This window comes from Toxotes jaculatrix, chromosome 4 (genome assembly GCF_017976425.1).
Source record: "Toxotes jaculatrix isolate fToxJac2 chromosome 4, fToxJac2.pri, whole genome shotgun sequence".
NCBI classification, from domain to species: Eukaryota; Metazoa; Chordata; class Actinopteri; family Toxotidae; genus Toxotes; species Toxotes jaculatrix.
The window spans coordinates 20,963,226-21,027,520 of NC_054397.1; the positions used below are offsets into that span (position 1 = coordinate 20,963,226).

The 64,295-nt window shown below is 37.2% G+C and overlaps 5 protein-coding genes across 7 annotated transcripts; 3 read left to right on the forward strand and 2 right to left on the reverse strand.

The window, feature by feature from the left end:
• Nucleotides 1-699: 699 nt before the first annotated feature.
• Nucleotides 700-15,985, forward strand: hap1 (huntingtin associated protein 1). 2 transcript variants are annotated; one of them, XM_041036808.1, is made up of 15 exons: nt 700-927; nt 5,270-5,346; nt 5,596-5,712; nt 5,805-5,899; nt 6,741-6,849; nt 7,151-7,229; nt 7,317-7,447; nt 7,674-7,748; nt 8,127-8,338; nt 11,094-11,312; nt 11,493-11,830; nt 12,637-12,825; nt 13,098-13,200; nt 13,521-13,579; nt 14,183-14,311. In XM_041036808.1, the coding sequence occupies exons 1-14, from the start codon at nt 723-725 to the stop codon at nt 13,558-13,560; spliced, it is 1,989 nt and encodes a 662-aa protein (XP_040892742.1). In that variant the 5' UTR covers nt 700-722; the 3' UTR covers nt 13,561-13,579; nt 14,183-14,311. The 2 variants fall into 2 exon arrangements, with proteins under 2 accessions (XP_040892742.1, XP_040892741.1); XM_041036807.1 differs by lacking the exon at nt 13,521-13,579 and having other exon boundaries at nt 14,183-15,985.
• A 73-nt stretch (nt 15,986-16,058) lies between these two features.
• On the reverse strand, nt 16,059-18,167 carry LOC121181042 (gastrin/cholecystokinin-like peptide). 2 transcript variants are annotated; one of them, XM_041036809.1, is made up of 3 exons: nt 18,087-18,167; nt 16,398-16,667; nt 16,059-16,241 (listed from the first exon to the last, which is right to left on the reverse strand). In XM_041036809.1, the coding sequence occupies exons 2-3, from the start codon at nt 16,663-16,665 to the stop codon at nt 16,165-16,167; spliced, it is 345 nt and encodes a 114-aa protein (XP_040892743.1). In that variant the 5' UTR covers nt 16,666-16,667; nt 18,087-18,167; the 3' UTR covers nt 16,059-16,164. The 2 variants fall into 2 exon arrangements, with proteins under 2 accessions (XP_040892743.1, XP_040892744.1); XM_041036810.1 differs by lacking the exon at nt 18,087-18,167 and adding an exon at nt 16,754-16,808.
• Nucleotides 18,168-44,558: 26,391 nt separating this feature from the next.
• Nucleotides 44,559-48,786, forward strand: krt99 (keratin 99). The gene is made up of 9 exons (XM_041035323.1): nt 44,559-44,926; nt 46,038-46,166; nt 46,595-46,677; nt 46,896-47,052; nt 47,237-47,398; nt 47,522-47,647; nt 47,836-48,062; nt 48,154-48,191; nt 48,297-48,786. Exons 1-9 carry the CDS (start codon nt 44,633-44,635, stop codon nt 48,401-48,403), a joined length of 1,323 nt encoding a protein of 440 aa, XP_040891257.1. The 5' UTR covers nt 44,559-44,632; the 3' UTR covers nt 48,404-48,786.
• A 5,211-nt stretch (nt 48,787-53,997) lies between these two features.
• On the forward strand, nt 53,998-56,503 carry krt15 (keratin 15). Its single transcript, XM_041035324.1, has 7 exons — nt 53,998-54,548; nt 54,822-54,904; nt 55,039-55,195; nt 55,321-55,482; nt 55,609-55,734; nt 55,878-56,095; nt 56,261-56,503. Exons 1-7 carry the CDS (start codon nt 54,078-54,080, stop codon nt 56,361-56,363), a joined length of 1,320 nt encoding a protein of 439 aa, XP_040891258.1. The 5' UTR covers nt 53,998-54,077; the 3' UTR covers nt 56,364-56,503.
• A 1,853-nt stretch (nt 56,504-58,356) lies between these two features.
• On the reverse strand, nt 58,357-61,396 carry krt98 (keratin 98). Its single transcript, XM_041035325.1, has 8 exons — nt 60,990-61,396; nt 60,465-60,547; nt 60,144-60,300; nt 59,377-59,538; nt 59,161-59,286; nt 58,826-59,046; nt 58,622-58,632; nt 58,357-58,505 (listed from the first exon to the last, which is right to left on the reverse strand). Exons 1-8 carry the CDS (start codon nt 61,326-61,328, stop codon nt 58,408-58,410), a joined length of 1,197 nt encoding a protein of 398 aa, XP_040891259.1. The 5' UTR covers nt 61,329-61,396; the 3' UTR covers nt 58,357-58,407.
• Between the last annotated feature and the right edge of the window lie 2,899 nt (nt 61,397-64,295).

The following is a 64,295-nucleotide window of genomic DNA, read 5'->3' on the forward strand; positions in this document are numbered from 1 at the left end:
TAAACAGACTGATGTGCTCCTCTCAAGGATAAAAAAATGACAGTAGTATTTTTCTTGTGGTTTCCTCATAATGATCACCGTCAAAATACATAAAATCTCAGACTGTATTTATTCTGTTGCCTCCATCAGACCCCTGTAAAGTGGGTGTGGCTCAGTCTGCACCAGTATTACGCAGAACCCTCTCTCTATCTGTTGTTCTACGTATGTGTAGAACAAGAGCAGCCATTGGCACAGCCGGAACCTACCATCTCCCTCACTTCACAGGGGTGGGTGGTCTTTGTGCAGCATCCTTTTAATCTGCATCAGCTTTCCCATTCTGAATTATTTTTTCAATCATAACCATTTGATAATCGTCTTTTTGTTCTTGGACAAGGTCAGTGCGATCAGTATCAGCTGTTGTTGCTCGTGGTTTCGATTTTTCCTCCTCCTTCACCCCTCCTCCTTTTCCTCCCCTCTTTTCTTACCCGGTAGTCCAACGTGGCCAGGTGAACGGAGGCAGGCATGACGACAGATGGCCCTTACAGTCTGAGGGATTATATATTAACACCAAGCAGCTCAGATTCTCTTGCACACACAAACACAGGTGTATACACCCACTCATGTAGGCTAGTGGGTACTGTTTTCAAGTACACACAGGCCAGCAGGATGATGCCAGAGACACAGCTGGTGTGTCACAGCACAGCCAACAAATAGCAGAATCAGAAGAACGAGGGATTTAACCGATGGACGGAGACACGGAGGGCACTTTTTCTCCGGTCACCATGGAGGTGTGGAGCTCCTCGGCATCTGAGGAGGAAGAAGAAGCAGAGAAGAGCACTTCCAGTCTTGTGGATGAGCTGGTGGAAGAGGAGGAGAAATGCCACAACAGCAATAGCAATAACAATAATAACAACAACAACGACAGCCTTTGCAAGGAGGTAACACAAGGTGAGATAAGGTTGCGTGATGTTTCAGGGGATAAGAACAGGCAGGTGGCATACACCAGAGACTGATCAGAGATCTGCAGAGCCCATGATTAGAGATGAGAAATGATTAGAGTTCTGCAAAGCAAGAAGTATAATGTATCTTGGTTAATATGTTTATTCTGCTGTGCAAGTCAAATGTTGCTCTCTGGTGTGCACTGTCAAGGTCTGTGTTATCTAAGTGCTTTAATACTTAATAATGTGCTGCATGTCCTGCAGGGTGCAGTGATGTCACTGAAGGTACATCATGCAATCGGTGATTACCTGTCAACAGAAACACTATTTGCGGCTCCTGTCAGAATAATACTTGAGCGCAACATGAAAGTGTCCTGAGAGGTGTAAAGTTTTGTAAATATATTCATCTTGAATGTTTGTTTGTTGAATGTTAGTGTGGTGAAGGTCACTGAGTCTGTGTGTGCCTGTGACCACACGCTCTGCAGCAGCCTTGTGTACATATCAGCAGTGATTGGCAGCACTGTGAATCTGGTGGAGTTAAGAACCATAGATTTTGGGAATGGTATTTTAATCCCAGTTTCTATTTTATGGATTTCTTACTCCCTAGCATGCCTTACCTAGTCTATTAGAGTGTTATTTTTTTCTAAATTTGAGTGGCAACATTCCTTTTGTGAGAATGAAAAGTGGTCAAATGAGACCACTTTGTGGTCTGCGGTTCAGAAGGACAAAGACTGCAGAGACATTAACTTGCCCTAATTTCAATCCAGCATTGTCAGGGGTCTCTCAGGTGTCAAAAATATGATTTTTCTAAAAGATAATTTGAGGATATTGCTTGGCCTGTGGTGTGGATCAGTTTGTCTTGGCACAATTTATCCTTTTTGCAGTATTTTTTCAAATTGATGTGTGTGCTTATAATGAAGAAAATGGTTGTGCATTTAAGATTGTCAAGGTGTTTGTGAACACTGATCCTTTGTTTTAACAGAGTAGTTAATGTGAGCAGGGATTCTCCTCTATTCTTCCTCTGTGTGGGGCGTTCTTTGTCTAAACGGGGCATGTGGCTGGCACACGAACACTGCGACACGGGCACCTCTCTGCAAAGAGAGGACGTTCTGCAACAGGATATTAACTTCAGCTGATTTTAGCTTATATTATATATATATCCACCATATTGTGTGGATATGTTTATTTGAAATGTTATTTACAACTCCATATATTTCTTAAAGGTGAAATGTATTTTACCATTGTAAAATGTGTATACACCTAAGACTGTTCAGTCTTTAACTACTCTAAAAATACATTCAGACAGATTTACATTAAGAAGCTCTGTGAGCTTTTTATTTTTTTTTAGCTCCTGCCAATCTTGTCAAGTGTGCCCCTTTAGAACAATAGAGATCCATAATGGGATCAATTTGAATCCTATTCTTGGAGCTCATCCAGCTGAATCTGATCCCCACAACATAACAGACGTCATAAGTATGCCTAAGTCAGCAAAGTTCATCCATAGGACTAATGGTAACTTTGCTGTTCAGGGTTGCTGCCTGGATTTAGCTTAACCCAGACCCTAAAACCTCTAGCTGGCATAGTGGCATCTCTTTCCTTGATCTGCTCTGGGCCGTGGCAGTCAGGTCAAGAGGAAATAGATCAGGTATTTCGGCTGGGGAGACTTGGTGGATGTACAGTTTAGGTGCTTCCTGAAGGACACGTTCAGTGAACTGCAGTTCACGATAACTGAGAAACATCTAAGAAGAAACGATTAATTGATCAAGAATTACCAAAATATGCTCCTTGTAAATAACGTCCAACAGTGGTACTTTACTTTCATATTCCTGTGGCAGACTGACATGAGACACGATCCTGTGAAGATGTAACGTACAACAATTTGAATAACTTTGCAGTGGACTGGATATATTGTATGTGTTTGAGATTGTGGATCCGTGCTCAGTTACAGGACAGTGTCTGAAACCTCTCGACAGTCCCTCTGCTGACTTTGCTTTTAGCACAAGTGCTTCAATCCACATTAAGTACAATAGGATTAAAGAAAGTTGAACTGTTATCTGATTAGCCTTTGTTAATTTATATAATACAACAAAGGTATTTCACATCAATTACACAATTAACCATTTAGTTCTCAAGAAGACAAAAGTTATTTAGTGAATGTTAATAACCAGCTAGAAAGCTAGTTAGTTATCTTACAGCCAGATAGTCTTGTTGATTAGGTATTTCATGGTGGATGACGCAAGTATTTCTATTATACCTTTTTTATGTCTGTCTTTGGCAGTGTAACGAATAAAATTAGTTTAGTGTCAAAGTTTATTCCTGACCTTGGAAAGAAAATTATTTCACTTCAAGGTTCATTTAAAAGCCGTTGTCGGGCTTTCAATCATATCACATAAACTTTATCAGCAGATGACGTCTGTAGTAATCTGCTGTAGAGTAGTCATTGAATTACAGATGTTATATTTTTCATTTGTCTGAATTTCATATTTCTTGATGTGACTATCACATTCTTGGATCACAGAGATATTTTTTTTATTTTATGATGAGAACAGATTCAGTTAGAATGACAGATTAATCCTTTTATTGGGCATCCAGCTCTTACGTGGATTTGCCCTTCTGCAATGTCCTTGAAAGAAACATGAGATCCTGCCAGTGGATCTGTTATATAGCCAACAGTTCTACAGTTTAAAGAATAGTTTCCAGTATCATTTGGTCATCTTGGTGCCCCAGAGGAGCGACATTGACGCATGATGCCCATTACTGTTACTGCCTCCTGACACCTTTCTGGGAAAAACTTTTTGTGTTTTGTGTTTGTTGTTTTTTTTTTTTTTTTTTTTTTTTTAACATAGGTAAATATGCTTTCTTTCACTTTTTAAGCATTTTGTTTCTACATTTCTGTTTAATGTACTTAGTGAGGTTGAAAACATAACCTCTATTATACTGTAAATCACCTCAGAGAGCTATAGACCTTAATTGTGTTATATAATTCATGGGCAGCTATGGTTTACAGCGCAATACTTCAGGCCAAGGGTAGTTTCTTTCCATTAGGCTGATTAGACACTGATACAGCTAGCCAATCACTGTGTTTCCAGGCCAAATTCAAGTACCACAATCTAATTACTTTGCTGTATGGCAATTTCTTCTTGCCATATCTTCAGTCCAGCTAAGCGTTCCGCTGAAGTAAGATTTCACAACTGATTTTGGCTTTGAGGTGTCGAGTGTCATTCAGTGTTGCACACAAGTCCAGGCAAATGCACATCCTTAAACAGAGACGAATCGGATATTAAATCGGATATTAAAACATGGTTCTGTTCTGAAAGCATGTATCTATTATTGCTGGCAGTTACAATGGTTAGTGTTTATAAGGTGAGTCCTTGGTAAACAAACCAGTAACCTTTGCATTAGTGATAAACATTGGATAAATTAACAGTTAAAAATTACAAATGATTACTTTTACAGTACTTGGCTCATGCACAGTACACTAATGGCTTTAATTAAGAACCTGTGTACGTCAATGCCAGATCTGTCTTAACTGATTACATGATTAATAAATCATTCACTCCTCCTCACCCTTATTGACTTTGAAGCGGACACAAACAAACCATTCTGCAGGATGTAAACAAAGTTGCAGGTCAATAGCCAGTCGCTATGATCCCCTCCATGCTGTACATGTCCTGCTGGTGTGAGCACTTCAGTTTAGACCTGGCAGTCTTTCGCACTGAGCTATATTGGTATCCAGGAGAACGAGGTCTTTATTGGTGTCTTATCTGGGCTAAAAAGGATCAAGCTAAGAGGATCAGTATCTGGCTGACCACTTGGAGATGTTGTGGTCTTTTCCAGTTTTCAGCCGGCTGTTTACAGCAGGCTGTATTGTTGATGCCATTAGGTTAATATTAAATAATATTATATAATATTTATGTGACATGCGTTTTCATCAGTGGAGTATATCCAGACATTCAACAGAAAACCAAAAACTTTTAACAGAAGATGTTAACAGCACTGGACCAGTGATTTCATCAGCAAGTTAATTTCTGAAAGTGCAGTAACTGCTCGGAAACAGCCATATCACTTAACTTAATAATTGTATAAGTGGATATAAAACCCTGTTTTATATGACTTATCTTGGCTCTTTCATTTTATTTTATTTTTTTTAGTACTTCTGGCTTGTTCAGTAGCTGATTGAAAAATAGAAACAGAGAAGACATCAGTCAGTGTTAAAAAAGCTTTCCCACTGGCTAGTTATTATTGCTCATGACTCCTGTCTCATGATAACCAGTTAGCAAGGCTGTGTTGTTGCCGTCTACAGCTCTGATTCTTCCTCCATTCATTAAATCCCTCTCTCCCTCCTCCCACAGTGCTGTGCTCAGACAGAGTGGGCCAGGTCACCAAGACGTATCATGACATTAAGGCAGTCACCCACCTGCTGGAGGAGGTAAGGTAGAGACGCTCAGCAGATGAACAGGATTAAAGAGGATTAAACTTATCTGCCTTACTGACCATCATTGTTTGTTTCTCTGTGGGTGATCAGAGTTGGTCAAAAAACATCAACTGTGATTTCCTCACTAAAACTTTTATTGTGTTGAAAAAACATATATATACATATATAAATATTTTTTAAAAAGTATTATGTCATAAGACACTGCTTAGTGAAATAAATGCTGTATTTTGTATCTCCTTGCAGAAAGAGCGGGATCTGGAGTTAGCAGCACGGATCGGTCAGTCCCTCCTGAAGCAAAACCAGGAACTAACAGCACGCAATGAAATGCTGGATGAACAGCTTGAAATTGCAAAAGAGGAGGTATAAACAAACCTCATAATACATACTTCTACAGTCACTGATCTATGTTATGTTAGTCTGCTGAGCTCAAGTTATCTTCACCGACTTTCTAGATCGCTCAACTTCGTCACGAGCTCTCGATGCGAGACGACCTCCTTCAGTTCTACGCGAGCACTGAAGAGATTGAAAACTCGGAATCGCTGTCACCGTGAGTACAACACGCACGCAGAGGCTGAGGAATGACCACTGGGAATATTTAGTTCCATGATAGCATGTAGTATTTAGTTTTTAAGAAAGTAGATACTGTATCATTCAAATAAGTAAGATTTACTTTACTTCATACCACTAAAGACTTAAACTGACAATACTCATCTAATTTCACACACCGAGCAACATCTTACCTAAAACATAATACAGTAATTACTTTTAGATATGTCACATAGTTCAGGGTGATAGGGTAGAAGTTATGCAGTAGGTACTGTGTGTCTTCTCTATACTGCCCCTCAGTACACTCAGTGTATGTTTAAGTAAACATATGTCAGAACAGTCTGTGCTGATCCTCTCAAAGTTTCCGGCCAAGCTTTCTACTAAACTCCTTCCCATCAGCAGTTAATCATCACCACTGTTCTTTAGTGTTCTCTTTTCTTTTCACTTCAGCTGGCTGCTTGAGCTTTTTTAGGGGCATTAATTATCTCTGAAGTAAAAAAAATCTTGTTGTTTTCTTAAGTTCTCTAAAGTTGATGTTTGTCCATCACTTCTGCGTAAATGCAAACATGTTCTTAAAAGGATACAACAGATCTGTTAAAAAGATACAAGTCGGTCAGTAATCAGTCATTTTCTGATTTCAAAGCAAGAATTTATTGTGAAAGTTTCCAAATTTGTTTTTCACAACAAGTTCTTTACAGTCAAATTAACTGCCATGTGGCTTTACGTGCAAAAGAGTATAAAATCATTTGTATTAGTAAAAATTGGAGCTGAGTGTTCATGATTGTATACAGCTTAAGGTTATGCATGTTTCCTAAAGACAGACATTTTCTTTCTTTTTGCAGGATAAAAAGAAATGAATCATGCAGTTCTCTCAGCAACTTCGTCCACTATGACTTCCTGCAGCAGAAACTGAAGGGTTTAGAGGAGGAGAACCGCAAACTGAGATTAGAGGTATGCAACGATACAAAGTTCTCACACAAAATAAAGTGAAAGGAAAGCTGCTTGATTTTTTTGTTTTAATCGTAAACAAATAATTTCATTAATAAACAGTAACATTTATGTGCAAAAACTGCAGCATTCATTCTCATTTCACATTTAATAATGCAAACTAAACACATTTCTAAATATAAGATATATATATATATATAGAGAGAGATGAGAGATGTAATGATTCACAAAATGTATAGTTTAATATAATAGTGTCATGCTTATCCCAGTATTAAAGGTGACATTTTGACATCAACATTTGCAGGCTAATGAGCTCACATCAGAGACGACCAGCTACGAGGAGCAAGAACAAGAGCTGATGATGGTGTGTGTGGAAGAGCTCTGTAAGTGTCACAGTCTGGATTTAATAACTGAAAATAGCATAACTGTGACTCAGGTTCAGGTTCATGTATTTGACTTTTGTGTTTCAGCATCTGTCAATAAGCAGGTGGTCGACCTATCAGAGGAGCTAGCACGGAAAGCAGAGGACTCCGTCCGACAGCAGGAGGAGATCAGCTCACTGCTCGCTCAGATCGTGGACCTGCAAGCCCGCTGCAAAGGGGTGAGGGACACACACACACACCACACACACACACACACACACACAAAAAAAACCACACACAAACACAAATTCTCCAGGCGAGGTGTCCTCAAGGGACAGTGACTGACTTTGATATTAAAGACATACCTGTGCTGTCAAATGTTTCCATGTTCTTTAAGTTTTGAACAACAGATTAAAGCCAAATCGCAGTAAAACTCTTTTAACTTTATTCACTCTGTGCTTTTAGCTCACCCATGAGAATGAGGAGCTCAACCAACACCTGAGTGCCTTCCGTGAGAGCCATATAAAACTTAAATCAGAGGTAAGACACTCAAACACTCTCAGTGACTTCTACAATATGCTCAGTTTTGCTTTCCAGACAGAGGTGGCTGAAACATGCACACTTGTGAAGCTAACCTGTGGTAGTTGGTACAGTTGTGGACATTTCACAAACTCGAGTGTGCAGGAAGCAAAGGACTGTTTAAACAGAAACATGTTTTCAACCTTGGAAAAAGTGGAGTTGATATTTTTTTAATGCGCATGTCAGCTGCTCTGACACCTACCTGTGTATGCATATCTTTGCAGAAGTAGACCTCCGCCCTAATATGTTCACCTCCTTCTGTGTACGTTGTGAGTGGTATAATGTATTATCTTTTTTTTTGCCTTGCAGTTTCACTGATTTGTCTCCCCCTGTCTGCAGCTCAAGGACCTGCAGGACAAGTACTCAGAATGTGAGGACATGCTCTGCGAGGCCCGGGAGGACATTAAAAACCTTCGGAACAAGAGCCTGCCCAACAGCACAGTGCAGCGGTACACTGCGCTGGCCTCCGTCCTTCCCATGGACTCTCTGGCAGCCGAGATAGAAGGAACCTTCCGCAAAGGCCTGGACACCCCCGCTCCATCAGAATACAAGTGAGTCTGTCTGTCCTTTTATGTGCATGTTCTCATCTGTAGAAAGCTGTCTTTGAATTTCTCTTAACCGTTCTTATAGCTACATAAAGTTTAGGATTCAGTTCAAGTTAATTAAAGCTTTATTTTCATATAATATGAATGTTGTTAAAATGCTGTAAAGAAACTGAGATGAAGAAGGCGGCGGCTATACTGCTGTCCAACTGGAGCCGACCAGACAGCAGCATGTTTGTCCTTGTCGTCACTGTCTTAATTGTTCTTCTTCTTTCCCAGGAAACAGAGTGTTTTCTTCTTTCTTGTGGCCTGCTCATGAGAAAAAATAAAGACAAAGCAGAGTATATTTTATTTAGGCTATCAAAAGAGAGCTCTAAACAAGTTCTTAGTGTCTAATGAGCCTTTTCTCCAAAGCAAAATGATCAGCGTGAATGAAAATGGGACAGCATACCTTCTCTCTCCTCCTTTTCCCCCAGTTCCTCCCTGAGCCTGTCATGTTTTTCATTCCACTGTTTCTCGCTCTGATAATATGCCTCTTCTCTCTGTTCCATTTTGATCACAGTCTCTAAATGCTTCTTTTCAAGAGCCAGAAGTGCCCTCTTGTACCTGCTGATAACTTTTTCCTTTTTAATTATCACCTCTCCCTGCTGCTGGCACTTCTCCTGCATTTCTTTGAGCTTCGTGGTTATTGTTTCCTTTCTAAGCCTCCTCCTTTTCTCCTCATTCAGGCTGTTTTTAAAAGCAGCCTGGACCCTTTCAGTCTCTTCCTTCTCGTTGGTTTCAGCGGCCTTCAAAATCCCCTCCAGCCGTTGGATCTCATTTATAGCTTGGTTGTAATTCCTCTTGAGTGACCTCCTCAGTCTTCTGTTTTCTTGCACGAGTTTGCCTTTTTCCTGTACCCAACTGATCTTCATGTGCTTGAATTTCTCCACCTGATTCTTCAGATTTTTGTTGAGCGACCCCAGCCTCTGGTTGGTTTTCATAGTTGATTGAAGGGCTTTTCTAAGTGCAGGCAGCTCTGCATTTGCAGCTGGCCTGGGTCCATGGTGCTTGTGTTGTTCTGCAGCATTGTTGTGCTTATTTTTCTGATTGAAAGAAAAATATACAAGTTGTGTTCAGCTAAAATTACAATCACACATTAACAGTAAAATGCACTGTAACTTCTTCCACCTGCTGTCAAAGAAAACTGTTGCTATGGCCACGTTTAATTAAAGACAACACAAACTTGCTTCAAGTCTGTCTGACAAATTCATACATACACTACAGTATAAATTGAGTTAAATGAGGGACCAAGTAATATTAGTGCAAGTTTGACAGTTAATCAAGACTTTTCTTTTATTCAAACAGAGACAAGTGCTCAGTTTAGAATTTCTCTTCTAATCTTCTGTTCATAAAATATTTGCTATATTATCATGTATCAGTAACATTATGTATCAGTAACGTGTCTGTTACTGGCAACTCACCAAAATTTTCTTTTCTTCTTGTGTTTTTGTCTGATTGTTTCAAACATTTTGCCATTTTTTTTAGTTTGTTGGAGGTTAAAAATATGTTGTTTTGCAATGGTACAGTACAGTTTAGAAAAAAAATATTTACATAAGTATAAACTACAGTGAGAAGTTCAAAGAGATCACATGAATCAGACCTTTCACACAGGCTTTGTTGGTTACAGTATTTTACGATGTAAAATTCCGCTTTCACTCAATGGGCCAGCAACAGCAAAAGGACAAGAGTAATCTGTTTAAAGATCCTAAGAGAAATGAACAAATAACAAAATCTTACCTTGTTTTTTCGCTTGTGTCTGCCGGCCATGATGTCTGAACCAAGATGTATGTGTGAGGAGGCAGATGAAGGTGTGAGACCAAGGGTTTCTGTTTTGTTGATGTTTGATTTTTTTTATGCTGAGGAGCAGCTGATTCCAGAATCGATGCTCAATGTTTATTTTTAACCTTAGAAACAGAAGTTGAGAAAACAGTCTCATCCATTTAATAGTTCTTCTAGAATTTTTTTTTATCATATCACCTTTGACCGGTTGTCCTGGCATTGTAGAGGTTCAGATTTTTTTTTTTCTGACCCTTTTACTGCATTTTCTCAAACTCAAGAGCATGGAGGAGCATGCCTTAAAGGCCCTGAACATCTGTTTTTAACTTCTTAATCATCTTCTTATTATTAACAATGGGATCCTACATAAAAACACAGTTTCTGCCAGTTACTTTTTGTTATTTCTCACAAGAGCTTCCTGTTTTTGGGTTTTTGTCAGTTGTTTTTGTCTGTTCTGTCAAAGTTTTCCTTCCCCCACTCAGGATTTAGCAACATCTGAATGAAAATCTGGCAACAGTTTAGTGGAGGTTTGTTTGTGTTGCCAGATACCTGTCAGTCAAATCTGATTAAACTATACCCGCATCCTCTTTTGAGTGTTGAGTTTTCCAACTTTAACTTTGATTGCTGCGTATGATTTTTTTTTTATGTTGTAGAGAAAAAACAAGTGTTTGAAGTGGTGCAAGCCTGTAGTATTTTTTTTTTTTTAAAGAACAAACACCAGAAACAAAACAAAAGTGACCTTGTTTTCTCCTCTGGTGCACATCGTAGCAGTGGCTGCAGTCATTCAAAAAAACAAATAATAATTCCCACAGATTTCTTACCTCAGCTTCTTTAAGACAGAGTGAACATTACACATTTATATGGTGATGTTATTTTCTAGGGATACTGATGGTATTAATATCACATTGTGATCTAATGACCACTTACACCGTGTTTCTCTTGGCAGGAACCACCCGTGGCGTGTGTTTGAAACAGTGAAGGTGGTGAACAAAGCCGTGAGGCTGCGGTCTCGGTGCCACTCCCCGGGGCTCCCGGGCTCCAGCCCAGTGTCCACTCGCTCCAGTTGTACCAGTACCCCCCGGACTAGCTACTATGGCTCTGATAATGCCAGCCTTACCCTGGAGGACAAGCCCAGCTCCAATCATTCTCAGAAAGAAGACAACAGGTGGGTTTGAGTGAGCGTGTGCACATTTTTAAAAACCTTAAAATCTTGACTATGAATAACTTTCTCTGTGTCTGAACAGGGTGTGTTTTTGCTATCGGAGCTTAAAATGATTAACCCACGAAACAAAAACAGCCCACAGAATTGAAGTGGTTAAAACATTGTCATGTCTTCTGTCCATAGTGTTAGCGGGCCTAAGCGCCTGGGTCAGCCAGGCACACCAGGAGGCCAGGATCTCGAAGCTGCTTTGCGCAGCCTGTCAGCCCGCCAACAGAGCCACTCGTCTGAGCGGCCTTTCTTTGACGTGGAGCGCGAGCGTAAACTCCGTGCCTTGGCAGCAAACTGTGAGGAGGGCGAGAGCTCCAGTGGCTTCCTGACACCAAACGACAGCCTGGCCTCGAGTCCGGCAGCATCGACGGGCACCAACTACTCCAACGGCAGCTCACGGCACTCCTGTGGCTCCTCAGGAGGATCCAGGTCCTACCTGCCCGACCGCCTGCAGATCGTCAAACCTCTGGAAGGTAAAAGCTTCAGCTTTGTAATACTATAATTATGAAGTTTCAATAATTAAATGACTATAAAGCTTCATAATTATCAATCTCTTGGAACTTGTTCAGCTTCTGTAGAGTCACAATGGGGTATGACAATGTGTGCTAAAATTCAAAGAAGCACAGATGCCTTATCTTTGTTGATGTCAGTCAGCGACACTAATTAAAATACCACAGGTGAGGCGAGGATGTCGGCTACATTTGACAACAGCCAAAGGTAAAATGCATGAATACAATCTACAAGAGTAGAAACGTTTAGTTTAAAAAAAAAAAGCTGGTAGGTCAATTCAGATTCTTCAAAAAAAGTGGCTTTGCAAATGTTTTGTGAGGAACAACATACATTCAACACCTTTTATTAGGCCTTAAGGATGCACATTGGTGAGAAACACTGAATGTAAACATATCTTAATAACATAACACAAAAACCTCACAAGGTACCTTTACCCACCGAGCCAGGCCATCAGGCTTAAGTGTTTCATTTTTATTTTCATTATCACTTTAAGCAGCAGCCATCATAACAAGGCTCTTTTGGTTCATTCTGGCTTTTAGACAGTTGTTATGAGCCATTTCTCATTTTCTTCCACACAACATCTAATACTACATATAAGACTGCTAAGAAGCAGTGCTGATAATGAAACCAAAGGAACACCAGCACCACCCAAATAACAAATACGATTGTGATTACACAATGAAAACATAACTTATAAAACTGTGGTTACAGTTAGTTCATTAAAATATAACTACTTTATTACAACACACTTCCACTCTCTGATCATCAGGCTCAGTGACTCTGCATCAGTGGCAGCAGCTGGCCAAACCAAACCTGGGGGGCATCCTGCATCCACGCCCAGGCGTCCTGACTAAAGACTTCAAGGAACTCGAGGTCGACATACAGCACGTCTACAGCCTGAACGACCTGGAGGAGGATGAACCTGACCTATCGCAAGTCTCTGGAGTGCATGGCATGGGTAAGACACCTGTAAACACGCTGTACACATGCTGCGTTCAGACAGTTCCAACTACCTGTCACTCCTGTTCCCTTCATTCAGTGCCCTCTGAAAACCATGTTTTCTGCTCTAAATGCCTCCTCATTAATGAAGATAGCAGTGTTAGTGTGCTATTCACTGAGCAGTGTTAATGTAGTTTCCATCCTTATTGGCTCCTGTAGTGCCTCATTCGATGCGTGCCTTGTCTTTTCATGTGTAGTTTAACAAGCCTCTCTCCCTCCATGACCTCACAGTCTCTCCATCTGGTCCCAACCTCCCTCAGACCTCTCCCACACATACCATTACCACCTGCCAAGTCCTCCAACCCTCCCTTCTCATCCCCTCCTTCTCTACTAGGTAAGAATATACAATTCTTTTTCTGTTTTCTGAGCATGTTGTGTTGTCTTTGTGTATTTTTCACAGCCCTGTCCAGGTAAATTTCCATCTTGTATAATGAAGTTGAATTTGAGCCTGTGCTTGTTTTTGTATTGATGTAATGGAACTGAGTTGACGTAAACTCCAAACAAGGAACTCCTGAAAAAGAGCATTTCGTGCTCATCAATCCATGACTTCACGGTGCCAGTATCATTAAACAAGAGTGGATGCTCTGGATTTCCTTTCTTCCATCCAGCTACTTTTCTTATCCCTCTACCAACTTGTGCTCTTTACCCCCACAGCAGCAGAAAACGTCTGTCGAGGCTCTTTCTCCAACTCTAGAAGGAGCCTCCGGGGCAAAGTAAGAGTTGGTGGTTACAGATGCACAATGAATGCTTGATAAATGTGTTAAATATTAACAACGGAGGCACTGTACCATGTTTGTTTAACTAAATAACGTCGTGGTTAACAATTGATGAAGGTGTTCAGCCTAAATTTTCAATAAGGAAGTCTTTGGACAATGTCTGAGATTCAGATTTTTGATGATAATATGCTCAGACCTAATTGAGATGACCATGGCTACTTTCTGGGAAAACAATGTACTGTGCTTCTTTTAAATATACACCACTTTACTTCCTACTAACAATTTTCTTAATGATGCAGAGCTGTCTGATTGTCTCATCTGCTCTAACTTGTTTGTACTCCCCACAAATACTCGTTAGGCGACGTGTTTTGATGTCTCTTGCCCTTTCTCGATTTTCATCTTAGCAAACCTCCCACACTAATGTCACGTTTATTCATCTTCCAGCAACGGTAGCCCGACACTAACTGAAAACATGTTTTCCATCTTGTTTGTGTATTATTCATGAATGAACTTGCATGTTTGTGCAACAACCGACCTTTTAGCTTTCTGATCTATTGTGTGTCATTTTTGTTTTTAACTATTTTTTTTTTCTGTTGGCAGCCTTCGCTCTTTCGGCCTGCCATCTTGTCGGAACTGTGAGCACGTGAGCACTTCATCTCCACCCCACCAGCAGCACTTTGGCCCAGGAGGCCGGACCACCACCACCTCAACTACCGCAAACATAACCACTTCATCACTGGGGCTCCTGCAGCTGCTGCAAGAGCACGGCATCTCTGCCTCTCCTTATCCCCACCACAACCTGCACTACAGCCATACCACAAAACCATCGCTCTCCACAGCGAAAGACAAAGGTGGAGGCTCATCATTGGACAAGGAAGGAAGAAGGAACATTTTCAGCTTGAACTTGGTGGGTAAGCTTCAGAGTCTCGGGTTGCACCGAGTGGCCGCCTGGGGAATGAAGGGCAGCAGTGACAAGGAGAGAGAGAAGCAGTGAGGCATCCTCTGAAAGTCCGATCCACCACTTCCTCCTCTCTCCTTCACAGTAGTGACTTTGTGTCGAGCCATGCGTGTTCCCACTGTGCAGTTCAGGGCCCACAGCACTGGTGTCTTGAAAACAAAAGCCACAGAATGCGCAGGAGCCATACTTTGGGTTGTCGTGAGTGTATAGTTTATTTTCTTTGAACTCATGTACAGTAGATAAACCGTTGTGTGTGTGTGTGTGTGTGTGTGTGTGTGTGTGTGTGTGTGTGTGTGTGTGTGTGTGTGTGTGTGTGTGTGTGTGTGTGTGCGTGTGTGTGTGTGTGTAACACCTTCATCTCAGGACAATCACCTGATCACCGGTCTCTCTGACATCGCTTTTTACACAAAAAAAGACACATCATGAAGAAAAAAAACTTTTTATACTGTGTTCTTTGAATGTCATTTTACAGTTCTCCCTGCCACTTGTTTTAAAAAAAAAAAACCTCATCACCTGTCTTTTTTTTTTTAAGTTTCCAAAGTGAAAAATTTAGTTACGTATAAATAATAAACGTTGTCGTTTGGGAGAGTTAAAAAAAAGACTGTGCAGTTATTAGTTAAAAACACAAACCAAGCCAATGCTGTCACACTGAAGATCTTTTCAAATGCACTAAAATACACTCTGGTCTTCCTGCTTGTTAGCTGCTACATTGAGAAAAGCATGTTGTAAATAAGATTGTCAAATATACTGGAAGTAAACACTGCGATGAAATTCTCCAAACTGGGACAGATGATACACTGACTGAACCGTATGATGCTGATCGTGTTGACATCCTGCAGTTAATCACCTTGCTTTCACATAGTATATGTTGTTATGGCTGCTTACAGTTCGGCATCACCTCTGTGGACTTACTATCCTGAGCCAAACCTCACCAAAAACAAGAAGAAAAAAAAACAAAACACAAATCAGGTTTGCCATGCTGCATCAAAGACAGTGAATGGGATTTTTAGAAGCAATACGTGCATTTACTGTTTGCATTGACTGAAAATCTTGCTTGTACAAATCTGCTGTATTTCACGTCATCAGGAATTTTGAAACTGCTGGGATGTAAATGAAATCAAAATCATGTTTGGGCATTCAAAGTGAATTCTCCGTTGTGTTAAAGGGGAATCCTTAGCTAAAGAAATCCAAGTAGAAGAGAGGTGTTAATTATTGAAACAGCATGTTTCTTCAATCAGCAGTAGCAAAGAGGCATAGGATACTGTGGATTAAAAAAGGGAAGAAATCATAAACACAGGTTTTCATAATTTGTGTTCTGACTTTAATCAACCAAACCGTTTGTCTGCACTACTGTCGTAGTCTCTGTTAGAGTCACAGCTGTATATGTCAGTGTGTGTATAAATTGTACCACCTGTGAATAAAACTTTGCATTTTCGTCGAATACAGTTAAATATCTGTGAATTTCCTCTGGACAGCAATGGAATCAACAGATAAAACCACTATAGTAACTCTGCCAAATAGTTTATTTATAAAGTTCAAGGGACAGTAAAACATTTCCTGTACATAAAATCTGAAGAAAAAGCAGGCTGAGCTCTCAGGTCGTTGCTGTTGTCACTGTTGTGTCTCATTCTGCGTCCCGGCGTCCGAAGTCCACCCAGCCCTGGTAGTCCCGATCTGACATGCACTCAGAGTTCATCATCTCTGTGAACAAACCAGTCCTACATGAACCACACACAAGGGTTCAGTACACAGATCTGAGCATCTTCTTGGATCTCTGCTCACTCACTCATCTGTCTAACTGACACAAAACAAAACAGCAATCAGAAAATAACTTTCACACCCCAACCCACAGCATACCTGAAATTGCTTGCATTATTTGTTTGGTCATAATCTCTCGTTCGTCCTCTGAAAGGTGTGCCCGTCTCTCCATCCGTGCAGTGTGAGTCTGAGGCGCCAGCTCCTGTCTGTGAGTCGAGCCTCTCCCTTTCTCCTTCTTGGCCAGGAGCTGCCGTAGTGTGTGAGACTCTGTAACCTCTCCAGCTGCAGGGGATTCAGGTGAGGAAGCAGCGCCACACACGAGCAGTGCAACCAGCAGTGCGAACACCACAACAACTTTCCCTGACATGTCTGTTTACAAAAACAGAGAAAGAATTCGGTAAAATATATACTTTTATAATCCACGGTAACCACTGAAAATGATAAAAATACTGTACCTGTGAAGATGAGATGAGATGTGTTCACAACAAAGTCCTAGAATAGTGATGCTTCTGGTGCAAATTCTGGTGATTCTGAGCAGAGTCACCCTTTTATACCAAAAGCTTGATGTGTGAGTGACATGGCCTAAAATCAAAGACTGATAACAGTGTTCGCTGATTGACTGGATTGATTGGGAGACGGATGCAGCGGGAGGATGTGCGTAAAGGAAACGATGGACCGCTACATCCAAGAAGCCATTATTATGCCTTTCACTCACCTGGAAAGGCCTTTTTTGCGCTGCAATAACAATAAAACAAGTCAATGTATTTACACTTGAAATCCATTACTCCTTTAGAGCCTTTTCCAACCAGTACAGAGTATCTGATACATCTGTGCAGCCAATGACTGGTTCTTCACCCACGAGTATGAGTTATCTCAAGTTACGTTCTCAAGTTATCTAATGTCTTCCTGTAATCACACATTTCCACTCTGAGCTTTAGTGCTTACTATTCTTAACAATTCACACATGTTGAAACAAGACAGGGAAATTCATTGTTTCCCATTTCCTTGTATCCTTCATGTTAACACTTTATGGGCTGTAGACTACAGTTTTTTTCATTTGTTATTAAATGAGAATAGAGCTAGGTGATGATAAGTCTCATCTGAAACACAGGCACAGTTTAGTGACTGGATGGATGTGATTACTGCCTCCGTCATGTCAAGTTGTGCCCTGGATTTTCCAAACGACGTACACGCTACCCTTTTAGTAAAAATACAACAGAGCACAGTTGACATTAGGGCTGTTTACACACTGTATGGATTTTTTACCAAGTGGCCCAGTTATTGTGTGTCCCGTTTCCCCTGACGATGTGTGATGCATGTCTTCTGTAAAGAAGGTGCAGCATGAGCGCAGCCGTCAGATAGTTTCTACGAGCCAGGGAAAGCATCATCTGGCAGCTGGAGTTGCTCTGCAGCAATGAGTATTGATTTGATATATACAGAATGCAGGAGTGACAGCAAAACAATGGAGAGCAGACAACATACAGAGTATGCAAATTTTCATAAAATTTTATAAATCTGAGCAACCCTACAGCTAATTAAACAATGCACCTGCACCTGGGGCATGACCCTGACGGCTGTCGGAATGTTACATGTGAACTATGCATGACTTCAGTAATTAGATCTAATAATCCTGTGGTGGAAAAACAATCACGGAGCTTAAGATCTGGCATTCACGCTCTCAGTAGACTGACTCGACACACACCCATCAGTGAAATCTGATAAATGTCACGGAGACCACATACTGTAGGAGGGGCAGATTCATGCTCACACACACACACACACACCCACCTTATCAGGCGCGGCTGCAACAGATGCTCATCGCTGCTCTTTGTTTATTTTCGAGTTCACTTCAGTCCTCTCAGCTTCATGTCAGCCAAGTGAATGGTTTAATAACAAGCTGCAGGACTTGTAAAGCAAGTGAAATTAGTTTTTTGACTGACAGTATGTAAATCAAGCTTATGGTTGTGTAACTGTGTCAGTAAGTTCTTCACCGTCTGTGTGAATGTAGCTGCTCATCTCACCCTCTCTTTTTCAGTTTCTGGTTTTGTCTGAAAAAGCAAACAACAGTAACAAAAACCAAAAGTTTTAGAATGGGTTTTGAGGGATATTTTATTTGTTCCTGCTTGGAAAATCCAGATCTGTTATGTTGGACTAGATGTGGACACATGTGAGACATGCTGCCTGAACTCTGGAGGATGGTCAAGTAAACTGAGCTGTAACTGCATGGCATTTATACTTTCCTAGTCTAATAACCACTCAAAATGCTTTACCACAACACAGTTACCTGTTTACACACACATTGATTCTAACGCTGCTGGCGGAGGCTGCCATGGTGCAAGGTGCAAACCTCAGAAGCTGTTAGAGGATCAAGCTTCCGATTACTGAGCCCATCAATAAAGATGAGACAATAAAGTTTTTACAGAAAAATGAACATTCTCTTTGGTTTACTGCAGAAAAAATGGAAGCCATATACTGAGTAATGTAATGTAAACTTTGTTACTCACATCATTTTTTTAATATACATTGATTAGTAACAGGTTAATCATCTCAGGACCAGCTCATGCACCAGAGCACTGACAACATTTGCCTCCCAACAAAAAAACTTTGTCACTCAGATCAAATTTGGATCTCTACTGTCTCTGTTGTGTAGATATATACGTCGGTGCCAGTCCTTCAACCTTGTCTTCTGTATTTGGCCACAGGTTCTCATCTACATCACACCTCCTGTCGTCTTTTCGGTGCACGAAAGAATCCGTTCATCCATTCTAAGCAGTCTTCAGTACTGGATGTCCAGACATTCAGCATTCATCATGTCCAAGAAAGACAGCTGTGCATGAACATCCCACCTCAGTGAGGAGGAGAATCTCTCTGAGAAACAGATTTATCAGAATAATTTTGTGTTATGTTGCCTTTGATTTTAAATTTAGCAGTTTTGAAAACCGAATGTAAACATACTATTTATATACTACAAAATCAACTCTATACACAGAGACTTACTTCTGTGAACTGCTGTATGTTGTCAGTATAAAAAATGTGGACAAAAAACTGAAAGAAAAATAACTATCAATCCCTTGGATTGTGATCAGGGGTGGGCTGGCCATTGGGAGGTTCGGGAAGTTTCCCGAACGGCCGGTCTGTTCCCGGCCGATGGTCGGAATGTTTTTTTTACCCTATAAAATGCAGTATCAGTGTACCGCAGCAGCGTGTCCTCGCAGCCGCAGGTGGCACAGAGTGGAACGTAACCAAGGGGGGAGTTGTAGGTTTCAGTAGTGAGGATCACTTCTGCGTTCGCATTTTTCTGCTGCCGCTGGGGGCTGGCTCCAGAAGTGAGGAATTATCCATTTACTCCAATGTTAAAATAGCCAACATTATAGCCGAAAAAAAACATAATTTACACGCTGTCATGGTATAGTAGTATAGTAAGGCGTAAGTAAAAACGTCATAGTATAGTAAGGCGTCAAAATCGGCCAAAAAAAGTCAAATTTTTTTTTGACCTCAAAATGTCATAAAAAACCTCATAGTATAGTAAGGCGTCAAAATCGTCCAAAAAAAATCAAAAAATTTTTTCGACCTCAAAATGTCATAAAAAACGTCATAGTATAGTAAGGCGTCTTTTTCGGGCAAAAAAAGTCAAAATTTTTTTTGACCTCAAAATGTCATAAAAAACGTCATAGTATAGTATGGCGTTTATTTTGGGCAAAAAAATTCAAATTTTTTTCGACCTCAAAATGTCATAAAAAACGTCATAGTATAGTATGGCGTTTTTTTCGGGAAAAAAAAGTCAAAATTTTTTTCGACCTCAAAATGTCATAAAAAACGTCATAGTATAGTATGGCGTTTTTTTCGGGCAAAAAAAGTCAAAATTTTTTCGACCTCAAAATGTCATAAAAAAGGTCATAGTATAGTATGCCGTTTTTTTCAGGCAAAAAAATTCAAATTTTTTTTCGACCTCAAAATGTCATAAAAAACGTCATAGTATAGTATGCCGTTTTTTTCGGGCAAAAAAAGTCAACATTTTTTTCGGCCTCAAAATGTCATAAAAAACGTCATAATATAGTAAGGCGTCAAAATCGGCCAAAAAAAGTTACAATTTTTTTCGACCTCAAAATGTCATAGAAAACGTCATAGCATAGTAAGAAGTCAAAATCGGCCAAAAGAAGTCAAAATTTTTTTGGACCTCAAAATGTTATAAAAAACTTCATAGTATAGTATGGCGTTTTTTTCGGGCAAAAAAAGTCAAAATTTTTTTCGACCTCAAAATGTCATAAAAAAACGTCATACTATAGTATGGCGTTTTTTTCGGGGAAAAAAAGTCAAATTTTTTTTCGACCTCAAAATGTCATAAAAAACGTCATAGTATAGTATGGCGTTTTTTTCGGGCAAAAAAAGTCAAAAATTTTTTTGACCTCAAAATGTCATAAAAAACGTCATAGTATAGTATGGCGTTTTTTTCGGGCAAAAAAAGTCAAAATTTTTTTGACTTCAAAATGTCATAAAAAACGTCATAGTATAGTATGGCGTTTTTTTCGGGTAAAAAAAGTCAAAAATTTTTTGGACCTCAAAATGTCATAAAAAACGTCATAGTATAGTATGGCGTTTTTTTCGGGTAAAAAAAGTTAAAATTTTTTTCGACCTCAAAATGTCATAAAAAACGTCATAGTATAGTAAGGCGTCAACATCGGCCAAAAAAAGTCAAAATTTTTTTCGACCTCAAAATGTCATAAAAAACGTCATAGTATAATATGGCGTTTTTTTCGGTCAAAAAAAGTCACAATTTTTTTCGACCTCAAAATGTCATAAAAAACGTCATAGTATAGTATGGCTTTTTTTTCGGGCAAAAAAAGTCAAAAATTTTTTTGACCTCAAAATGTCATAAAAAACGTCATAGTATAGTATGGCGTTTTTTTCGGGCAAAAAAAGTCAAAATTTTTTTGACTTCAAAATGTCATAAAAAACGTCATAATATAGTAAGGCGTCAAAATCGGCCAAAAAAAGTTACAATTTTTTTCGACCTCAAAATGTCATAGAAAACGTCATAGCATAGTAAGAAGTCAAAATCGGCCAAAAGAAGTCAAAATTTTTTTGGACCTCAAAATGTTATAAAAAACTTCATAGTATAGTATGGCGTTTTTTTCGGGCAAAAAAAGTCAAAATTTTTTTCGACCTCAAAATGTCATAAAAAAACGTCATACTATAGTATGGCGTTTTTTTCGGGGAAAAAAAGTCAAATTTTTTTTCGACCTCAAAATGTCATAAAAAACGTCATAGTATAGTATGGCGTTTTTTTCGGGCAAAAAAAGTCAAAAATTTTTTTGACCTCAAAATGTCATAAAAAACGTCATAGTATAGTATGGCGTTTTTTTCGGGCAAAAAAAGTCAAAATTTTTTTGACTTCAAAATGTCATAAAAAACGTCATAGTATAGTATGGCGTTTTTTTCGGGTAAAAAAAGTCAAAAATTTTTTGGACCTCAAAATGTCATAAAAAACGTCATAGTATAGTATGGCGTTTTTTTCGGGTAAAAAAAGTTAAAATTTTTTTCGACCTCAAAATGTCATAAAAAACGTCATAGTATAGTAAGGCGTCAACATCGGCCAAAAAAAGTCAAAATTTTTTTCGACCTCAAAATGTCATAAAAAACGTCATAGTATAATATGGCGTTTTTTTCGGTCAAAAAAAGTCACAATTTTTTTCGACCTCAAAATGTCATAAAAAACGTCATAGTATAGTATGGCTTTTTTTTCGGGCAAAAAAAGTCAAAAATTTTTTTGACCTCAAAATGTCATAAAAAACGTCATAGTATAGTATGGCGTTTTTTTCGGGCAAAAAAAGTCAAAATTTTTTTGACTTCAAAATGTCATAAAAAACGTCATAGTATAGTATGGCGTTTTTTTCGGGTAAAAAAAGTCAAAAATTTTTTGGACCTCAAAATGTCATAAAAAACGTCATAGTATAGTATAGCGTTTTTTTCGGGCAAAAAAAGTCAAAATTTTTTTGGACCTCAAAATGTCATAAAAAACGTCATAGTATAGTATGGCGTTTTTTTCGGGCAAAAAAAGTCAAAAATTTTTTCGACCTCAAAATGTCATAAAAAACGTCATAGTATAGTATGGCGTTTTTTTCAGGAAAAAAAAGTCAAATTTTTTTTCGACCTCAAAATGTCATAAAAAACGTCATAGTATAGTATGGCGTTTTTTTCAGGAAAAAAAAGTCAAATTTTTTTTCGACCTCAAAATGTCATAAAAAACGTCATAGTATAGTATGGCGTTTTTTTCGGGTAAAAAAAGTCAAAAATTTTTTGGACCTCAAAATGTCATAAAAAACGTCATAGTATAGTATGCCGTTTTTTTCGGGTAAAAAAAGTTAAAATTTTTTTCGACCTCAAAATGTCATAAAAAACGTCATAGTATAGTAAGGCGTCAACATCGGCCAAAAAAAGTCAAAATTTTTTTCGACCTCAAAATGTCATAAAAAACGTCATAGTATAATATGGCGTTTTTTTCGGTCAAAAAAAGTCACAATTTTTTTCGACCTCAAAATGTCATAAAAAACGTCATAGTATAGTAAGGCGTTTTTTTCGGGCAAAAAAAGTCAAAAATTTTTTTGACCTCAAAATGTCATAAAAAACGTCATAGTATAGTATGGCGTTTTTTTCGGGCAAAAAAAGTCAAAATTTTTTTGACTTCAAAATGTCATAAAAAACGTCATAATATAGTAAGGCGTCAAAATCGGCCAAAAAAAGTTACAATTTTTTTCGACCTCAAAATGTCATAGAAAACGTCATAGCATAGTAAGAAGTCAAAATCGGCCAAAAGAAGTCAAAATTTTTTTGGACCTCAAAATGTTATAAAAAACTTCATAGTATAGTATGGCGTTTTTTTCGGGCAAAAAAAGTCAAAATTTTTTTCGACCTCAAAATGTCATAAAAAAACGTCATACTATAGTATGGCGTTTTTTTCGGGGAAAAAAAGTCAAATTTTTTTTCGACCTCAAAATGTCATAAAAAACGTCATAGTATAGTATGGCGTTTTTTTCGGGCAAAAAAAGTCAAAAATTTTTTTGACCTCAAAATGTCATAAAAAACGTCATAGTATAGTATGGCGTTTTTTTCGGGCAAAAAAAGTCAAAATTTTTTTGACTTCAAAATGTCATAAAAAACGTCATAGTATAGTATGGCGTTTTTTTCGGGTAAAAAAAGTCAAAAATTTTTTGGACCTCAAAATGTCATAAAAAACGTCATAGTATAGTATGGCGTTTTTTTCGGGTAAAAAAAGTTAAAATTTTTTTCGACCTCAAAATGTCATAAAAAACGTCATAGTATAGTAAGGCGTCAACATCGGCCAAAAAAAGTCAAAATTTTTTTCGACCTCAAAATGTCATAAAAAACGTCATAGTATAATATGGCGTTTTTTTTCGGTCAAAAAAAGTCACAATTTTTTTCGACCTCAAAATGTCATAAAAAACGTCATAGTATAGTATGGCTTTTTTTTCGGGCAAAAAAAGTCAAAAATTTTTTTGACCTCAAAATGTCATAAAAAACGTCATAGTATAGTATGGCGTTTTTTTCGGGCAAAAAAAGTCAAAATTTTTTTGACTTCAAAATGTCATAAAAAACGTCATAGTATAGTATGGCGTTTTTTTCGGGTAAAAAAAGTCAAAAATTTTTTGGACCTCAAAATGTCATAAAAAACGTCATAGTATAGTATAGCGTTTTTTTCGGGCAAAAAAAGTCAAAATTTTTTTGGACCTCAAAATGTCATAAAAAACGTCATAGTATAGTATGGCGTTTTTTTCGGGCAAAAAAAGTCAAAAATTTTTTCGACCTCAAAATGTCATAAAAAACGTCATAGTATAGTATGGCGTTTTTTTCAGGAAAAAAAAGTCAAATTTTTTTTCGACCTCAAACTGTCATAAAAAACGTCATAGTATAATAAGGCGTCAAAATCGGCAAAAAAAAGTCAAAATTTTTTTCGACCTCAAAATGTCATAAAAAACGTCGTAGTATAGTAAGGCGTTTTTTTCGGGCAAAAAAAGTCAAAAATTTTTTCGACCTCAAAATGTCATAAAAAACGTCATAGTATCGTATGGCGTTTTTTTCGACCTCAAAATGTCATAAAAAACGTCATAGTATAGTATGGCGTTTTTTTCGGGTAAAAAAAGTTAAAATTTTTTTCGACCTCAAAATGTCATAAAAAACGTCATAGTATAGTAAGGCGTCAACATCGGCCAAAAAAAGTCAAAATTTTTTTCGACCTCAAAATGTCATAAAAAACGTCATAGTATAATATGGCGTTTTTTTCGGTCAAAAAAAGTCACAATTTTTTTCGACCTCAAAATGTCATAAAAAACGTCATAGTATAGTATGGCTTTTTTTTCGGGCAAAAAAGGTCAAAAATTTTTTCGACCTCAAAATGTCATAAAAAACGTCATAGTATAGTATGGCGTTTTTTTCGGGAAAAAAAAGTCAAAATTTTTTTCGACATCAAAATGTCATAAAAAACGTCATAGTATAATAAGGCGTCAAAATCGGCAAAAAAAAGTCAAAATTTTTTTCGACCTCAAAATGTCATAAAAAACGTCATAGTATAGTATGCCGTTTTTTTTGGGAAAAAGAAGTCAAAATTTTTTTTGACTTCAAAATGTCATAAAAAACGTCATAGTATAGTATGGCGTTTTTTTCGGGTAAAAAAAGTCAAAAATTTTTTGGACCTCAAAATGTCATAAAAAACGTCATAGTATAGTATGGCGTTTTTTTTCGGGCAAAAAAAGTCAAAATTTTTTTTTGACTTCAAAATGTCATAAAAAACGTCATAGTATAGTATGGCGTTTTTTTCGGGCAAAAAAAGTCAAAAATTTTTTCGGCCTCAAAATGTCATAAAAAACGTCATATTATAGTATGGCGTTTTTTTCGGGCAAAAAAAGTCAAAAATTTTTTCGGCCTCAAAATGTCATAAAAAACGTCATAGTATAGTATGGCGTTTTTTTCGGACAAAAAAGTCAAAACTTTTTTCGACCTCAAAATGTCATAAAAAACGTCATAGTATAGTATGGCGTTTTTTTCGGGCAAAAAAAGTCACAATTTTTTTCGACCTCAAAATGTCATAAAAAACGTCATAGTATACTATGCTGTTTTTTTCGGGCAAAAAAAGTCAAATTTTTTTTCGACCTCAAAATGTCATAAAAAACGTCATAGTATAGTAAGTCGTCAAAATCGGCAAAAAAAGTCAAAATTTTTTTGGACCTCAAAATGTCATAAAAAACGTCATAGTATAGTATGGTGTTTTTTTCGGGCAAAAAAAGTCAAAATTTTTTTCGACCTCAAGATGTCATAAGAAAGGTCATAGAATAGTATGGCGTTTTTTTCGGGCAAAAAAAGTCAAAATTTTTTTCGACCTCAAAATGTCATAAAAAACGTCATAGTATATTATGGCATTTTTTTCAGGCAAAAAAAGTCAAAATTTTTTTCGACCTCAAAATGTCATAAAAAACGTCATAGTATAATAAGGCGTCAAAATCGGCAAAAAAAAGTCAAAATTTTTTTCGACCTCAAAATGTCATAAAAAACTTCATAGTATAGTATGGCGTTTTTTTCGGGCAAAAAAAGTCAAAATTTTTTTCGACCTCAAAATGTCATAGAAAACGTCATAGTATAGTATAGCGTTTTTTTTCGGGGAAAAAGAGTCAAACATTTTTTCGACCTCAAAATGTCATAAAAAACGTCATAGTATAGTATGGCGTTTTTTTCGGGCAAAAAAAGTCAAAAATTTTTTCGGCCTCAAAATGTCATAAAAAACGTCATAGTATAGTATAGCGTTTTTTTCGGACAAAAAAGTCAAAATTTTTTTGACCTCAAAATGTCATAAAAAACGTCATAGTATAGTATGGCGTTTTTTTCGGGCAAAAAAAGTCAAAATTTTTGTCGACCTCAAAATGTCATAAAAAACTTCATAGTATACTATGCTGTTTTTTTCGGGCAAAAAAAGTCAAATTTTTTTTCGACCTCAAAATGTCATAAAAAACGTCATAGTATAGTAAGTCGTCAAAATCGGCAAAAAAAGTCAAAATTTTTTTGGACCTCAAAATGTCATAAAAAACGTCATAGTATAGTATGGCGTTTTTTTCGGGCAAAAAAAGTCAAAATTTTTTTCGACCTCAAAATGTCATAAAAAACGTCATAGTATAGTATGCTGTTTTTTCGGGCAAAAAAAGTCAAAATTTTTTTCGACCTCAAAATGTCATAAAAAACGTCATAGTATAGTATGGCATTTTTTTCTGGCAAAAAAAGTCAAAAATTTTTTCGACCTCAAAATGTCATAAAAAACGTCATAGTATAGTATGCCGTTTTTTTCGGGCAAAAAAAGTCAAAATTTTTTTCGACCTCAAAATGTCATAAAAAACGTCATAGTATAGTATAGCGTTTTTTTCGGACAAAAAAGTCAAACTTTTTTTCGACCTCAAAATGTCATAAAAAACGTCATAGTATAGTATGGCGTTTTTTTCGGGCAAAAAAAGTCAAAATTTTTTTCGACCTCAAAATGTCATAAAAAACGTCATAGTATACTATGCTGTTTTTTTTCGGGGAAAAAAAGTCAAATTTTTTTTCGACCTCAAAATGTCATAAAAAACGTCATAGTATAGTATGGTGTTTTTTTCGGGCAAAAAAAGTCAAAATTTTTTTCGACCTCAAAATGTCATAAAAAACGTCATAGTATAATAAGGCGTCAAAATCGGCAAAAAAAAGTCAAAATTTTTTTCGACCTCAAAATGTCATAAAAAACTTCATAGTATAGTATGGCGTTTTTTTCGGGCAAAAAAAGTCAAAATTTTTTTCGACCTCAAAATGTCATAGAAAACGTCATAGTATAGTATAGCGTTTTTTTTCGGGGAAAAAAAGTCAAACATTTTTTCGACCTCAAAATGTCATAAAAAACGTCATAGTATAGTATGGCGTTTTTTTCGGGCAAAAAAAGTCAAAAATTTTTTCGGCCTCAAAATGTCATAAAAAACGTCATAGTATAGTATAGCGTTTTTTTCGGACAAAAAAGTCAAAACTTTTTTCGACCTCAAAATGTCATAAAAAACGTCATAGTATAGTATGGCGTTTTTTTCGGGCAAAAAAATTCACATTTTTTTTCGACCTCAAAATGTCATAAAAAACGTCATAGTATACTATGCTGTTTTTTTCGGGGAAAAAAAGTCAAATTTTTTTTCGACCTCAAAATGTCATAAAAAACGTCATAGTATAGTATGGTGTTTTTTTCGGGCAAAAAAAGTCAAAATTTTTTTCGACCTCAAAATGTCATAAAAAACGTCATAGTATAATAAGGCGTCAAAATCGGCAAAAAAAAGTCAAAATTTTTTTCGACCTCAAAATGTCATAGAAAACGTCATAGTATAGTATAGCGTTTTTTTTCGGGGAAAAAAAGTCAAACATTTTTTCGACCTCAAAATGTCATAAAAAACGTCATAGTATAGTATGGCGTTTTTTTCGGGCAAAAAAAGTCACAAATTTTTTCGGCCTCAAAATGTCATAAAAAACGTCATAGTATAGTATAGCGTTTTTTTCGGACAAAAAAGTCAAAACTTTTTTCGACCTCAAAATGTCATAAAAAACGTCATAGTATAGTATGGCGTTTTTTTCGGGCAAAAAAATTCACATTTTTTTTCGACCTCAAAATGTCATAAAAAACGTCATAGTATAGTAAGGCGTTTTTTTCGGGCAACAAAAGTCAAAAATTTTTTCGACCTCAAAATGTCATAAAAAACGTCATAGTATAGTATGGCGTTTTTATGGGCAAAAAAAGTCAATATTTTTTTCGACCTCAAAATGTCATAAAAAACGTCAAAGTATAGTAAGGCGTCAACATCGGCCAAAAAAAGTCAAAATGTTTTTCGACCTCAAAATGTCATAAAAAACGTCATAGTATAGTATGGCGTTTTTTTCAGGAAAAAAAAGTCCAAATTTTTTTCGACCTCAAAATGTCATAAAAAAGGTTATAGTATAGTATGCCGTTTTTTTCGGGCAAAAAAATTCAAAATTTTTTTCGACCTCAAAATGTCATAAAAAATGTCATAGTATAGTATGCCGTTTTTTTCGGGAAAAAAAAGTCAAAAATTTTTTCGACCTCAAAATGTCATAAAAAAGGTCATAGTATATTATGGCATTTTTTTCAGGCAAAAAAAGTCAAAATTTTTTTCGACCTCAAAATGTCATAAAAAACGTCATAGTATAATAAGGCGTCAAAATCGGCAAAAAAAAAGTCAAAATTTTTTTCGACCTCAAAATGTCATAAAAAACTTCATAGTATAGTATGGCGTTTTTTTCGGGCAAAAAAAGTCAAAATTTTTTTCGACCTCAAAATGTCATAGAAAACGTCATAGTATAGTATAGCGTTTTTTTCGGGGAAAAAAAGTCAAACATTTTTTCGACCTCAAAATGTCATAAAAAACGTCATAGTATAGTATGCCGTTTTTTTCGGGCAAAAAAAGTCAAAAATTTTTTCGGCCTCAAATGTCATAAAAAACGTCATAGTATAGTATGGCGTTTTTTTCGGACAAAAAAGTCAAAATTTTTTTCGACCTCAAAATGTCATAAAAAACGTCATAGTATAGTATGGCGTTTTTTTCGGGCAAAAAAAGTCAAAATTTTTTTCGACCTCAAAATGTCATAAAAAACGTCATAGTATACTATGCTGTTTTTTTCGGGCAAAAAAAGTCAAAATTTTTTTGGACCTCAAAATGTCATAAAAAACGTCATAGTATAGTAAGGCGTTTTTTTCGGGCAAAAAAAGTCAAAAATTTTTTCGACCTCAAAATGTCATAAAAAACGTCATAGTATAGTATGGCGTTTTTTTCGGGCAAAAAAAGTCAAAAAATTTTTCGACCTCAAAATGTCATAAAAAACGTCATAGTATAGTAAGGTGTCAAAATCGGCCAAAAAAAGTCAAAATTTTTTTCGACCTCAAAATGTCATAAAAAATGTCATAGTATAGTATGGCGTTTTTTTCCGGCAAAAAAAGTCAAAATTTTTTTCGACCTCAAAATGTCATAAAAAACGTCATAGTATAGTATGCCGTTTTTTTCGGCCTCAAAATGTCATAAAAAACGTCATAGTATAGTATGCTGTTTTTTTCGACCTCAAAATGTCATAAAAAACGTCATAGTATAGTATGCCGTTTTTTTCGGCCTCAAAATGTCATAAAAAACGTCATAGTATAGTATGCCGTTTTTTTCGGCCTCAAAATGTCATAAAAAACATCATAGTATAGTAAGGTGTTTTTTTCGGGCAAAAAAAGTCAAAAAATTTTTTCGACCTCAAAATGTCATAAAAAACATCATAGTATAGTATGGCGTTTTTTTCGGGCAAAAAAAGTCAAAAATTTTTTCGGCCTCAAAATGTCATAAAAAACGTCATAGTATAGTAAGGCGTCAACATCGGCCAAAAAAAGTCAAAATTTTTTTCGACCTCAAAATGTCATAAAAAACGTCATAGTATAGTAAGGCGTCAAAATCGGCCAAAAAAAAGTCAAAATTTTTTTCGGCCTCAAAATGTCATAAAAAACGTCATAGTATAGTATGGCGTTTTTTTCGGGCAAAAAAAGTCAAAATTTTTTTCAACCTCAAAATGTCATAAAAAACGTCATAGTATAGTAAGGCGTTTTTTTTGGGAAAAAAAAGTCAAAGTTTTTTTCGAGCTCAAAATGTTATAAAAAACGTCGTAGTATAGTTAGGCGTTTTTTTCGGGCAAAAAAAGTCAAAACTTTTTCGAGCTCAAAATGTCATAAAAAACGTCATAGTATAGTATGGCGTTTTTTTCGGGCAAAAAAAGTCAAAAATTTTTTCGACCTCAAAATGTCATAAAAAACGTCATAGTATAGTAAGGCGTCAAAATCGGCCAAAAAAAGTCAAAATTTTTTTGGACCTCAAAATGTCATAAAAAACGTCATAGTATAGTATGGTGTTTTTTTCGGGCAAAAAAAGTCAAAATTTTTTTCGACCTCAAGATGTCATAAGAAAGGTCATAGAATAGTATGGCGTTTTTTTCGGGCAAAAAAAGTCAAAATTTTTTTCGACCTCAAAATGTCATAAAAAACGTCATAGTATAATAAGGCGTCAAAATCGGCAAAAAAAAGTCAAAATTTTTTTCGACCTCAAAATGTCATAAAAAACGTCATAGTATAATAAGGCATCAAAATCGGAAAAAAAAAGTCAAAATTTTTTTCGACCTCAAAATGTCATAAAAAACTTCATAGTATAGTATGGCGTTTTTTTCGGGCAAAAAAAGTCAAAATTTTTTTCGACCTCAAAATGTCATAGAAAACGTCATAGTATAGTATAGCGTTTTTTTTCGGGGAAAAAAAGTCAAACATTTTTTCGACCTCAAAATGTCATAAAAAACGTCATAGTATAGTATGGCGTTTTTTTCGGGCAAAAAAAGTCAAAAATTTTTTCGCCCTCAAAATGTCATAAAAAACGTCATAGTATAGTATAGCGTTTTTTTTCGGACAAAAAAGTCAAAATTTTTTTTGACCTCAAAATGTCATAAAAAACGTCATAGTATAGTATGGCGTTTTTTTCGGGCAAAAAAAGTCAAAATTTTTGTCGACCTCAAAATGTCATAAAAAACTTCATAGTATACTATGCTGTTTTTTTCGGGCAAAAAAGTCAAATTTTTTTTCGACCTCAAAATGTCATAAAAAACGTCATAGTATAGTAAGTCGTCAAAATCGGCAAAAAAAGTCAAAATTTTTTTGGACCTCAAAATGTCATAAAAAACGTCATAGTATAATAAGGCATCAAAATCGGCAAAAAAAAGTCAAAATTTTTTTCGACCTCAAAATGTCATAAAAAACTTCATAGTATAGTATGGCGTTTTTTTCGGGCAAAAAAAGTCAAAATTTTTTTCGACCTCAAAATGTCATAGAAAACGTCATAGTATAGTATAGCGTTTTTTTTCGGGGAAAAAAAGTCAAACATTTTTTCGACCTCAAAATGTCATAAAAAACGTCATAGTATAGTATGGCGTTTTTTTTCGGGCAAAAAAAGTCAAAAATTTTTTCGGCCTCAAAATGTCATAAAAAACGTCATAGTATAGTATAGCGTTTTTTTCGGACAAAAAAGTCAAAATTTTTTTTGACCTCAAAATGTCATAAAAAACGTCATAGTATAGTATGGCGTTTTTTTTCGGGCAAAAAAAGTCAAAATTTTTGTCGACCTCAAAATGTCATAAAAAACTTCATAGTATACTATGCTGTTTTTTTCTGGCAAAAAAAGTCAAATTTTTTTTCGACCTCAAAATGTCATAAAAAACGTCATAGTATAGTAAGTCGTCAAAATCGGCAAAAAAAGTCAAAATTTTTTTCGACCTCAAAATGTCATAAAAAACGTCATAGTATAGTATGGTGTTTTTTTCGGGCAAAAAAAGTCAAAATTTTTTTCGACCTCAAGATGTCATAAGAAAGGTCATAGTATAGTATGGCGTTTTTTTCGGGCAAAAAAAGTCAAAAATTTTTTCGGCCTCAAAATGTCATAAAAAACGTCATAGTATAGTATAGCGTTTTTTTCGGACAAAAAAGTCAAAATTTTTTTCGACCTCAAAATGTCATAAAAAACGTCATAGTATAGTATGGCGTTTTTTTCGGGCAAAAAAAGTCAAAATTTTTGTCGACCTCAAAATGTCATAAAAAACTTCATAGTATACTATGCTGTTTTTTTCGGGCAAAAAAAGTCAAATTTTTTTTCGACCTCAAAATGTCATAAAAAACGTCATAGTATAGTAAGTCGTCAAAATCGGCAAAAAAAGTCAAAATTTTTTTGGACCTCAAAATGTCATAAAAAACGTCATAGTATAGTATGGCGTTTTTTTCGGGCAAAAAAAGTCAAAATTTTTTTCGACCTCAAGATGTCATAAGAAAGGTCATAGTATAGTATGGCGTTTTTTTCGGGCAAAAAAAGTCAAAATTTTTTTCGACCTCAAAATGTCATAAAAAACGTCATAGTATAGTATGCTGTTTTTTCGGGCAAAAAAAGTCAAAATTTTTTTTGACCTCAAAATGTCATAAAAAACGTCATAGTATAGTATGGCATTTTTTTCTGGCAAAAAAAGTCAAAAATTTTTTCGACCTCAAAATGTCATAAAAAACGTCATAGTATAGTATGCCGTTTTTTTCGGGCAAAAAAAGTCAAAAATTTTTTCGACCTCAAAATGTCATAAAAAACGTCATAGTATAGTATGCCGTTTTTTTCGGGCAAAAAAAGTCAAAATTTTTTTCGACCTCAAAATGTCATAAAAAACGTCATAGTATAGTATAGCGTTTTTTTCGGACAAAAAAGTCAAAATTTTTTTCGACCTCAAAATGTCATAAAAAACGTCATAGTATAGTATGGCGTTTTTTTCGGGCAAAAAAAGTCAAAAATTTTTTCGACCTCAAAATGTCATAAAAAACGTCATAGTATACTATGCTGTTTTTTTCGGGGAAAAAAAGTCAAATTTTTTTTCGACCTCAAAATGTCATAAAAAACGTCATAGTATAGTAAGTCGTCAAAATCGGCAAAAAAAGTCAAAATTTTTTTCGACCTCAAAATGTCATAAAAAACGTCATAGTATAGTATGGTGTTTTTTTCGGGCAAAAAAAGTCAAAATTTTTTTCGACCTCAAGATGTCATAAGAAAGGTCATAGTATAGTATGGCGTTTTTTTCGGGCAAAAAAAGTCAAAAAATTTTTCGACCTCAAAATGTCATAAAAAACGTCATAGTATAGTAAGGCGTCAAAATCGGCCAAAAAAAGTCAAAATTTTTTTCGACCTCAAAATGTCATAAAAAATGTCATAGTATAGTATGCCGTTTTTTTCGGGCAAAAAAAGTCAAAATTTTTTTTGACCTCAAAATGTCATAAAAAACGTCATAGTATAGTAAGGCGTCAAAATCGGCCAAAAAAAGTCAAAATTTTTTTCGACCTCAAAATGTCATAAAAAACGTCATAGTATAGTAAGGCGTCAACATCGGCCAAAAAAAGTCAAAATTTTTTCGACCTCAAAATGTCATAAAAAACGTCATAGTATAGTATGGCGTTTTTTTCGGGCAAAAAAAGTCAAAATTTTTTTCGACCTCAAAATGTCATAAAAAACGTCATAGTATAGTATGCCGTTTTTTTCGGCCTCAAAATGTCATAAAAAACGTCATAGTATAGTATGCCGTTTTTTTCGACCTCAAAATGTCATAAAAAACGTCATAGTATAGTATGCCGTTTTTTTCGGCCTCAAAATGTCATAAAAAACGTCATAGTATAGTATGCCGTTTTTTTCGGCCTCAAAATGTCATAAAAAACATCATAGTATAGTAAGGTGTTTTTTTCGGGCAAAAAAAGTCAAAAAATTTTTTCGACCTCAAAATGTCATAAAAAACATCATAGTATAGTATGGCGTTTTTTTTCGGGCAAAAAAAGTCAAAAATTTTTTCGGCCTCAAAATGTCATAAAAAACGTCATAGTATAGTAAGGCGTCAACATCGGCCAAAAAAAGTCAAAATTTTTTTCGACCTCAAAATGTCATAAAAAACGTCATAGTATAGTAAGGCGTCAAAATCGGCCAAAAAAAAGTCAAAATTTTTTTCGGCCTCAAAATGTCATAAAAAACGTCATAGTATAGTATGGCGTTTTTTTCGGACAAAAAAAGTCAAAATTTTTTTCAACCTCAAAATGTCATAAAAAACGTCATAGTATAGTAAGGCGTTTTTTTTGGGAAAAAAAAGTCAAAGTTTTTTTCGAGCTCAAAATGTTATAAAAAACGTCGTAGTATAGTTAGGCGTTTTTTTCGGGCAAAAAAAGTCAAAACTTTTTCGAGCTCAAAATGTCATAAAAAACGTCATAGTATAGTATGGCGTTTTTTTCGGGCAAAAAAAGTCAAAAATTTTTTCGACCTCAAAATGTCATAAAAAACGTCATAGTATAGTAAGGCGTCAAAATCGGCCAAAAAAAGTCAAAATTTTTTTCGACCTCAAAATGTCATAAAAAACGTCATAGTATAGTAAGGCGTTTTTTTCGGGCAAAAAAAGTCAAAATTTTTTTCGACCTCAAAATGTCATAAAAAACGTCATAGTATAGTATGCCGTTTTTTTCGGGCAAAAAAAGTCAAAAATTTTTTTCGACCTCAAAATGTCATAAAAAACATTTTTTATGCTGTTTTTTTCGGGCAAAAAAAGTCAAAATTTTTTTTCGACCTCAAAATGTCATAAAAAACGTCATAGTATAGTAAGTCGTCAAAATCGGCAAAAAAAGTCAAAATTTTTTTCGACCTCAACATGTCATAAGAAAGGTCATAGTATAGTATGGCGTTTTTTTCGGGCAAAAAAAGTCAAAATTTTTTTCGACCTCAAAATGTCATAAAAAACGTCATAGTATAGTAAGGCGTTTTTTTCGGGCAAAAAAAATAACATTTTTTTTCGACCTCAAAATGTCAAAAAACGTCATAGTATAGTATGGCGCTTTTTTCGGGCAAAAAAAGTCAAAAATTTTTTCGACCTCAAAATGTCATAAAAAACGTCATAGTATAGTATGGCGTTTTTTCGGGTAAAAAAAGTCAAAAATTTTTTCGACCTCAAAATGTCATAAAAAACGTCATAGTATAGTATGGCGTTTTTTCGGGTAAAAAAAGTCAAAAATTTTTTCGACCTCAAAATGTCATAAAAAACGTCATAGTATAGGATGGCGTTTTTTTCGGGCAAAAAAAGTCAAAATTTTTTTCGACCTCAAAATGTCATAAAAAACGTCATAGTATAGTATGGCGTTTTTTCGGGCAAAAAAATTCACATTTTTTTTCGACCTCAAAATGTCATAAAAAACGTCATAGTATAGTATGGCGTTTTTTTCGGGCAAAAAAATTCACATTTTTTTTCGACCTCAAAATGTCATAAAAAACGTCATAGTATAGTATGGCGTTTTTTCGGGCAAAAAAATTCACATTTTTTTTCGACCTCAAAATGTCATAAAAAACGTCATAGTATAGTATGCCGTTTTTTTCGGGCAAAAAAAGTCAAAAATTTTCTCGACCTCAAAATGTCATAAAAAACATCATAGTATAGTAAGGCGTCAACATCGGCCAAAAAAAGTCAAAAAATTTTTCGACCTCAAAATGTCATAAAAAACGTCATAGTATAGTAAGGCGTCAAAATCGGCCAAAAAAAGTCAAAAAATTTTTCGACCTCAAAATGTCATAAAAAACGTCATAGTATAGTATGCCGTTTTTTTCGGGCAAAAAAAGTCAAAATTTTTTTCGACCTCAAAATGTCATAAAAAACGTCATAGTATAGTAAGGCGTCAAAATCGGCCAAAAAAAGTCAAAATTTTTTTCGACCTCAAAATGTCATAAAAAACGTCATAGTATAGTAAGCCGTTTTTTTCGGGCAAAAAAAGTCAAAATTTTTTTCGACCTCAAAATGTCATAAAAAACGTCATAGTATAGTAAGGCGTTTTGTTCTGGCAAAAAAAGTCAAAAATTTTTTCGACCTCAAAATGTCATAAAAAACGTCATCGTATAGTATGCCGTTTTTTTCGGGCAAAAAAAGTCAAAATTTTTTTTGACCTCAAAATGTCATAAAAAACGTCATAGTATAGTAAGGCGTCAAAATCGGCCAAAAAAAGTCAAAATTTTTTTCGACTTCAAAATGTCATAAAAAACGTCATAGTATAGTAAGGCGTTTTTTTCGGGCAAAAAAAATAACATTTTTTTTCGACCTCAAAATGTCATAAAAAACGTCATAGTATAGTATGGCGCTTTTTTCGGGCAAAAAAAGTTAAAATTTTTTTCGACCTCAAAATGTCATAAAAAACGTCATAGTATAGTAAGTTGTCAAAATCGGCCAAAAAAAGTCAAAATTTTTTTCGACCTCAAAATGTCATAAAAAACATCATATTATAGTAAGGCGTCAACATTGGCCAAAAAAAGTCAAAATCTTTTTCGACCTCAGAATGTCATAAAAAACGTCATAGTATAGTATGGCGTTTTTTTCGGGCAAAAAAAGTCAAAAATTTTTTCGACCTCAGAATGTCATAAAAAACGTCATAGTATAGTATGGCGTTTTTTTCGTGCAAAAAAAGTCAAAATTTTTTTCGACCTCAAAATGTCATAAAAAACGTCATAGTATTGTAAGTCGTCAAAGTCGGCCAAAAAAAGTCAAAATTTTTTTCGACCTCAAAATGTCATAAAAAACGTCATAGTATAGTATGGCGTTTTTTTCGGGCAAAAAAAGTCAAAATTTTTTTCGACCTCAAAATGTCATAAAAAACGTCATAGTATAGTATGGCGTTTTTTCTGGCAAAAAAATTCACATTTTTTTTCGACCTCAAAATGTCATAAAAAACGTCATAGTATAGTATGGCGTTTTTTTCAGGCAAAAAAAGTCAAAATTTTTTTCGACCTCAAAATGTCATAAAAAACGTCATAGTATAGTATGGCGTTTTTTTCTGGCAAAAAAAGTCAAAAATTTTTTCGACCTCAAAATGTCATAAAAAACGTCATAGTATAGTATGGCGTTTTTTTCGGGCAAAAAAAGTCAAAATTTTTTTTGACCTCAAAATGTCATAAAAAACGTCATAGTATAGTAAGGCGTCAAAATCGGCCAAAAAAAGTCAAAATTTTTTTCGACCTCAAAATTTCATAAAAAACGTCATAGTATAGTATGGCGTTTTTTTCGGGCAAAAAAAGTCAAAATTTTTTCGGCCTCAAAATGTCATAAAAAACGTCATAGTATAGTAAGGCGTCAACATCGGCCAAAAAAAGTCAAAATTTTTTTCGACCTCAAAATGTCATAAAGAACATCATAGTATAGTAAGGCGTCAAAATCAGCAAAAAAAAGTCAAAATTTTTTTTGACCTCAAAATGTCATAAAAAACGTCATAGTATAGTAAGGCGTCAAAATCGGCCAAAAAAAGTCAAAATTTTTTTCGACCTCAAAATGTCATAAAAAACGTCATAGTATAGTATGGCGTCAACATCGGCCAAAAAAAGTCAAAATTTTTTCGGCCTCAAAATGTCATAAAAAACGTCATAGTATAGTAAGGCGTCAACATCGGCCAAAAAAAGTCAAAATTTTTTTCGACCTCAAAATGTCATAAAAAACATCATAGTATAGTAAGGCGTCAAAATCAGCAAAAAAAAGTCAAAATTTTTTTCGACCTCAAAATGTCATAAAAAACGTCATAGTATAGTATGGCGTTTTTTTCTGGCAAAAAAAGTCAAAAATTTTTTCGACCTCAAAATGTCATAAAAAACGTCATAGTATAGTATGGCGTTTTTTTCGGGCAAAAAAAGTCAAAATTTTTTTCGACCTCAAAATGTCATAAAAAACGTCATAGTATAGTAAGGCGTCAACATCGGCCAAAAAAAGTCAAAATTTTTTCGACCTCAAAATGTCATAAAAAACGTCATAGTATAGTATGGCGTTTTTTTCTGGCAAAAAAAGTCAAAAATTTTTTCGACCTCAAAATGTCATAAAAAACGTCATAGTATAGTAAGGCGTCAAAATCGGCCAAAAAAAGTCAAAATTTTTTTCGACCTCAAAATGTCATAAAAAACGTCATAGTATAGTATGGCGTTTTTTTCGGGCAAAAAAAGTCAAAATTTTTTTCGACCTCAAAATGTCATAAAAAACGTCATAGTATAGTAAGGCGTCAACATCGGCCAAAAAAAGTCAAAATTTTTTCGACCTCAAAATGTCATAAAAAATGTCATAGTATAGTATGGCGTTTTTTTCGGGCAAAAAAATTCACATTTTTTTTCGACCTCAAAATGTCATAAAAAACGTCATAGTATAGTATGGCGTTTTTTCGGGCAAAAAAATTCACATTTTTTTTCGACCTCAAAATGTCATAAAAAACGTCATAGTATAGTATGCCGTTTTTTTCGGGCAAAAAAAGTCAAAAATTTTCTCGACCTCAAAATGTCATAAAAAACATCATAGTATAGTAAGGCGTCAACATCGGCCAAAAAAAGTCAAAAAATTTTTCGACCTCAAAATGTCATAAAAAACGTCATAGTATAGTAAGGCGTCAAAATCGGCCAAAAAAAGTCAAAAAATTTTTCGACCTCAAAATGTCATAAAAAACGTCATAGTATAGTATGCCGTTTTTTTCGGGCAAAAAAAGTCAAAATTTTTTTCGACCTCAAAATGTCATAAAAAACGTCATAGTATAGTAAGGCGTCAAAATCGGCCAAAAAAAGTCAAAATTTTTTTCGACCTCAAAATGTCATAAAAAACGTCATAGTATAGTAAGCCGTTTTTTTCGGGCAAAAAGAAGTCAAAATTTTTTTCGACCTCAAAATGTCATAAAAAACGTCATAGTATAGTAAGGCGTTTTGTTCTGGCAAAAAAAGTCAAAAATTTTTTCGACCTCAAAATGTCATAAAAAACGTCCTAGTATAGTATGGCGCTTTTTTCGGGCAAAAAAAGTCAAAAATTTTTTCGACCTCAAAATGTCATAAAAAACGTCATAGTATAGTAAGGCGTTTTTTCGGGCAAAAAAAGTCAAAATTTTTTTCGACCTCAAAATGTCATAAAAAACGTCATAGTATAGTAAGGCGTCAAAATCGGCCAAAAAAAGTCAAAATTTTTTTCGACCTCAAAATGTCATAAAAAACGTCATAGTATAGTATGGCGTTTTTTTCGGGCAAAAAAAGTCAAAAATTTTTCGGCCTCAAAATGTCATAAAAAACGTCATAGTATAGTAAGGCGTCAACATCGGCCAAAAAAAGTCAAAATTTTTTTCGACCTCAAAATGTCATAAAAAACATCATAGTATAGTAAGGCGTCAAAATCAGCAAAAAAAAGTCAAAATTTTTTTCGACCTCAAAATGTCATAAAAAACGTCATAGTATAGTATGGCGTTTTTTTCGGGCAAAAAAAGTCAAAATTTTTTTCGACCTCAAAATGTCATAAAAAACGTCATAGTATAGTAAGGCGTCAAAATCGGCCAAAAAAAGTCAAAATTTTTTTCGACCTCAAAATGTCATAAAAAACGTCATAGTATAGTAAGCCGTTTTTTTCGGGCAAAAAAAGTCAAAATTTTTTTCGACCTCAAAATGTCATAAAAAACGTCATAGTATAGTAAGGCGTTTTGTTCGGGCAAAAAAAGTCAAAAAAATTTTCGACCTCAAAATGTCATAAAAAACGTCATAGTATAGTATGGCGTTTTTTTCGGGCAAAAAAAGTCAAAATTTTTTTCGACCTCAAAATGTCATAAAAAACGTCATAGTATAGTAAGGCGTCAACATCGGCCAAAAAAAGTCAAAATTTTTTCGACCTCAAAATGTCATAAAAAACGTCATAGTATAGTATGGCGTTTTTTTCGGGCAAAAAAAGTCAAAAATTTTCTCGACCTCAAAATGTCATAAAAAACATCATAGTATAGTAAGGCGTCAACATCGGCCAAAAAAAGTCAAAAAATTTTTCGACCTCAAAATGTCATAAAAAACGTCATAGTATAGTAAGGCGTCAAAATCGGCCAAAAAAAGTCAAAAAATTTTTCGACCTCAAAATGTCATAAAAAACGTCATAGTATAGTATGCCGTTTTTTTCGGGCAAAAAAAGTCAAAATTTTTTTCGACCTCAAAATGTCATAAAAAACGTCATAGTATAGTAAGGCGTCAAAATCGGCCAAAAAAAGTCAAAATTTTTTTCGACCTCAAAATGTCATAAAAAACGTCATAGTATAGTAAGCCGTTTTTTTCGGGCAAAAAGAAGTCAAAATTTTTTTCGACCTCAAAATGTCATAAAAAACGTCATAGTATAGTAAGGCGTTTTGTTCTGGCAAAAAAAGTCAAAAATTTTTTCGACCTCAAAATGTCATAAAAAACGTCCTAGTATAGTATGGCGCTTTTTTCGGGCAAAAAAAGTCAAAAATTTTTTCGACCTCAAAATGTCATAAAAAACGTCATAGTATAGTAAGGCGTTTTTTCGGGCAAAAAAAGTCAAAATTTTTTTCGACCTCAAAATGTCATAAAAAACGTCATAGTATAGTAAGGCGTCAAAATCGGCCAAAAAAAGTCAAAATTTTTTTCGACCTCAAAATGTCATAAAAAACGTCATAGTATAGTATGGCGTTTTTTTCGGGCAAAAAAAGTCAAAAATTTTTCGGCCTCAAAATGTCATAAAAAACGTCATAGTATAGTAAGGCGTCAACATCGGCCAAAAAAAGTCAAAATTTTTTTCGACCTCAAAATGTCATAAAAAACATCATAGTATAGTAAGGCGTCAAAATCAGCAAAAAAAAGTCAAAATTTTTTTCGACCTCAAAATGTCATAAAAAACGTCATAGTATAGTATGGCGTTTTTTTCGGGCAAAAAAAGTCAAAATTTTTTTCGACCTCAAAATGTCATAAAAAACGTCATAGTATAGTAAGCCGTTTTTTTCGGGCAAAAAAAGTCAAAATTTTTTTCGACCTCAAAATGTCATAAAAAACGTCATAGTATAGTAAGGCGTTTTGTTCGGGCAAAAAAAGTCAAAAAAATTTTCGACCTCAAAATGTCATAAAAAACGTCATAGTATAGTATGGCGTTTTTTTCGGGCAAAAAAAGTCAAAATTTTTTTCGACCTCAAAATGTCATAAAAAACGTTATAGTATAGTAAGGCGTCAACATCGGCCAAAAAAAGTCAAAATTTTTTCGACCTCAAAATGTCATAAAAAACGTCATAGTATAGTATGGCGTTTTTTTCTGGCAAAAAAAGTCAAAAATTTTTTCGACCTCAAAATATCATAAAAAACGTCATAGTATAGTAAGGCGTCAAAATCGGCCAAAAAAAGTCAAAATTTTTTTCGACCTCAAAATGTCATAAAAAACGTCATAGTATAGTATGGCGTTTTTTTCGGGCAAAAAAAGTCAAAATTTTTTTCGACCTCAAAATGTCATAAAAAACGTCATAGTATAGTAAGGCGTCAAAATCGGCCAAAAAAAGTCAAAATTTTTTTCGACCTCAAAATGTCATAAAAAACGTCATAGTATAGTAAGCCGTTTTTTTCTGGCAAAAAAAGTCAAAATTTTTTTCGACCTCAAAATGTCATAAAAAACGTCATAGTATAGTAAGGCGTTTTGTTCGGGCAAAAAAAGTCAAAAAAATTTTCGACCTCAAAATGTCATAAAAAACGTCATAGTATAGTATGGCGTTTTTTTCGGGCAAAAAAAGTCAAAATTTTTTTCGACCTCAAAATGTCATAAAAAACGTCATAGTATAGTAAGGCGTCAACATCGGCCAAAAAAAGTCAAAATTTTTTCGACCTCAAAATGTCATAAAAAACGTCATAGTATAGTATGGCGTTTTTTCGGGCAAAAAAAGTCAAAATTTTTTTCGACCTCAAAATGTCATAAAAAACGTCATAGTATAGTATGGCGTTTTTTTCGGGCAAAAAAAGTCAAAAATTTTTTCGACCTCAAAATGTCATAAAAAACGTCATAGTATAGGATGGCGTTTTTTTCGGGCAAAAAAAGTCAAAATTTTTTCGACCTCAAAATGTCATAAAAAACGTCATAGTAAAGTATGGCGTTTTTTCGGGCAAAAAAATTCACATTTTTTTTCGACCTCAAAATGTCATAAAAAACGTCATAGTATAGTATGGCGTTTTTTTCGGGCAAAAAAATTCACATTTTTTTTCGACCTCAAAATGTCATAAAAAACGTCATAGTATAGTATGGCGTTTTTTCGGGCAAAAAAATTCACATTTTTTTTCGACCTCAAAATGTCATAAAAAACGTCATAGTATGGTATGGCGTTTTTTTCGGGCAAAAAAATTCACATTTTTTTTCGACCTCAAAATGTCATAAAAAACGTCATAGTATAGTATGGCGTTTTTTTCGGGCAAAAAAAGTCAAAAATTTTCTCGACCTCAAAATGTCATAAAAAACATCATAGTATAGTAAGGCGTCAACATCGGCCAAAAAAAGTCAAAAATTTTTTCGACCTCAAAATGTCATAAAAAACGTCATAGTATAGTAAGGCGTCAAAATCGGCCAAAAAAAGTTAACATTTTTTTCGACCTCAAAATGTCATAAAAAACGTCATAGTATAGTATGCTGTTTTTTTCGGGCAAAAAAAGTCAAAAATTATTTCGACCTCAAAATGTCATAAAAAACGTCATAGTATAGTATGATGTTTTTTTCTGGCAAAAAAAGTCAAAATTTTTTTCGGCCTCAAAATGTCATAAAAAACGTCATAGTATAGTAAGGCATCAAAATCGGCCAAAAAAAGTTAAAATTTTTTTCGACCTCAAAATGTCATAGAAAACGTCATAGTATAGTAAGGCGTCAACATCGGCCAAAAAAAGTCAAAAATTTTTTCGACCTCAAAATGTCATAAAAAACGTCATAGTATAGTATGGTGTTTTTTTCGGGCAAAAAAAGTCAAAATTTTTTTTTACTTCAAAATGTCATAAAAAATGTCATAGTATAGTATGGCGTTTTTTTCGGGCAAAAAAAGTCAAACTTTTTTTTGACCTCAAAATGTCATAAAAACGTCATAGTATAGTAAGGCGTCAAAATCGGCCAAAAAAACTCAAACATTTTTTTGACCTCAAAATGTCATAAAAACGGTCATAGTATAGTAAGGCGTCAAAATCGGCCAAAAAAAGTCGAACTTTTTTTTGGTCTCAAAATGTCAAAAAAATGGTCATAGACACACACAGGCACACTTAATTGCTTTTATTTGCGCAAAACCACATGCAAGCAATACACAAAGCATGTTCTTTTACATGTCATGCTACCATATAAAGCAGAACTTGAACAGAATTTTGCCAGTCTTTTTGCCTCTGTTCTCTGCGCGCACACACACGTTTTAATTTTTAAATAAACATAGTGTTTGAGTATGCATAGTATGTGTGAGCATATGTAGCTTACTTTAGTACACTCTACTTACTGTATATCATTAGATTGTTTTTATATTGCAAATAAAGTATTCATGTTAAAATCACAGTTACACTTAGAGCCGTTGTGCAATCGGGTAAAAGGCCTCTCCGAACCAAGCTCCCGGGCTGAATTTCAACCCCAGCCCGCCCCTGATTGTGATACATGCTTTTTTTAAAACTATAGCCACTGTAGTATCTGCAGTGGAGATCTTTTTCAAAATAATGGACTTGAATATGGACTTAAGAACTAGTTCAGTGCAAAGTCTTATCTTTCACTTTTCCTGATGGGTGTGTTTCACAGGAGATGATTTTTAAGATTCTTGTGTCAATCACTACAGGATGTTTTATTTTGACCACAAGTTAGATAAGTTTCCTATGAAAAAGGGTGTGACAGTGTTTGTTGTGTGTGTGTGTGTGTGTGTGTGTGTGTGTGTGTGTATGTGTTTGGGTGGGCGTCAGACGTTGAGTTCACAGTTCTGTTTGGAGAAACACAGACATCTTAAGTGATTTGTTTTGTCAATGACTATTTAATCTTTTGTCTTCTCCCTTGGAAGAGAAATATCTTTAGCTGTTCAAAAGAAAACATTAAGTCATTAAGATAAACCAGTTTGCAGTGTTGAAAAACACATTTTGCTTTCCCAGCCATGCCTTTCAGTTGTGTCCTTCTTTGACACCTATGCTTTAATAAAGTTAAAGTGTTCTCTGCACACTCTGCTTGATGCATTACATTATCCCAACATTCGTTGACTTTGGTGCAGTTTGAGCTGAGTCAGCTACTCTGTGGGGAGGAATTTACCGGGAATACAATCAAGGACATGACAGAGATGATGATCATGATGGTGGTGATGATGATAATGGCACGGGTACAGGAAGATGCAGAGAGGATGTGCTTGTTTGGGAACACACAGATTACTGAATCCCATGTGTGGTCAAAGCTCATGCTGAATCAGTGTATTTGTATGAGTGTATTGAACTGAGTGAGGTTTTGTTCAGTTTCTTCTGAATACACTCTTCCATTTGATTGTTATTTCTTCCATCAAAAGACACAGTCTCACTTTAAAGGAGTTCTTCCAGATACCAGAGGCTATGTGCACTGTGTGTAGCATGAAATGAACTTACTAAGTATAAATGACAGTGAGGAGAAAAAAAAAACAATTATCTTCATGCCAGGCTGGATATCCCATCAGTTAGCCGGTCATTATGCCGCCCAACTAGATATTCCACCTGTCTTCACAGAGCGTCACTAATTCTAGGGTACACACCTACTGAGTTAAAAAAACAAACAAACAAAAAAAAAACTATTATCTGCATACCACACATTGTTGTGGTAAGGGACCTGACTCCCTCTGAGTCCTATAAAATCCCCCGCTGTCTCAGACAGAAGCAGTCCTCGTAGACCTTCCAGCTCTGCTCACTACCTAAAGCTCAGCCTCCACCTGCGCATCCACCATGTCTGTCACTCTCTCCCGCCAAAGCAGCAGCTACAGCTCCCGCAGCATCTCCAGCGCCAGCGCGCTCAGCCTGAGCGGGGGGTTGCAGATCGTCGGGGGCAGCCAGCCACGCATTTCCACCGGCGGCTCCTACCAGACCCGCGCACCCAGCGTGTACGGGGGAGCGGGAGGTTACGGCACCCGCGTCTCCCAGGCCTACTCACTAACCCCGTACACCGAGACCTCAGTGATCAACAACGAGAAGGTGACCATGCAGAACCTCAACGACCGCCTGGCGTCCTACCTGGAGAAGGTAAGCGATACATTTACATCACTTTAAACATTTTATAGGGAAATATTGTATTTTTTCCTCGATGTTCTTTATTTGTTCTTTTGCAGATTGTGATTTTAAAAACCTACATATAATGAGCATAAAAATATAAATTATTATAAAATAAACTACCCAACAACACATACCCTTACTTAAAATAAGCTCCACCTCAACCAGTTACAACATTAAAATGCTTCTCACACACTGATGCAATAGACACGAATGACGGGCGAACCGGGCAGCCGCCCGGGGCGGTATCACATGGGGGGCGGCACAACCACGTGAAAAAAAAAAATCATCTGCGCCGTTAAGCGGTTTTCTATTATCTATCAATATTACTGTGTGGGAAATGAGCAAATTGGCGCCCCCTGCAGCTGCAGGCGCCCCTGCTTGCTGAGAAGGTGCCGTGCTCAGAAGCTGTGTGAGGAGGGGAAAAGGGAGAGGGGCGCGGAGGATAGTTCACCTCTGTGTCTCTCTCAAATGGAACAGAAAAGGCGACGGGGGAATCCACTGTATAGAGGAGCTTTTCAAAGCTAAAGCTGATCAAGACGTACCTGAGGTCAACCATGTCTCAGGAACGGCTCATTGGCCTTGGTGTCATCAGTATCAATCACTCAATAGGGGAGCAGATTTCGTATGATGACATTATTGATGATTTTGCATCAAGGAGAGAAAGGTCAGGTTTTAGTTTTAGTTTTTGTTTGCTGCTCTTAGTGAAATAGTGTTATAATTCGATTTCCTTTAGTGGTTTTTCATTTGTGTGATGGAGGATTTTGGTCTCGCCCAGGGAGTAATTCAATGTAGAACCGCCACTGAATAGACATAATATTATATAACCTTAACTGTCAACATTTACCTGCTCACCATGCTAAGAATGGGAAAAAAAAGTTGTAAATGGCGCATTATGTTTGTTTGGGTACACAAGGATCTGGCCTATGGTGTAATCCTGAACCAATCAATCCAGGAAGAAAATAGTTTGTTTCCAAGTGCCACCCAGGATTTATGAGCCAGAACTAAAGAGTTTCATACATGAGCACATCTGTTATCTGTCATCTGCCATTGTGTAACGTCAAGCCTCTGGCTGCGTGTGCAGGTGCGCTCCCTGGAGTCAGCCAACAGGAAGCTGGAGCTGCAGATCAGAGAGTTCTGTGAGAAGAGAACTCCCACTGTTTCCAAAGACTTCACCAGCTACTTCGCCACCATCACTGATCTCCGGGCTCAGGTACCTCTCGCATTTTACAACATCATGCATGCTTCACGTTTATGAGACACAGAGATATCTCAACAGAGATATATTTCCTCAATGATCTACTATGTTAACAACTGTTAACACTTCTGTTTACGTTCTTGCTGAGAAGGAAAGAACAGAAATATCTTTGGTGCAGTTTGAGCTAAATTATGTTTATCACACTGATGATATGCCATTTTAGAGATACACAACTAATGTTTGATACGCACATGTAACATGACAGCTACAACAACAATGATCAGTGCTCCCAAACTGGTTCATCTGGCCAATCATTAGAAGTACACAACACTGAGAGAAAACTGTTCTGCTGATCCAAAACTCATCTGAATGTTTTTTAAATGTGAATAATGAATATATTTTTGAACGCGAATAAATAATAAATAAATCACCCCTCCCTTTAGATCGCAAGGAGATACTCAGCGAATCAAAGTGTCATCCTACAGATTGACAACGCTCAACTGGCTGCTGATGACTTTAAAATGAAGTAGGTTTACCTCCCTTTGTTACTTCATGCTAAAACCTATTTGCATCCTCCAATAATTTAATCTGAATATATGTCAATGAAATGTAAATAATGTTGTGTAAGTCTAGTCTGTAGTATTGGGGGGTTAAAGCTTTAAAACTAATAGTTATTATGAGGGCGCACAGTAAACAACAATGCACAATTCAGACTCTGTACCTCCACCTGATGCCTCACTGTAGATATCAGACGGAGCTGAACATGCGTACCATGGTGGAGGCTGATGTGCTTCGCCTCCGAGGGGTCCGGGACAGCCTGACTCTTACCATCAGTGACCTGGAGATGCAGATAGAAGGTCTGAAACAGGATTTGGTGTACATCAAGAACAACCACGAGGAGGTGAGGACCAATCAGCTGCAGAGAAATTCATCTGTTGTCACAGTTGGGGGTTTGAAGAGACTTTATAAATCAGAACAAGTGCAATGGCACCATCTGTTGGTGGTTGCAGCCATGGCTCTCACACCTGTAGGAGGGCAGGGCTGGACAATAAAATGTTAAAAGGCTTCTCTTTTCCGTGCTTCAGGAAATGCGTGCGCTGAGGGTCCAGCAGAGCGGCACTGTGAACGTAGAGGTGGACAGTACAGAATCAGTTGATCTGACAAAGATCCTGCAGGAAATGAGGGAGCAGTATGAAGCTCTGGTTGTGAAGAACAAGCTGGAGCTGGAGAAATGGTACCAAGCCAAGGTGAGATGGGAGAGCCTGAACGTTTCCAGAACAGCTCAGAATGAAACGAATGATGAAAAGATTTACAAATGACAATGTCAAGGGATTTATTGTGTATGTTTGTGTGTTTGTTTGTGCAAAAAGTCGGATGCTCTCCAGACGGAAATCTCCTCTTGCACAATAGAGGTGAAGACAACTTCTACACAGCTGTCAGAGCTAAAGAGGACCCACCAGGATTTGGAGATAAATCGGCAAAGCATCCTCACAGCGGTAGGTTGCAGTCGAAATGACAGAATGCAAAAGCCAGCTTTTGCTGTGTAGTGTTATCTGATCATACCTAAATTCATTTCTGTTGTTTAGATTCATCATGAAACTAAGGTTTCCTTTCAAGCAGATGGGGCAGTTCTTTTTTCTGATCACACTCTCACAGCTTTCCATCATTCCCGTCCATCCTGCAGATTCAGTGCCTGCAGAGCAATGTGGAAGAAGTGAACAGTCGATACAGCATTCAGCTCAGCCAGCTGCAGGGGAACATCAACATGTTGGAGTCAGAGCTGCAGCAGCTGAAAGTCTCCGTGGAGCAGCAGCAATCTGAGTACAACCTGTTGCTGGACATCAAGATGAGGTTGGAGCTGGAGATCGCAGAGTACAGGAGGCTGCTGGAGGGAGACCTCTACGAGAAAAAGTGAGAGAGAAAGTATTTCATTTGGAAGTTGCAGGACAACAGCTGGAGCATTAAAACATGTTTGAAATAATGCATCTCTCTCTCTCCACAGGACTGTGGTCATCAGCAAGGTGGTGGAAAAAGTGGAGGGTAAGAACCCCAATCACTCTCTACACCATCTTTGTAATTATGTGACATTAAAGTCATCACTGTCCTCACACTGTGACTCATTATGTTTGTTCTCCACCTCTGCAGAGCATAAACCCCACATCGAGAGGCGAGTGAAGACCATCGTGGAGGAGATTGTTGATGGAAAGGTGGTGTCCTCCACGGTTGACACCCAAGTGGAGGACATTCAGTAATACCTCTGCTCACCTCTGCTGCAACTAAACTTACATTTTTATGATTTGGAACCATAAATAGTGAATAATGGACTCCTTCAAAATCTGCTTAATGAATAATTTGCAATACTTAAACCACTGCTACAGTACAGTTTATATACTTACTATATACTACAAAAATCCTATTTTTTTTTTTTTAAGTTTGTCTCTTCAGGGGATCTCCATGGCCTTTTCCTTCATTTATTTTGATTGCATTAAATAGCAAAGTTGCAGCAAGTGATGATCTTTCCTTGGCAGATGCTCAGTCTGAGTAAGTCTGAAACCAAAACGTGATTAAAAGTCAGAAAACAAAGATGGAGTTGCTTATTCTTAATCACAAATGTGTATTACAATTCAGAAAAGTGGATTATAGTATGAACATTTATTTTTTAATTGGCGTAATTTAATTATAGATGTAACTTGGTGGTTTAAAACCATCACTTTTTGATGGTCAGGTCATAGAAATGCAATGATAAAAAAGAAAAAATGTTTTTGTTGCATAGGCTCAAAGTCGGTATCACCTGTATTTTTCCTGTGTGGAGACTGGTAAAAATTATAACAATATACTGAAATGAAGCTAATATTAATTCTAAGAGCTGTGTGGTGTTTAGAATGTAATTTCACATACGACCACCAGGTGTCACCTTTGTCTTTCACTCTAAAAGTTCTCAGACTTCTTCCACAACTTTGTTAGATCAAATGATTCAGTTCAGTAGAAACAGATTTCCACCACACAATGGGCATTTAAAAACACAATAATTTTATCTTAGTCACAGCACAATAAACAATTTTCTACAAGTAGCACAAAATTAGATATACTAATGTACTTTTTTTTAACACTGTTAAAAAAAAAAAACACTGGATGTGATTTCAAGCGCAGACTTGTGATCTCTCTTTTATGCCTGTTGAGTCATCTTAACATGGTTAAGATGACTCAACATTTAAGACTTTCCTCCTTTCACTGTTTTTGTGCTCCACTCTATTAACACACAGGTGCAATTTTTTTTTTATCAGCATTATTAAATGTAATTAGTGATTCATGCTGTTTCATCAGTTTGTGCAGGAGAGCAGTATCAAGTTCAGGCAAAGAGGACTGCATTCATTCATCTCACCGTCTAGACCTCACAATTTGTTTTATATTATACTACATCTAAAGACAAAACAAGACAAAAATAAGAAAAAAGAAACAGAAAAACATTATGCACCATTGTTGGGCTCTTATAGCTCACCACTAACAATCAGACATACAGTATATGATATGATCCATAATTGTGTGCATCACATGAGGAAATGTGGGTTTTTCTTTCGCTGACTGCAATTATCTCCATTATTATCAAACCACAAGCAGTGAAGCGCTTAATTGTGTGCACATGGGCTCTTTGTTAAGTTCAGTAAAGTCGACTCGCAATCTCAAGGAGACATTGAGGCTGCTGATAAGATAAACTGGTTACAGATCTTGTTAATGACAGAAAAAAAGTGAATGTAGCTCTGCTCAGACCTGAGTCCATAATTCTCTGTTGTAAATTTCCAGACTTCTCAGAGCATCATAGGTGTTGCATGAATCGTTGCAAAGGGTGTGTCCCATGCCTGCAGAGAAAATCCGGATGCATCAGAAACCAGTCTGGGCCTGAAATAGAATTTAAAAAAACACAAGCACACACACAAAGGCAGAGGAGCATTGTCCAAAACCGCCCCACGAAAAAAAAAAACACCTGATACTTCATGAGTCACTGCAGCCCTCACTCCCTCTGCTACATGAGAAAGACAGTGAGATGTTGTTTTATGTTGGGAGCTGAGAGTTACACACCCAGGTAAATCACTCCGCGCTATTTCTCAGGTCACGGTGCATATTGAACATACTGTTCCTGTTTCCATCACAAGCTACGGTTGTTTGTGTCTGTGAGGCACTTCGTACTCAGACTTGAATGGACCCTTTGCATTCTGAGAAGCCATTCCCGTTTAGATGAAAAGTGGTTGGGGTATGTGACACAGTAAACGTGTCAAAAAGACTTACTGATATGGTTTTTGGCAAAGGCCTGGCAATTTGAACTCCCACTCACACTATGTGCACTGCATAGCAGATGTCATTCACTAGCCCCAGAGCATAAATCAATTAAAGTCTGTGGTTTGAATTTATTTTAAATCTTCAGAAAATCTGAATAGTCCTTTTAGTGAATGGAGAGAGCCCCAGTTTGCAAGAGTATCTCGCTTAAAACAGTGCATACTTCATTCACACAGGAATCACAGTCACACCTTGCCCTACACTGCTGCACATGCCATCACCATTAATCATTCAGCTCACATGAGACTACAAACTCTGCTTTTTTAAACAGTGTGCATAGTGTATGTTTGTTGCAGAATGTTGTATTAACACCAAATACTAATTTTGTTTTCAGTTAAATTAAAACTACCTGTGAAGTGTTGGTTGATAAAACCAAGGAAGCATATTGACAAAGAGATGCAACTTGTAAGGCAATGTATGGAGCAGTGTTAAAACAGAACGCAAAGTCTTTAATGCTTTTGCGTTTTCCTTCCAAAATCCTAAAACAAAAAGAAAAGGGTAAATGAATGTAAATGCAAAGCCAGTGAATGAAAACATTTGTAGTTTTGTTAAGTTTTAATTGCAGGTTTGCAAACTCTTTCTTTCAGGGGCAATGCCCTGCTTTAGCTCACACTCACACCACAGCCTCATCTGTTGATCAAGTGTGCAGCTCCTTCGAGCAGCAGGTAGTCGAGTGCCCTGCTTAACGACACCACGGCACTAAATAATTTTTCTATGTACTTTTTCAAGGGAATGAATGTCATTTGATTGTAGGAGCAGGTAAAACGCCTGTAATGCAACAATAATTGATGCACTCTTGTAACAGCTCAGTTCATTAAAGGATACAAAGGATACTGATAAAACTAATTAATGCTGATGCTATATAATATAAAACAAGACAGCCAGCCATGCTAGTGGCTAGCAGTGGTCAAGATATGCCTCTCTAGACCACAAATGTCAATCTCATGGTAGCTCAAGAGGAAATGCCAGAGGATCACTTTAAAAGTCAGTAGGATTCATCCCCTGGAGACCATGAATGTTTGAACATCATTTCATCCAGTAGTTACTGAGACAATTCAGTCTGGATCAAAGTGGTGACCGACAGACCGACGGACATTACTATCCTGCAGACACTGTGTTGACACAACTGTGCCACATGTTACCATAGCTAACATGCTAAACATTGCATACTGAACTTTAGCATGTTAGCAGCTGCACACTTTTAACTGCACACATGTTGACACGGTACCATTAGCATGCCCTAATGCAAACATGCTAAATCTATGGAGCAAGTATTGCATGTTATATTTTGTTTTATGAACAAATTTGGTTTGATTCTTTTTCTCTAAAACTGACTTGTGGTGTTCACAACAGTATCAGAAAGTTCAGCAAAATGTCTTTTGAAAATTCTGAAAATTTGGCGTACAGAGAGGTGTCTCTGCTTCTGTGTGATATCTGGGCTGTTGTAATCTTTGCCCACTGCCTGAGGAATACTGCATCAGTAAGGCTTTACATCATATTTGTCAGCATCTAATTACTTTTAAAATGTCAAATGATTAATGACAGTGTGGCTGGTCTTGTTTTCATCTTGTGCGTCTGTGTGTGTGTGTCATCATGGGAAAATGGATAGATTTTGTCACTGCTATAGTGTCATAACAGCTGCAAGATGCAGCCACAAAACCTTACAAGTGTGTAGTTGAGATCAAAATGAAGGATGAGTGTGAACATAGGTGTGGTCTGAGCAAGGGCACCAGTAGCAGGGGGGTTGGAAGTGGGGAAGGGCCCATTGACCCACTTTAGAAGGGGATGAGTTATACAGCTTTCATTACATGCATGTACAGTTCAACTCTTTGACTGATTATGCATAAAGTTTGCAGTTTATAACTTTTGTGGTATTTCTGTTCTAGGTAGCTGAAAATTGCAAGTCAGCACTGTCTGAGTAAATGGACAGTATCGGTATTTGGGCTGTCACCCGCTACCTCGGCCTGATTTGGCACCCTCAGCTCACTATCTCTTCCCCAAAATGAAGAAGGAGCTCACTGGTCTCCATTTTGACAGTGGTGCTGACGCCATTTTATGCTCCACGACCACTGGACTAAGTGTGAAAATGAGGAGGAGGCTGTGTTGAAAAATAAATAACCCCTCGCAGTACTTGTGAATAAATCTAAAAAGAAAGAAAGAAAGAAAGCTGTCTATTACAATGGGGTTTCAAACTAATTAGTGTATATGACATAATTTATTGTAGTTTAGCACATGCACGAGATGAGTTTGTAACCTTAAAATGAAAAACAGCAGTGAAAGAGACATCTGGTTTGTATTACTCCAAGATGTGCATGTGCAGGGTCTGCAGTCCTCATTTGTTGGTTAGAGGTCAAACAACTGTTTTTAGATTTATACATAAACAAAATATCTGAAATACTATGTGCATTATTCTTATACTTGTCCATATTTGAAATGAATTCCTCCAAAACTTGAAAGTAAAGATTTAATCACCTTTTTTAATAAAATCAGCTGAGCAGAATCCTCTGGATTTCATTGTAAAGGTTTTAAAAGAAACATTGAGGTGAAATGGAAAGAACCAAACAAGAAGGAGCTTGTTCTTGTTTGGGCATGATGCACATGCCAAAGTGCTGTATCAAGAAAACTCAAGAACATGCAGGCACATCAGTGGTGAGCTTTCCAGCAGTGCTGTGCCCAGTCTTGAATGAGGCCAGTTGTCAACTGACATCAGGAGCATCTATAAAAACTGCTTCTAACTGGCAACCATGCAGTCTATTGTTTAGCAAAACAAAAGAGAGAGTGTATAAAATCTAAAGTTTAAGGTGTGAAAAAGAACTGAAACTGTGAATAGCAAAAGAACCAGCACTTAAAAGATGATTTTCAGGTAAGATAATCCAATGAAAATAGACAAAGCCGTGTGAGAAAAAATGTGCTGGCTGAGAATCAAGTGAATAAAAAGCATATCATCATACTGATCCATTTTGCTGTGTTTACAGTGCTTGTTGCCTTGGTAACATAACAGGTCTGGCCAGCACACTATGGTAATATTGCTCAAGAATTATGGCACAAACTCAATAAAGACACATCACCTGTATGAACACTGTCCCTCTAAAAACCTTGAGTGAATAACTAACCTGAGGCAAACAATAACAGGCGTGGCTGTTTCAGATTTTACACTATGGTTTGTAGGAATAAAAGATAAAGGTTCACATGGATGTCCTGTCTTCATGCACATTAAAATGGAACATGGGAATAAAGGTCGAATTGAAGAATGAAACTATTATGTTTTGTATAAGGTTTGCATGTAGTTGTGCGGTTTGAATGAATTCAGAAAATTGCCCGACAAAATAGAACTAAATTTAATCCCACTTTCTCCTCCTGATTGTTGCACAAAGTAAACCTGAAGGGTGTGTGTGATGGGTCGGGCTGAGCACCCATTTTTAGGTAATGCTCCACCCTTCAGCCCTGCATGCCCCCACCCACAGCAGACGCAGCAGCAGTAGTCCTGTGGAGGATAAAAAGGGGGAGAGAGGCAGAGCTCTGCATCTCAGTCCATCTCCTCTCCAGGGCAGGCAGACCTCCTGAGCAGTCTTTACAGAATCATCCTCTGCAATAATGAGTAGCAGAATCTCAAGTACCTTTTCTGGGCGCTCCTTTAGAAGTGGAGGCATGGGTGGAGGCATGGGAGGAGGAGGCATGGTGCAAAGGTCATATGCCTCAAGTGTGCATGGTGGTGCAGGTGGCAGTGGAGCTAGAATCTCTGTGTCCTCTGGCAGTTTTGGAGCTGGAGGTGGCAGTTATGGTTTTGGCTATGGAGGGGGCGCAGGCTATGGAGGGGGCGCAGGCTATGGAGGGGGTGCAGGCTTCGGTGGAGGTGACCTAGACCTCCATGTTGGGGCCAATGAGAAGGCCACCATGCAGAATCTGAATGACCGTCTGGCCTCCTACCTGGACAAGGTGCGCAGTCTTGAGAAGGCCAATGCTGAGCTGGAGCTCAAGATCCGCCAGTTCTTGGAGAGTAAGACAGCCCCCAGTTCCCGTGACTACTCTGCTTACGAGGCCACCATTGCTGACCTACAGGGAAAGGTAGGTCACACAACTTCAGAGTGCTGAATGCGGCTCTGTAATTTATTCACATAATGCAAATATCAGATAGATAAGTTATGCACTTGAACTCAAACTGAATGCAAGTGGCAAGGCATGTGCATGATTTTGTCTACTGTCAGTGACTGTCCTTGTGTTACATGCAATGCTACTGTGAAGTGTTGATGACAGCAAAAGAAAAGTTAATGGGTCTGTTTGTAGGTGGAGAAATAATGATACTAACCATGCAACATCAAACATTTCTTTGTTACACAGATCCAGGATGCCACCCGTACCAATGGAGGCATCTATCTGGCCATTGACAATGCAAAACTGGCAGCAGATGACTTCAGAACCAAGTAAGAATCAGGATGAGAGACAGAAAGTGTCTAAAACTGAAGTGAAAAAACTGTGAAGCAACACAACTTGCTTATATTAAAGATGTATACATTTATGTTGAGGTGCAAATGTCTGATCTCTTGCTGCCTCATAGGTATGAGAATGAGCTAGCCATGCGTCAATCAGTGGAGGCAGATATCGCCGGTCTAAAGAGACTGCTGGATGAGCTGACACTGGCCAGATCAGACCTGGAGATGCAGATAGAAGGCCTCAGGGAGGAGCTGATCTTCCTCAAGAAGAACCATGAGGAGGTGGGCCACAAACACTGAACATCTGAGTCAATTTGCATTGCAATTAATTTGATGTTTCACATGTGGAAAAAAAAATCTACTCAAACAACACAGCAGCACCTCTAACCAAACTGTTTATCCAATAGGAACTGGCAGCCATGAGGAACCAGATGAGTGGACAGATCAACGTAGAGGTGGACGCAAAACCACAGGCAGACCTGACCAGCATTATGGCTGAGATCAGAGAGCAGTATGAGAATGTGGCTGCCAAGAACCAGAAAGAACTTGAAGTCTGGTTCCAGACGAAGGTAAGACTGGACTGAAAGCCCTATGGTTTTATTTATTAACTTTGGAATGTCTTGTTGCCTACTTGGACTTTTGTTTGACGGTATGTAGTATTATGTGACACTTATTCTCTCTCATGTCTACTGCAGACAGAGGCCCTGAACAAGGAGGTGGCAGCCAGCACAGAAGGTCTCCAAACATTCAAGTCAGAGTTCTCTGAGCTCCGTCGCACACTACAGGGCCTGGAGATCGAGCTCCAGTCACAACTAAGCATGGTAAATAAAAAAGATCTGAGGCAAATTTCTTCTTTCTACCAATACTTCCCTGACCTATGCCACCCTATCCCACCCACTCTCATTTTTCAGTTTATTCATTATTCCTCTTCTCCATCCTTATTCTCTTCTCATTCCTCCTCCAGAAAGCCGCACTGGAAGGAACTTTAGCTGACACAGAGGCACGGTATGCCATGCGGCTCCAAGGCCTCCAAGGTCAGGTGACGGGACTGGAAGACCAACTGACGCAGCTGCGTGCTGACATGGAACGCCAGAACCAAGAATACAAAATGCTGCTCGACATCAAGACACGGCTGGAGATGGAGATTGCAGAATACAAGAGGCTGCTGGATGGAGAGGGCAGGTATGAGAGGAATTGAAGGACAGAATGAAGGAATAGTGCTTTGAAAGAAGTAATTTACCTGCAAAGAGCAATTCTGATCTTTCACCATATACTAATAACTAGCTCTGGAAATTGAAAATTATGGTGATTTTGATGGAAGAACTGTACTTTTCTCCCCTCTCACAGTGTCATTGCTGGTTCCTCAACGTCCCTTGGAGCAAAGGTGGTAGTGGTCACAGAGGAGCTGAGAGATGGCAAGGTGGTGTCCTCCTCCACCACCACTGCCTAATAATCTGTCTTGCACAGCATCCACAGCAAACGCAATACAAGGGGTATCACCTTAAGGCCACAAGCTCAACATCTGAATCAAAACTTTCCTTCACATGCACATGTGAATGCAATAAAAGGCTCTTTGTTTGCTGACTACCATTTTGTCCTCTTTATTTGTCTGTCAAATGATGCCATGATGGTAACAGTTGCATTAATTTGGCATGTACAAAAGGGCTTGTGAAAGGTCTTACCTTCATCCTGATAAGAATAAATTTATTTTTATTTTTTGCCAGCTATGAGATATGATTATTTGGACATATATGTCTGTAAAATAACACCTTGAGGCTGAAGTGCCAAGTTTGTCAACCACATTATGAGCTGGACATAAAAGGATAAAGAAACTGAGGCTGTGAATAAAAGGTTGCTAATATGAATATGAGTAGAGAGGACTGATGTTCTCTAAAACAATTTCCTCTGAGATACCACTGAGATCAGAACTTAAGCCCCACAGGCCGCCCAGTGTTCAGCAGTACTACAGTACAATCCTCCAGCTCTGTGCTCAAAAACAGCATGCAGGCTTCGGGGCTTTGTCTCCATTAAACAAGGACTTGAAAACCATTTGAAAACCAATTTTTATAAGTGCCACTAAACCTGCAATATACCAATTCACTTCTGCAACAGCAAGTTATGAGTTAGTCTTAATGCCTCACCACAAGGATGTGGTGGGTTTGGCTGCCTTCTCCAGCAGCCCATATTCATGTTTAGATGGGAGCATGAATTCAACTCTGGGTGTTACTCTGCGATGGACTGGCAACTTGTCAAAAGAGTTTACTTCCACCTAATGCATGCTGGGAAAACAGCCAGTCCCTCATTAAACTGGTTAAAACGGCATCAATTAAAGTTTGGCCACCAGGGAGCAGAGCATGTATCTGTTTCAAGAAACTGATATCAGACAGCAGCCATTCAACAGTGGTCTATGGGTAAAAGTTATTTTTTTCTGGCTGTAGGAATTTTTTTTTTCATTGTAGTGCTGCAGTTGGTCAGAGAGACAAATTGGCAGAAAGGCAGACTTGCTGTTCTTTATCAAGCTCATTTATTACTGTGCTTCCATCAGGCAGAGGAACTGTGAAGTCAGCTGACGAATACATTGTCCTAATATAGAAATTATTATAGCTGATGCGTTAGCAAACAATGCCTTTGTATCCAGTAGAAATAGAGCAACATCATAATCTCACTGGAGCCTTAAAACCATGTAATTAATATAAATATTCTATTCCTTGCCTTTCAGCTCTATTTTGGTCTCTACAAACTCTTGAGAAAAAATAATTGGGTGTCTGTCTGCTAAATTTTTGATATTTTCAGACAGCTAGATGCTAATTTTGTAGTTGGTTTTCTGTGCTTACATGTTTCTGTAACCGTCACTGTCTGTTGTTTACTGTACAGTAGGTTTGTCAGAGCTTGTTTGCTAAAAACAGCTGGTGGGTGAGAGCTGTACTGAATCAAAACAATAAATGTGCCCTGCAACAATACCTATGAAGTAAAGGACAAGAAGCTCCTTAAAGCTTTAGAGTTGGGAAATAATTACTTGTGAGTTTTAATTCTATTGTTTTTTTTATTTATTTCTTGCTATCTATTCATTCTATCCTATTATTGCGTTGTGTGTAAACTGTTCACGTGCCTTGAATTGCCCCCCAGGGGACAAATAAAGTTCTTGATTGATTGATTGATTGATTGATTGTCATTACTTGTTTGACACAATAAAACAGAAATTAACTGATTAATGGAACTTTAAAGAGTAGCTTAACACCACCTGAAAATTTTGTCTTTGCTGACCTCCAGTGGTTTGACTTCTCACCCGGCTGCAGTGATGTACAGATGTACCCCAGGACACTGTGACATCACTGTTGTGTACAAAAAAAATGATTCATTATTGTTCAGTGAAGGACATGGTGGCTGAAACATGAGATACTCTGCGCATTTTAGACATTATAGAATTTCACCACATCAGAAGCTTTAATTTAACTGCATGATCTTTATTAATTTTTGCCAAGGCTTCCAATTTTTCACTCAATCTGATCTACGTCCACATCAACAGTCTTGCTGCTCTCAACAACCTTTCCATCCACAACTGTCTCCACCACTGTGATGACCTTTGTGACCACTGAAGAAAAGAAAAGAAACAACAATCATGAGCAAATTCCAGCCTTTTTTTTTAAACTTTGGTATCATGCTTATTTTGATGTTAAAATAAGAATGTGTTAGTAAAAAAATGTTTACCTTGTTTTGAGCTGGTAATGGAGAGAAAAACAAAGAGGAAAACCTTAGTCTGGAACATGTGTACATTGCCACTCAGTACTTTCAACTTGAGTGGATCTTTTTTTCTGTCTAGCCTCTAATGCTCCCTGATCTGTCCCACAGTTTTCTCATCATATTTTCAAACTTTTCTCCATCCTGTCTTTCTCTATGTTTGTCAGGTCTCACCTGTCATCCTCCCCATCAAGCAACCTTCTGTACTCTGCGATCTCCAGCTCCAGCCGGGTCTTGAGGTCCAGTAGCATGTCATATTCCTGCTTGTTGCTGGCGATGTTGGCGTGGATCTGGGACAGCTGGGCCTCCAGGCTTGTGACCATGTTCTGGAGGCTTGCTAGCTGTGCGGCGTAGCGTGCCTGAGTATCTGCCAGGGTGTCCTCCAAGGATGCTTTCTGTTGGGGGCAGAGGAAGAAGGTGATTAAAATTCAAGGATGTTACATGATGCTGATAAATTAGCATCACAGAGTCAACTCCAGAAGAATCTTTATGAATATATGTTGACATACCATGCTTAGATGAGACTGCAGTTCAATCTGAAGCCTCTGGAGGGTGCTCTTCAGGTCTTTAATCTCTGTGCGGGATGTAACCAGAATCTCTGTGTTTGTGATTACGTCCTGCTCCACTGCTGAAATCTGGTCAGAGACATGACATTACATGTGTTACCTTTGAATAAAAGCAGATTACCGCTCACTTAAATGCTCACAACAGTTGTAACTTCTTACCTTGTTCTGATACCACGACTCAAGTTCTTTGCGGTTCTTGGCGATCACTCCCTCGTAGTGTTCTCTGATTTCTGTCATGACCTGGTTCAGGTCTGTAGAGGGACTAGCGTCCACGGCCACGTTGACCTGGCCGCCCATTTGACTCCTCAGCAGAGCCATCTCCTGCAAAGGTCAGAGGGAAACACCTTGATCAGCCAGTGCGATAACTCAAAATAATTTAATAATTTCTGCTGTACTGCGTGCATGCATTCTTTTGGGTTCTTTGATCTCTGTTGCCTCTGTGTGTGTGTTCAGTGTGTTTGAGCTTGTGTGCGTTGGAAAAACAGTAGCAATGAGCTAATGGAGGGAGAGAAGAATACAAGGAAGTGTGCAGAGTGAAGAGGGGCAGCGCTGGGAAAAAGCAGTAGCCTCACATGGTATTTCCTCAGAGGTAAGGCAGAGGTCATGTGTGAGAATTGTGACCAGCTTAGGCCACAATGGATGGCTATGACAAATGGTGACAACTTTATCTTACAGTGAATAGCTAGTGTATTTTGCTCCCTGTTTCTGAAAAGATTGATGATGTTGAACGTTGTTCAATCAATCACCAGTGTAGTAACATACTTTGGGATCATGTATATACACAGTGCGGGTGCTGGCCTGTGTGTGGAATGTACTACGTGATGGCGTATGTAAACTCATTAGTTTAGCTGCTTGTAAAAGTACTGTCATATAACTTGAACTGTTTAAAATGGGTGAAACATTGTTAGCTTCATCTCTCATCTCACCTCTTCGTGGTTCCTCTTGAGCATGATGAGCTCGTCTTTCAGGGCCTCATACTGACTCTCCAGATCCATCCTGGCCAGGTTCATCTCATCCAGCACCCTCTTCAGTCCAGCGATGTCGGCCTCCACAGCCATCCTCATGGCCAGCTCGTTCTCATACCTGAGGGGGAGACACACACAGGAGGATGGACGGTCAGGTCAGAGAGATTTCAGTGGCTCGTTACTATCTGAAGTCGTCAGATTGACATGAGTTCACGCTTTGAGGGCCATGTGAAGTTTCACTTATGTGGCAGAGTAGAGATGGGCTGTGGCATGAACACTCACTTCAGTTTGAAATCATCAGCAGCCAGTTTTGCGTTGTCAATGTCCAGGACGGTCTTGGCATTGAGTCTGGAAGCGATACGAATCTGAGGAGGAAAAAAAATAACAACAAGAAAGAGAAACACGTAAGAAAAAGCAGAGCGGAGCATACATATGCAAAATGTGCAGACTTGATGTGTTGTATAAAGTTGGCCCATAGTACAAACTTGATGATATATAGACTCTGCTATACACCTGCACTGTGATCTTGTGTAATTATCACACTGTCGTCAGGATGTGATGAATGAATCTGGTATGACAGTCATGAAAATGATCTGCCAGCTTTCTGTTTGTGTCATGTGGATGGATAGGATGGCTTACTTCTAAACTATGACAGTAATAGGTTTGCTGGCTCTCTAACTCAAATGTCATACAGTGCATACCAAACAGACAATCACCCCCATTCAGCCCCACTCACAGTGAAATTTTAGTGTCAGAAAGATAGATGATAGAAAACACTGTAACACACCCCTGTCTCCTTCCTCTTACCTTGTCCTTCAAGTCATCAATGATGGCAAAGTAGCTGGTGTAGTCGTGGCAGATGACAGTTCTGCTTTGGTACCACTCTCTGATCTGCTTGTCCAGGCGGTCGTTCTCCTTCTCCAGGGTGCGCACCTTCTCCAGGTAGGAGGCCAGACGGTCGTTCAGGTTCTGCATGGTGGCCTTCTCATTGGCTCCCACGTGGAGGTCCAGGCCATCAGCCAGGTTGAACCCTCCAGAGGATGGTCCATAGCTCAGCTGGGATGAAGAGATGCGGGTGCCACGACCACCTGCTCCACCGTAGACGCTCATGGTCTTTTGGCCGTAGGATCTGGTGCTGAACGACATGTTGGAGGGTGTGGATCTGGACCAGGTAGGATTACTGGAGTTGATCTGCAGCTGAAAGCATCACATTGGTCTCCTTGGTTATATAGCTGCCATGCACACAAGTGGGAAGGGCTAGGAGCGATAGTTGAAAGGGAAGAATGCAGCTGACAAGGCTGCCCCACTACTCCTCTACACAATCTCTCCATCAGTATGGGTGTGGTGAATGGTGGGAAGGGGTTCATCCGCCTCTTTACAGGTCGAACTCGTGATTCCACATTTTATTGTCTCTCAGTGAAATGGTGTTCCTTGAAGATTTTTTCCAAAGTCTTTCCCATCCAGAGACACAGAGACACAGACACATATATTTTGATATAATGCATTCCTATAGAATAAAACTGCTATGTGTGGCTTTTTGTGCAAAACATTCGTTCAGCCTATTTGCTCACGACAGTGACAGAAATGACACATACCAGTGACAATTTCACCTCAGTGAAACTTGGGGGCCAAAGGTTGAGGCAAGGCATTTCTAAGTTAGCCGAGGTTATTTTTGACACGTAAACTTGTAGCTATCATTGTTCAAATTGTGTTTATATTCATACACTATAATTATATAAATGTATGAATGAATTTAAATTTGTATTCAACTGTTATACACCCAGGTGCCCAGTCTACTTGGACTTACAAGAGGCCACTTACATTACCTAATGAGGCAAGAAAGAAGACAAAAGTAAGTAGAACACATTGCACTGTGTGCATGTGTCAAAACATATTAGATAAGTCAAATTAAGCATACAGTGCTTGCACTGTGTGATGGCAAGCCTTTAACAAAAAACTAAGCCAGGTCTAATGCCTTGTATGTTGCACTGTAATCATATACTGTAATTAATCTGTCACGTTAAACAGGAAAACCTGAACACTTTCTGTCCCCCTTACTGAACAAAGACAGAGCTCTGCTCTGCCCAGGTTAGGAGTGATGTGTTGCTCTGGATGGTACATCTCCACAGTAACACAGAGTATTTAGGTTTGCTTGATGATCCTTCTGACCATTTTTTCTCCATAATTTTGAACTGTACAAACTTTTATTGAAAAACTCATCAGCCCTTAGATTGATTGCTATGAAATGTGGTGCAGACAATCGTGCTCCCCTCAGGATGAGGTGACACCCTGACCACCTAGTGACACTGCCAGGTTTAATTTGTCCAGTACAGCTTATGACTGAATACTTGTAAAATGTAGATGTTAGCATTTAGCTCAAAACACTGTGCTGTGTAGACTCTGAGTTTGGTTTTTCAAATAACTTTAAGTAATTTTTTGTTTTAGAAAGTTTTGTTTAGTAATTCTATTGTCAGCACTTAACACTTATGCACTTAACAACCAAGTACATCATTGTTTCTTTACTTACATTTAATACTACTACCTTAACTGATGTTCAGAGCATTATAGGTGAGCATGGGTGATTTTAAAAATGTTTTACTTTGTGGATATATTTTCTCTTATAGTGCCTGCAGTTTTGAATTTTTCTTTTTTCTTCAAAAAGCCAAAAACCATCTATGTTGGCAACATAGATGGTGAAACACTAAGATTTACAACAGAATACAACAGAAAATCTTGTTTGTTTGTTTTTTAGATCATTTCTCTTACACACCCTGAGGAATTTCCTTGTCAAGGTGCAACTGATAAGTCACTGATAACCTGAACTTGTTTTACCGGTGAAACAACCCTCTCCACTGTCACAGGCCTCCTTTGTAGCGGTAATAATCTCTACCAGCTTCTAAAAGTCTGACGTTAAAAACGTATGAGCTAGTTTTATTGGTTTATAATTATCATTACAGCCTCCACATAGCAGAAGCACATCCCCGTGCCAGCAGAAAATAATCAACTAGTAGTTTTTTTTTTCCAGTTGTCTCTTTGAAGAACAGGAGCCGGGCTGCCTGACTCCCTTCCTCTCTCATCATCCCACAACCACCTCAATCAGCAGTCACACTGATAAGCAGGGTGAGGTTTGAAAAAGGGATGACTGATGGTTTGATAGTGTGTGAGGAATGTCTGTCAGTTGTTTTTTTTCTTTTTTTAAACATAGTGCAATGAGGAACATCACATTAGAGACACACAGCATAGTGACAGATATCATTTATGATGTCTGAGTGTGTGAAGTGTGTTGAAGCTTTATGTAAATGATTACAAAAACATTAAAAAAATAAAAAATAAAAAATGGGACTGTCCTTCAGGAAGCTCTCCTTTTTCACAGCACACATTTTGACCTTTGACATTTTAATGAACCCCTCCACTTAGGTGTCCCAGTAAGACAGAAAACAGTGTGAAGAACAGTAGGGATTAATATGATTAGTTACACATTTTTCCTGCTATGACCTGTCAAACTGTTAGATCACCCATAGTTAAATCTGGTTTTATATACACAGCCTAAGAAATGTGTTTTTGCTAAACATCACACTCATTCTTTTGACTTAAAACAGGTTTTACAACTTAAACCTCCTTTCCCCAAAGCCGCGTGGGCCCAACAGTCTGCCAGTAACCTGATAAAGCCTGCTAAGTATGTAAAACAACTTTCTCCCTTTTACCTGAATCCTATATTAAACATTTTCCTCAACTCACAAACTCTTTTGTTTTCCCACACAGAAAATGCTGCTCTGCCTGCTGCCTTCTCTATGCCAAACCGACACCCTTTGGTATTAGAACAAATTCTTTCTTCAAGATAAGTGAGACCAATGGCATGTTTGCAAGTGCTATGAGGCATCTCAGATGTAGTAACACACCTTTATGTGCTCATCGGTCAACGGTGAAAAGTTTTTATAGTATTTATAAATCTGTTTATGAGACAGTTCATGAAAATAACTGTCTTTTGTACAGTCTACTGCACACAGACCTGAGCTGTCCTTGTAGTTTGGCAAAGTGGTGAACTGAATCAGATTAAATCACAGAAACTCAAAGAGTCAGAGCAAAAAAAAAAAAAAAAAAAAAGCTGAGATA

Coding starts and splice junctions, on each gene's coding strand:
- krt99 (XM_041035323.1), top strand. CDS start 44,633: ATGTCTGTCACTCTCTCCCGCCAAAGCAGCAGCTACAGCTCCCGCAGC. Junction 44,927..46,037: donor TGGCGTCCTACCTGGAGAAG/GTAAGCGATACA, acceptor CTGCGTGTGCAG/GTGCGCTCCCTGGAGTCAGC. Junction 47,399..47,521: donor AGAAATGGTACCAAGCCAAG/GTGAGATGGGAG, acceptor TTGTGCAAAAAG/TCGGATGCTCTCCAGACGGA.
- hap1 (XM_041036807.1), top strand. CDS start 723: ATGGACGGAGACACGGAGGGCACTTTTTCTCCGGTCACCATGGAGGTG. Junction 928..5,269: donor TTGCAAGGAGGTAACACAAG/GTGAGATAAGGT, acceptor CTCCTCCCACAG/TGCTGTGCTCAGACAGAGTG. Junction 12,826..13,097: donor CTCTGGAGTGCATGGCATGG/GTAAGACACCTG, acceptor ATGACCTCACAG/TCTCTCCATCTGGTCCCAAC.
- LOC121181042 (XM_041036809.1), bottom strand. CDS start 16,665: ATGTCAGGGAAAGTTGTTGTGGTGTTCGCACTGCTGGTTGCACTGCTC. Junction 16,242..16,397: donor AATAATGCAAGCAATTTCAG/GTATGCTGTGGG, acceptor GTTTGTTCACAG/AGATGATGAACTCTGAGTGC.
- krt15 (XM_041035324.1), top strand. CDS start 54,078: ATGAGTAGCAGAATCTCAAGTACCTTTTCTGGGCGCTCCTTTAGAAGT. Junction 54,549..54,821: donor TTGCTGACCTACAGGGAAAG/GTAGGTCACACA, acceptor TTTGTTACACAG/ATCCAGGATGCCACCCGTAC. Junction 55,735..55,877: donor TCCAGTCACAACTAAGCATG/GTAAATAAAAAA, acceptor TTCCTCCTCCAG/AAAGCCGCACTGGAAGGAAC.
- krt98 (XM_041035325.1), bottom strand. CDS start 61,328: ATGTCGTTCAGCACCAGATCCTACGGCCAAAAGACCATGAGCGTCTAC. Junction 60,301..60,464: donor GCTGATGATTTCAAACTGAA/GTGAGTGTTCAT, acceptor TCTCCCCCTCAG/GTATGAGAACGAGCTGGCCA. Junction 59,047..59,160: donor TGCAGTCTCATCTAAGCATG/GTATGTCAACAT, acceptor TGCCCCCAACAG/AAAGCATCCTTGGAGGACAC.